At 51.7% G+C, this 69931-nt stretch overlaps 1 protein-coding gene and 1 long non-coding RNA gene across 4 annotated transcripts; one reads left to right on the forward strand and one right to left on the reverse strand.

Moving 5' to 3' along the window:
• Positions 1 to 9345: 9345 nt before the first annotated feature.
• LOC123780466 (uncharacterized) lies at positions 9346 to 26981 on the reverse strand. Of its 2 annotated transcripts, none has more exons than XR_006776420.2 (5): positions 26864 to 26981; positions 19707 to 19876; positions 13044 to 13103; positions 12846 to 12908; positions 9346 to 10469 (listed from the first exon to the last, which is right to left on the reverse strand). It is a non-coding gene; the product is annotated as an uncharacterized LOC123780466 (long non-coding RNA). The 2 variants fall into 2 exon arrangements; XR_015722326.1 differs by lacking the exon at positions 26864 to 26981 and adding an exon at positions 26020 to 26133.
• Positions 26465 to 39642, forward strand: TBX3 (T-box transcription factor 3). 2 transcript variants are annotated; one of them, XM_045776157.2, is made up of 8 exons: positions 26465 to 27188; positions 28817 to 29084; positions 30074 to 30133; positions 30402 to 30548; positions 32481 to 32557; positions 33605 to 33762; positions 35169 to 35845; positions 37564 to 39642. In XM_045776157.2, the coding sequence occupies exons 1-8, from the start codon at positions 26800 to 26802 to the stop codon at positions 38023 to 38025; spliced, it is 2238 nt and encodes a 745-aa protein (XP_045632113.2). In that variant the 5' UTR covers positions 26465 to 26799; the 3' UTR covers positions 38026 to 39642. The 2 variants fall into 2 exon arrangements, with proteins under 2 accessions (XP_045632113.2, XP_045632123.2); XM_045776167.2 differs by lacking the exon at positions 30074 to 30133.
• The last annotated feature ends 30289 nt before the right edge of the window (positions 39643 to 69931 follow it).

The raw sequence follows: 69931 nt of genomic DNA on the forward strand, positions 1-69931 counted from the left end.
CAAGCTCAGCTCCCCATAGGAAACCAATATCTCCAGATAAATATTTATGTGAAAATAACAGTTTGGGTTTTGTTTTTGTTTTTTTTCTTTTCTAGAGCATGGGTCCAGAGTGTGATCTTGGGAAATACAGTGATTAAACAGATATAGGAAAGGGGGTGTGCATGTGAGGTGGGGAGGAAGAGAAGAGAAGGAGCACATTATACTTTAATATATACTTTAAATACTTCAAGGTAGCGCAGACCCGGGGACGGCCCGGCTCAAGTCACCCACCAGCCCCATGCCCAGCTCTGCAGGGATCACCCCTGGCACTCCCCACCTCTCCAGGCTTTGCTCTGGAACCCAGGACAAAGGCAAGCTGACCTGGTCCCAGGCGATTGGGGGTGTGGGGGGGGGATGGGGAAGGCATGGGGACCTCAGACCCAGCAGCCCACACTGTCCTGATGCTGTTGTGTTTTTTTTTCCCTTCCCCCTCTATAAACAAGTGATTAATGCCTCGCAAAGAGGCACAGACACACCTCCCCCAAGCAAGCGAGCCCTGCCAGATTCCCCAGCCTTAATTCCGCTGTTAACACTCCTCAGGCAGAGGGGTGAAGAGTAAATCCCCTCCTTCACGGCAGACCTGCGGGCAATGTGGTTTGTTTAAAGCCTCTCTGCTGAGCGATTGACCTGCCTCCCATTTGCTCAGAGGGAGTGAAGGTTTTAAAATTAAAAATTAAATACACACACCCCCTTCCTCTAAAACAGTTTCCAGTTTGTAACGCCTAATTGCAGAGGACCTCCCAAAAGGACCCAGCTCTGGCAGAATCTTCCTTTCCTTCTCGTATCCGGCATCAGGGAACGATGGGGAGATCGTCGGAAGGATGCACATGGACAGAGTTTCTACAGGCTCCTTTGTCATTTGGTTTGCAAGAGACACCCTGACTGATTTAAGAAAAGAATCCCTAGTAAAGCCATGCACGCCCCTGGATTGTGCAGAGAGACCTCCGAACGCCGGAAGAACTTCCATGCGCCTCTATTTTTAAAAGCTATCCTCTTTAGAAGGGCCATATGCACCCTAATGTTCATAGCAGCATTGTCCACAATAGCTAAATCGTGGAAGGAGCCTAGATGCCCTTCAACGGATGACTGGATTAAGAAGTTGTAGTCCATATATACAATGGAATATTACTCAGCCATCAAAAAGAACGAGTTCTCAACATTTGCTGCAACATGGACGGCACTGGAGGAGATAATGCTAAGTGAAATAAGTCAAGCAGAGAAAGACAATTATCATATGGTTTCTCTCATCTATGGAACATAAGAACTAGGAAGATCGGTAGGAGAAGAAAGGGATAAAGAAAGGGGGGGCAATCAGAAGGGGAAATGAAGCGTGAGAGACTATGGACTCTGAGAAACAAACTGAGGGCTTCAGAGGGGAAGGGGCTGGGGGAATGGGATAGGCTGGTGATGGGTAGTAAGGAGGGCACGTATTGCATGGTGCACTGGGTGTTATACGCAACTAATGAATCATCGAACTTTATATCGGAAACCGGGGATGTACTGTATGGTGACTAACAATATAATAAAAAATATATTATTAAAAAAAAAGCTATCCTCTTTAATTTCCGTTTCAGTGCAGTTCAACAATATATAGTATACAGTCAAGTCAGCGGAGGAGCTACGTAACTTAGGAACGTGAGAATATACAGACCTTGGATGTTCGACTTAAATCTTCGTTTGGTCGTTTTTTTAAGTGGGCTCCACACCCAGCGTGGAGCCCAAACGTGGGACCCAAACTCATGACCCTGAGATCAAGACCTGCACTGAGATCAAGAGCCGGCCTCTTAACTGGCTGAGCCACCCAGGCACCCCTTAAATCTTGATTTTTAAGGACATGGTATCCTCCGAAGAGATTTGGGAGTATTCCGTCAATAAATGGAGAAGAAAGGAAAGAATTCAAATCTCCCCCTCTTGCAAACCCCCCATGAGATGTTGGATCCATCTGGAAAATGGTCATCAGAAGCCACTCATCGGTCCAGAAGAACGAGAAGTAACATTATATGTTACACACCTCCGATAGACGTATACGCCGCCGTCTGTAACCGGGGCTTGCCAAAAGAATCAAGGCTGAATCCTCAAACATCTCTTCCTAACCACAAGGTTGCAGGAAATACAGGGGACAGAGAAACGCAACCAATAGATGCCACAGAGATGCATACAGTAAGAGCCAAATGATTCCATTATTTCAATTTAAAAATGTTTGAAGGGAAAACACTAAGTGGAAGGTGGGTGTAAGGGATTCATTCTCAAACACAGTGTAGACACGTTGTCCTCATTGTGACTGGAGCAAGCCAACTGTAATGAAATCAGAAGAAAAGTGAGAACAATCAGAGAACATTGAGTACCAGCTGAATATTTCATAAGAGGGTGCCATCATTGTCTTTTGGTGTGTGGTTGTGGGTTTTTTAATTCATTTCAATCTTATGGAGACACATACTGAAGTATTTACAAATGAAATGATAGGGTGCCTGGATTTGCATTAAAATAATCCACTGTAGGGGTGCCTCGGGGGGTCACGATCCCAGGGTCCTAGGCTCAAGGTCCTGCTCGGTAGGGAGCCTGCTTCTCCCTCTCCCTCTGCCTGCTGCTCCCCCTGCTTGTGCTCTCTTTCTCTCTGTCAAATAAATACATCTTTAAAAAAATAAATAAATAAACTAATCCACTGTAGGGAGAAATGAAGCACGACTGAGCTGATAATGATTGAGGCTAGGTATTGGGTATGTGAGAGTGCACGTTGCCAGCCTCTCTACTTTTTTAATGTTGGAAATGTTTCATTAAAAAAAAAAAAAGGTGGGGAGCCTGGGTAGGTCAGTTGGTTCAGCGTCTGACTCTTGATTTCGACTCAGGTCATGATCTTGGGGTCACGAGATGGAGCCCCGTGTCGGGCTCTGTGCTCAGTGCAGAGTCTGCTTGTCCCTCTTCCTCTGCTCCTCCTCCTCTGTCTCTCTCTCTCTCAAATAAATAAATAAAATCTTAAAAAAGAAAAGTTAAGTGTAGGCCATGAAAATCAGCAGACACTTCACCTCAACTCTGGACCAAACGCTGCCAAGTAGCAGGTTGGCTGAGGAGGAATAAAGAAACCTATTCCTTGGGCATTAACTCCGTGCCAAGCTTTAGAATGAATTCTCTTTCATGAGTAATCTTGTCTTTCCTGTTTGGCAATGGTGGAAAATCAATATGATTGGTTGGACCATTATAGGACCATTTTACAGATGAGGAAACTGAGGCTCAGGGAACCAGAGTGACTTGCCATATGGTGCAAAGACAAGAAAAAGAGCCACTAGGGAGCTAGGACATCTAGCTGTTAAGTTTTTCCTTGTGACCTTGAACGAGTACTTGTCCTCTTGGGCCTCTGCTTCCCTAGCTCCAAGACTGGGCTAATGATTCATAAAAGGAAATTTTACTCTTAGGTTTTCTTCTTCCATTCTTCCATTCCCTTCCCATTTCTTCTGTCTTCCCAGGAATGTGTCACAGCCAGCCTGGTATAGAACGGAAACTGGGTCCTGGGTTCCAGTTCTTGTTCTGCCTTCTGCCACTAGAATGACCTCGAGCAGTCACCTCTCTGAGCCTCACCGTCCCCAACAATAAAATCGGGAAGAAAACAGTATCTACCTGTGAGCAGCGCTGGAATGATCAAGACAGCACAGAGAGAATGTCCGGCTCAGACTCCAGCTTGGAGCACGTGTTCCAGGAAGGATGGGTCTCTTGGCACCTGCCTCCTCTCTTAACACTTCCTCAGTCATCCCCCAGGCTTGTTCCCACCTCCCCTAGGTTGCACCTGAAAGGTCACCTTCTCAATGAGGCCTTCTCTGACTGACCCTTCAGATTAAACCCCACCCCCCCCGTTCATAACCCCCTTTCCTGATCTTTTCCCTTTGACTCATCACCATCACACTTTGGCTTTCCCTGGTTGTGATCATTCTGTCTCCCACTCAAAGGTCCTTGCGGACAATCATCTTTCTGTTTGTCTCATGGATATCTCCTTAGCCTGAGACACGCAGTGGGCCCTTGGTAAACATTAGTTGAATGAATGAACGAGTTAATGAATGCCTGGATCTGAGTGCCGGCAGTGGTACCTTGAACACACGTGAAGAACAGGGCGTAGGTCTTCCACAAAGAAGCTGGTCCGAAAATGCTTTTGTACTCATTTTCTTGGGACCTTAGAATCCACTGAGGTTACTCTGTTCACTTTTAAGCAACACCCAATTTACCTGAGGGAGTTCTAACAGTTTCCAGCTTTCTTAATTCTGGCTCTCCCTTAAATTTTCCTCCACGTCCCTGTCCCAGTAGCTCAGAGGTCTAGAAGCTGTATTTCACCAAGGACAGTGAGTGCCACTCTCCTGGGGCCATTTGCAACTTCCCTTCCCGGAGCAAAGATGCTTGACTAAGTGCTTTGTTTAAAGGCAGGTAAATACATCAGCTCCCCCGACTTAATCTTTATGAAGGGATTACCCAATGCTGAGGCAGGACTTGTCCACAGATCCTTTGGGGCAAAAGAGATGCAAACGTGTCTGGTACGATCAGAGAGAAGGAGGCAGGCCAGGATCCTTTATCCAGGTGGGAACACGGAGGGGCCAGAGTTGCAAAGAACGTCCCCCCAGAGGAAGAGCAGGGGCCAGAGTTGCAAAGAACGTCCCCCCAGAGGAAGAGCGTGGGTGTGTGGGGATGGGGGTGTCGACGGATACTTTCAGGAGAAGCTTCCCTACCCAGGCACAGCTCTCTGAGCCAAAACCGCCCTAGGCCAGACCTCACTCCCTCCTGGGCCCATTGAGAAATATCCCCTGAAATGTTTATCATGGCTTTCCTCTCCTCGCTGCTCAGAGCACCAGCCAGTTGTGCCAGCTCTCAAAGCGGAGCTTTTTTCTCATGGGAACCTTCCCCTGTCCCAACAGAGACGGAGAGCCCAATTCGTTCCCTCTCCACTTCAGGGATTCTGGCCTCGGTGTCCTCCAACAGACTCCTACAGGAGTGCCGGAGCCCATGGGTCCAATTCGGGGGTCTGTGGACTTGGGATGTCACTCAACTTTCATATGTCCTCAACTCCTAGTGAAATGAGGATTTTCTTCCATTATAAATGCAGGTGACCACACCCGGAGGATTCGCAGTGACTGCGCCTCGGTCCCCAGTGAAGCCACAGGTATTTATTTTCACGTCACATTCCAGGTGTGATGAGAAACGCTGTCTTGCTCATCCTGATTTCAAAAGCATGGGGCTAGAGCCATTGCCAGGTTGCGTTACTGAATGCACGAAGGAGCCCGTGTGCTCTTATAGTGCATGTTTACTACCGGTAATTCTATGCCTTTTAAAAATCTTATGCTGAGGAAGCATCTGTAGGTTTCACCAGATGCCTCCCAGGGTCCGTGACCCCACAAGGTGGTGAAGGCCTTCTTGGCAATGGAATCAATGAAGCGAAGGCCTGACTGTGATGGAAAGGAAGACAGTAGCGGAGCCCAGAAACCCGAAATGACCATTAATGTTACTGTGTTATGAGAAAGCTCCAGAAAAGCACACTGAGAGGTGTCCCCCAAAATGTCCACAGGGGTACACGTGTGGGAGCAGCACGTGGCTTTGTATGGCTCTGAATCACAGGAGAAGAAAACAAGTCCCCTCTCCTCCTGTTCCCCAGACCCTCCCGTGAAGTCCAGTCTTAGGCAGGTGCTAAGCGGGCTTGAACGCCCTGCGAACAGCAGTCCCGCATCAGCACGGAGAAGACAGCGGGCCCCGGAACATTGCCTTGGTTTCACTCCTTTTCACGGTCCGGTTCCCTTCTACTTCTGGGAAGTGAGGCAGGAGGGTTTTTTTTTTACGCTACCTAGATAAAGATTTCATTTTCAACAAATCGGGTATTTTGAAGAAGTGAGTCGACAGGGTGCCTGGGGGGGCTCTGTCGGCGAAACAACTGCCTTCAGCTCTGGTCATGATCTCAGGGGCCTGGGATCGAGCCCCGCATGGGGCTCCCTGCTCCATGGGGAGTCTGCTTCTCCCTTTCACGCTCCCTCTGTGCTCCCTCTCGCTCTCAAAAAAGTAAATAGAATCTTGAAAAAGAAAAAAAGAAAAAGAAAAAGTGAGTCGATTATAAAAATACATATTAAGGAAATAATTATGACGATGGTACCAAGATCTGTAAAAGGAGAGTGTGCTCTGTGACAACGCCCCCTCCCACTCTCAGTTTTACCAGGAGGGGAGCTGGGGCCGGAGACTCGCCCAGTGCCCGTTCATTCCTTGGGGCAAAGTGCAGGGCCTTTCCCTGTGGCGGACGTTCTCTGGCCGCTCGTGGCCTGCCATCTGCCCCTTCTCAGTCCCCTAGACCTCTGTGGGGCCGGGGGTAGAAAGCCAGGGACTCCAAGTTCCCAGCATGGGTGTCAAACATGCCTTCTGAGTGTCCTGGCTCCAGGGTCCCCCGTCCTGAAGGGCCCAGCTGAGTGGGGCTTTCATCAGCTTCTGAGAGGTGGCAACAAGTTTCAGGGCAGGATGTCTGCTGCCCGCTGCCCCCACTTGCACAGACCAGGCAGAGTGCTGGAGAGACTGGGAGCAAGATTCCAGAGGCATCTGGATATTATCAGTCACTCAACTGTCTGGCCAGTGGGGTTGGGTGGGGCTGGTGGCAGGGGGCAGAAACTGGCTGGAAGGTGGAGTTAGAAATCCCACACAGATTCCTGGGGCCAGACCCAGCTCCTGAGAGGAGGGAGGAGGGTGGCCGTGATGCTCGCTGGCTCCGAATCCTGCACCCTGCCCAGCCCTCATTAGGCGGCAGGACCAAAGGCAGCTGAAAGTCAATGATGTATTTGTCTGACAGAGGAAATGCGGAGGGAGGGGCTGGTGGGCAGAGAGGGAGAGAGAGGCAGCCAGACTACTCCACTGGGCAGCACTTGAGGACCGCAACAGGGCGGAGGAGGGGGGGGGCAAGCTCACCCTCTGGTCCACTTGAGGATTCCTGCTTCAAAACTAACCCTGATGGCTTCCAGACAAGTCGGCACCAAGGGTCACTTCTGCAGGCTGTAAGTGTTGTTGAGGGCAGCTGGAGGGACAGGTGTAAATCTGTCCATGCATTCCTTCCCGATACCCCTCCCATCTTTCTGCACCTGAAGCAGGTCCCATTTATTACTGCAAGCCCGCTCAAGAGGCCTAAACACACACACACACACACACACACACGCACGCACACACACACAAACACACAAATGTGCGTGTTCACAGTTAATGCTCCGCCTGCCCTGTGGGTACATTTTTTTTTAGCTCCCTTAAAGCAAACTCTATCAGCTGTTTGTTAAAGCAAAGCAAACACAAGCCTTTGCAACAAAAAAAGAAAGAAAAGGGAAGAAAAGAGGGGAAAAAAGAAGAAATCCTTTTATTTGCTACCATTAAATTGTTCTTTCAAAATACCTTTCTGGGCAGACTGGGAGGCCAGTGAGGGAGGAGGGAGGAGACAGGGTTATGGAGAAGGGGAGCTCTGCTTTATTTGCTCCTGGTGGAGTGATGGGTCACCCTCACCAGCCTCCTGGCTAGTATGAACCCCCGCCTCCTGCCTCCCGGCCCCCCACCCCATGAGCAAAAAGCTGTCTTCCCAGGAGTAGCGGGGGCTGCTCCCTGCCATCCGCACCCCGTCCCTCTCCAGAGGGAGCCTCTAGGGAATTGCATTGCCCCTCCCCATCTCGACAAATGCACTCTGGGAATCTGGAGGACTCCAGAGGAACGCTTCCTCTTCTTGGCCAACTAGACCCCACCAACCAAACCCTCCTTGTGGGTTTGAGGAGCTGCACGCTGGGGGAGGAGAGGGGCTTGGACGCCAAGCCAGCGGGCAAAAGAGGGAAACACAGCCGTCTTCCCTGCACCCTGCTGGCTCGCAGGCTCTCCCCACACCCACCCCAAGGCCTTGTAGGGGGGCCCCTGGAAACCCCTAATGAATGATAACCTATCTGCTATGTTGCTGGTATCTGATGCTTTATATGGTTTTGAAAACCATATTCCCTGAGGGCTGGAGGCTACTTCGGGAACCCGTCAGTTGGAGCAGCTCAATCATGATTTAATGGAGGCATTTATATGGTGCTAGATAATCTCTGAATGTTAAGTAATACAGAAGGAGGGCGGCAGGGGTGTGGTGGGCTGTGCGCTCCCCAGCAGCTTCAGCCTTCCCCACGCGCCTTCCTTGCTCCCCCAACCCGCACTGTCTCTCTTCTCTGCCTCTCCCAGCTTCTGTGTCCCTCTCATCTCTGGATCTCTGCGCTTCCCTCTGTCTCTGCACTCGGTCCTCTCTCTGCTCCTACTCTCTGTCTTCTCGCCCCCACTGCAACCCCACCTGACCCAGGTCTCCCTGTCTCCTGTCCTTCTTTCCCACACTGCCTCTCTCCCCCTTCCCTGGCTCTCCTCCAGGTCCCTCCCACCCACCCCCAGCCCCTCCAGGCATGTAAGGGGCTCTGTCTCTCAGTATCTGCCTGTCTTTCTCTTTCTGTTCTCTCCTTTCCCTCTTCTCCCCAAGTGTTCCCTCCCTCCTTCTCTCCCTGTCATTGTCCTCCATCTCTCCATCCTTCTTTCTCTTCTTTCTCCTCCCCCACCCCCTGCTCCCCACCGCGGAGTTGTCAGGCTGGTTTGCCCCCCTGCCATGGTTTGCAGGATCCCAGAGGACCAGGGAAGGGGACGGTGGGCTCCTGTTGCTGATTACAAGCCTGGGCCTGGGAGTCACGCACAGTGACACTGAGAGCCCAGAGGCCTTTGGGGCCCCACCCTGAGCCTGAAATGCCTTCCCATGCAGCCCTGCCTCTCTGATGGAGGGCAAGACACCCCCCCCCCACCAATAACATTGTTCCTTCATCCTCCACAAACTCTTTTTCCTCAAGAGATCTGAGAAACCCTCCCTCACCTCCGGGGGCTGGAGAAGACCTGGGGCCTGGGGCCGGGGCTGGGGTGGTGGAGAAGGCCTGGATTTGAATTCAGGACACCTGGTCCCTAAGCCCAGCTGGGACCCTAACTCCCATGCAACAGGAGAAAGGGAGCACTCTAAGGATCCCTTGCAGTTTTGAGATCCTGGGATTTGGGAAGGGGGCGCAAGAGGCATTAAGCTTTGAATGGGAAGCTTGAGAAAGCATCTCACCAGGGTGTCTACTTGGGAGGACAGCAAGAAAGGGAGCTTCAGGAAGAGCTGGGAACAGACCCGGGCACGAGTATTACTAACAGAGACCAGGGCTCAATATATGCTAGGTAGTCTTCTAAAAATATACAGATAAAAACTTCTAAGTACTCAAACGTATATGATTTATACTAAGCATATACTAAGAGTAGACGAGATACAGACTGGGCACAGAGAGTTGAGGGTGTCCAAACAGCTACTGTTTAATGAGCATTTACTATGTGCCAAGGTGTGGCTGAACAACGCACACACCTGATGTCATTTCCCCCCCTGCCATGTCCTCTGTGGCAGGACCTGTTATCCTGGTTTTCAGGTAACTGAGGCTTAGAAGGGCTAATAGACTCATCCGAAGTTCTAAGGCTCTGATAGGCCACCTCTCAAAGCTCGGTAGGACTTGCGTCAACACTGCCCCAGTGAACCACAGCTGGGTGTGCAAATGTCCCAAGGCCAGCAGCAGCAGTCCCAGCAGAGCAGGCAGCCACGGAGGAACCGCTCCGGACACCCCCAAGCGTGCACCTGCTGGCAAGGACCAGGATTGTCCTCGCCTACAGCCCGGCACACCCACACAGGCGCACAGGCCGTGGGTGGCCCTTAGAGAAGACTGGGGTCCTGGCGTTGGTGGGCTCCGTTCCTAGGGTGGGAAGCGAGACAGCACCAGCATTTCGTCTCCTCTTCTGTGCCTGGAGGTGGGTAAAAGTCCGCGGTGAAGGGGAGCGGGAAAGGAAGCATGGCTCATCTTGACTTCCCCCTCTTCACACACACAAACTGCGCTCCCACCACCAGCCAATCCATTCTCCATGCCTCCTCCTCTAACCACGTGACCGTCACTTCCCTAACCGGAAAGGAGCGGGTAAACTGAGGCCCAGAGCCGCTGGCGCCAAGCGCGTGAGCGGGAAGCTCGCCAAGTGCTGCGTGCGCGCCAGGCAGGGATGCGGCGAGCCGAAACCGCAGTCCCGGGCCTCCTGCGAGCGGCGGGAGCCGAGCCAAGCACGGCGCAGGCACCTCTGAGCCTCGAATGAAGCCGAAGTCGGCCAACTCGGCAAAAGAAGGAAGAAAACATGCGGGTCCGGGCTGCCGTGGGGAACGCAGGCGTTCGCCAAAATCATCCGCTGGCGTCTGGGACCTCCTGGAGGCGGCTTGGGAAGGGGCTGGGCGCTGGGCACGGCAGGGAGCGCATGGGATCCACTCGGTTGGCTTCTGCGGCTCGGATCCCGGCGGGAGGCGGCAGCTGGACGTTCTGACCTCCACTTCAGAGTCCGGATTCCAGGTGCAACTGAGGGAGTGAGAGACTAAAGCAGAGACAGAGCTGCAAAGACAAAAAGACGGGAGAGACATACAGAGTCGGAGGGGTTCAGGCCTTCGCGCCCAGCGGAGGAGGAGAGGTGATGCTGGCGACCCTCGGCCTGTGCATAAGCATCCCGAGCCAGGCCAGGCCTGGAGGACGAAAGATCCGGTAGCCCTGCGATCGCCTCCCTAGAGGGTGGAACCCTCAGCCTCGCCTCGCCGGGCGCGAAAACCATTACCTGGCTCTGAGCCCTGAGTTCCATACCTCCATACCTTTAGTGCAGGAAGCTGGCACGCGGCACAAAAAGACCTTGAAATAATTGGGTTTACGATCTGTGCCTCCCCTCCCTTCCCTGCAACAGAACTGCTTTTGATGAAAACACCCTGGTCTTCCCTGCCTGGGTTGACAGGGAATGACTGGAGATCCTGTGGAAGGAATGTACACAGCAGGCACCCAATCATTGCTTGTGTGTTGCAGTTCTGCCTTAATTCTAAGTCCCTATCATATGGGGACACAGACGACCAGTTACCAAGCTCTTTCAAAACCACCTAGCAGTCTCTCCTAACCACCGTTCAGAGCCCCATCCAAGGTGACCCCAGGATGAAGAGTCGTGTCCCCAGGAACACACAGCAGGCCTCAGGGATCCAAAGTTGGGGCTCATTTCTACCCGGTCTCCCTAAGTCAAGGATTCTCAACATCTCCAGCGCTGTCCTCACACCACCCAGCTCCAGATCCTACTAGGCTGAGACTGGGACTTTATTTTTTTTTTAAGATTTTATTTATTTATGAGAGAGAGAAAGAGTGAGAGGGAGCATCAGCAGGGGGCAGAGGGAGAAGCAGGCTCCCTGCTGAGCAGGGAGCCCTACGTGGGGCTCGATCCCAAGACCCCCGAGATCATGAAGCCGACTGAGCCACCCAGGTGCCCCAAAGATGGGACTTCAGAGAGAGACGACCGGTCTCCGTTGAGAACCTGGGGAGCCACGCCGCAGGGAGAGGGGAAGTGAGAGCTGGGATAGGAAACCCAAGCAAAGTTCAGGGAGCAGGGGAGAACAGGAGAAGGCTCTGGCCCGGATGGAAAAGGGGAAAAAAGCAGCGAGAGAGGAGATGCAGAAACAGGGAAGCAGAGAACGGAAGCGAGAGCCCGAGGGAGTGCGCGAACCCGCTCCCTGCCCAAGGCGCCTGGCGCAGGACGGCCAGAGGCGCCCCGGCTCGGTTCCCCACCGCGCCCTACCGAGCCCAAGGGGAGCGCCCCACCGACCGATTTGGCTTGCACAAAACCTGCGCCCCAGGGGCCTTTGCCAAGCCGCTGGGGCTTGATTCATTTCTTGACTAATTAACTGGAAGCTACGTCGCCCCTTCTTTCAGGGCCCAATTAATTCGCCGCGGGCGGTGGGGCGGGGGCCGCGAGGCTGAGGCGCCCGACTGGAGCCCCTTTGTGAAGGGCTGTCTGGACCATATTGATTCCACACACACATACACACACACACACACACACACACACACACACACACACACACACTTCTTCCTTCGTACCAAAAAAAAAAAAAAATCTTGAAAGCCCAGGATTGCCAGAGTTTAAGGATTGTCAGACTCACACTCCCTCCTCCCCCACCCCGCCCAACCGGTGGCTTGAGTTTCCAGAAAGAAGGGACCCATGGGCCAAGGCAGTTTCCAGCTTAGCCTGGGAAAGGGTTAAATGGAATTTCTCCCCCACAGAGGGCAAAGAAGTAAAGCGGACAGGTGAGCCCTGTGTGCCTACTGTGTGTGCGCGCCGGGCCCCTCCTGCCTCGAGGTTCAAAGCCAGACAATAACAGACACAATCCCCAGGTGGAATCCCAGCTCCAGAAGATACTGGCTGTGGGACTGCGGGCAAGTCTTTGTATCTCTCTGCATGACTCAGTTTCCTCATCTGCAGAATGGAGCTCATGGAGAAGGCTCCTGCCTCCTCCGATTGCAGTATTTGATGAGCGGATGGGTAGGAAAATTCTTACAACGTTATCACCCACCTGAGCATTTCACAATGCCGTCTTCAATAAACAGCATTTCATAAAAACCCCGTTTCGCAGACGAGGAAGCTGGGGCTACGGAGCGCAGACCTGCTGCGCAACGATCCTGGTGCTTGATTCCAAGGCCAAGGCGCTCCAGAACGAAATCTATCAGTGCGCTTCCCCAGCGCTCCGCCGGGCTGGATGCGAGTGCAGAGCGCTCTCCTGGCCTGGTGGACCCAGAGGCTTACTCGGATGCGGCTGGAGCCTTCTTCCCGCCCATCTACCCCCATCCTCCCTCCGGTTCAATACCGAGAGACTCCAAATCCCCGAAAGCTTCTGGTGGGAACCCAGCGTGCCACCCCAGCCGTGATTTCCCAGCGGTTGTGGGGACTTCATCGATTGTACTGACCTCACGGCGGGTCAACCTCACGGTGGGTCAACTTGTCTCCTTCATCGATCAACCGAACGAAATCTAGGATTAAAACATAGATGCAAGGAAATCACAGCCGTCTCTGCAAAGCTAGTGGGAAGTGGCTGGGCCAGAACGCACAGGGGACCCAAGCCAGCCCCACCCCCGCGCAGCACGTCAGGAAACCGAGCTTCTCACCTCACTCTCCTTTATTCGATCATTGTTCCTTTTTTTTTTTTTTTTTTTTTTAGTTCTGGGCTTTATTGAGAACAAAAAAACAAAGAAGGATTAGTTTATTCAATCAACAAACACTTGATGAACACATTGAACGTGCCAGACTGCGCTGGTCACTGGGGTACTAATGAGGAAGGGGGTCTGCCCAGAAACGTAAAATCCTGGGGAGGGGAAGGGGTTGTAAAGGCTTCTCTGCTGTCACTTTTTAGCAATGCGACCTTGGGTGAGACTCCCTAGCTATCTTCCTTCCCACAGTTCTCTGTCCGTGAAGAGTGACAACACTGTCCAGTCCTAGCAAGGTGTAGGCGCTGCCTGGTAGAAACGGATGGAAGAGTCTAGAAGTTAGATCCTTTAGCACAGTCCCGGGCTCGCAGCTGCGGTGAGCAGATCTGGGGAAAAGTCCTTTGCGAAGCCTCGATGGGGTGTAGACTCCTTACTCCTGAAAACTGCCGGGAGCCCGCGATGAGGTCTCGGGCCATTGGGATTTTCAGGGCTCCCTGTCACTGCTGCCTCTTCCTCGGAACAGAAAACCACCCGGCCAAATGTCCCCCAGCAGGCAGAAAAGCTGAGGCTGGACTGAATTTGGCCTTCCTGCCCGAGACCTTGAACAGAAGCCCTCTCCCACCCTACCCTTCCTGGGCCTCAACTTTCCTCATCTTTAAAATGGAAATTCATATGTATACATACTCATCGCAATGAATGAGCATCAGGCCAGCCAGGACCCAGTGTCTCCAGCGCTTAGCAGACTACCTGGACGGAGAAGCCCCTCACCCAATATTTGTGGGATGATCTAGTGGATATTTCTATCCATTACACCAAACTTTTCCCACTACCATCCTTTCACTGTTTCGCTTTACATATCAGAATCTGTTTAGGGAGCATCTAATAAGATTGATGCTGGTTTTCTAAAAATGCACTTTGGGAGTGGTCATTTGTTTCCAAATGCACGGAAAAGCCCCTTTTGTCCTTCTCCCCTTCTTCGTTGACTCTTATTCCTCTGTTGGAAGATTATTCACCGAGCACCTACCAATTGTAGGTAGCACTGTGATCTGTGATAGGAGCTGAAGATAGGATGAGCCAGTCCTCTCCTAGGAGCTTACAAAATAGAGACCTAACATTAGACTCTCCTAGCTGGACCATGTGGCCAATAAACCTCTTTGGCTATGGTTGATTTTTTTCTTCCTTTCTAGCTCTTTAAGTAACTTTGACCAGATCATAAAGTCTAACGCAGTGTCTGGTACACAGTAAAAGCTCAACACGTGCTGGATGAATTTGTTCTTCCCAATACGGTAGCCACAGCTCCTCCTTTGTGTGCGCAAGAGGTCTTGGAGCCTTAAGAGACACTTCCAAATGAGGGCTCCATTAGATCGGAGTACAACTCCAACCCTGACATTCCCAGTTCCAGGTACAATTCAGGCTGGTACCGCCAGCCACTCCGATTTCCACCGAGCCTGTCTGGCCCAGGGGAGCACAAGACTGGCCTTTGCAAAAGGGGGCGGGGGATCGGGAGGTTCTGCAAACCGGGTACCCGTTTTGCATCTCCACACCTATCTGGCTGTCCTCCTTTCCAGAAACACCCCCCCAACACACACACACACCTTTCCCGGTAAACAAGACCGAGTACCGGTGGCGCCTTAGAAATGAGGCGCTACTTTGTGCTAAGAACCCCCTTCCCGCACATCCCGGTTCTAGCCTAGCCTCTCTGGATCCAACTTCCAGGGACCCTGTCCCGCCCCATCCTCCAGGAACAGCCTTGGCCTCCTGGTGCATCCGGAACTGCCACTGCGGTAGCTCAAAACTGAGGTCCCAACCCCGCGCGCGTCAGTGGAGATTGGCTCAGGCCCTGCGGGGCCCTCGGAGGACGGCTGTCCGCCGCCGCGTCTCCCCCGAGCGCCATCCAGCGGCGAGACGGCAGGGGCACCCTCCGCAGAGGTTCCCGGCGAGCTTCTCCAGAAGCGAGGAGCGCAGGTTTCCAAGTGGGAAGCAGTCCCTCCCTCCACCCCCTACCTCCCCCTACCCCGGAGGTGAGGGCGCAGCTATCTCCTTCGCCTCCCCACGTACTTCCCGAGCGGCTTGAGGCTGATTCGGGTTCACCCGGCGTTCAACACCACCCTCCCCCTTTTATTTATGCCCAACACAGGCACGGCACAGGGAATTTTTCTAAGGGCGAGCAGAAAGAAAAGAAGGAAGGAGAAAAAATGTGAAAGGTGTTTGCACCGCCATTGCTGGAAACCTTCCTGTGGCGGCTGCGGGGGGAGGGGGGGTTCATCCTGTGACTCTTGCTCTCCCTTAGCTGCGAACGGACGTGTTAAGTCCTGCCTCCTTAATTCTACACCTATGACCTTATCCTGGTTGGAGTCAGGCGCTCTGACTCCCTGCCCTTGCATGCAACCCAGCCTGGAAATCCTCCTCCCCCGCGATCCCCGTGGGCGACTATCCCCCGAGATGGGTGTCCGGAGTGGCAATTTCGCGCGCACCGAATCCTAAATGCGAAGGGAGAAAAACACCATTCTTCATACACCCGGAATGTTATCGCTAATTTTTTGGAAAAGTGCCTGTGTACACACATATTACATATATTATTGAGCGGGTTAATGCAAGACTAAGAATACCGAACAACAGCGTGCGGGGGGCATATTCTCCAATTCCCTCGTAATTTGTAACAGACTGTATTGCTCGGAGAGAAAAGGAGTAGCTGCGAAGCTGCAAAACAAATTTAACTCTGTCTATATTGATCCAATGGGAGTCTACCCGTGGGGTGTGATTGCAATGCATTTTTTAATCTGAGATTTAATTTCATATTTGGGGCTACTTGGAATGTCCGTATGTACACACGTGTACCCACATGGAACATTTTGAACCACACATGCATATTCCATTACATTTAAATAATGCAACGGAATATAGCCCTAAAGTTGGGCCCATACAGGGCTCAGCAAGTTCCCCGAACATTAGGCAGGTCTAAAATGAAGCCCTAGAAAGCTCAGAAAGCCAGGCTCTCCTCTCCTCCAGATTCAGTCTGGGGCAATCTTCTGATATTCCAACTAAAGGGGATTTTTTTTTTTTTTGGCCCCTTACCTCTCCTTCACCTAATCTCCCCAACTAAAAAAGTTTATAATAATTCAACTCCATTATCGTTATTGAAATCTGTCTCATTCCCTAAAAATAAAAAAATAAAAAATAAATCATAACCCACACTCAAGAGGCCTTGCAGTGACTCCAACAATTCTCCAATTCTAGACGGAGAAATGAAATAGAGGAGTCGTCCTGGTTATTCACGGCATTAATACACCGACATAAAAGTGCGTGCATCATCATATTTTAACGTCTAATAGAAAAATCCTAACTCTGCCCCCACCGTCTTCCGCCTCCGCACTTTCCTCTAAAGGACTCGAGTCGTGGAGGGGTGGGAGCTGCGGGGGAGGGGGGGGAAATGGTGAAATGAAGTCCCTTGCAAAGGGTAAAAAAAAAAAAATGCAAGGCATTATTTACACCTGCGAACTTGGATGGCTGTATTCGGCCCCAATTGGCTTAATTGTAAATCTTTTCCTCATGGCCCCAATTCCTGGACGGAGCGTCTGGGTTTAATAATGCGCCCCGGCACCCCAGCAGGGCCGGGCTGAAAAGAGAGAATCCCCCCCACCCCCACTCAGCGCAAAGGTAATTAGAGCAGCCCCCCACCCCCCCTCCCCAAACCCTGCTTGAGGTACCAGAAGACCAGCGTCAGACATGTGGGGAACTCATATTTTACCGTCTGAAGACAAGAGGGGTTATTTCAAAAGCAACTGTACCCTCCGAGTCAGAAGTGGGAGGTAGCGCTCCCCCTCCGCGGCCTTGCCCCCAGCGCGTTTGGCTTGTAGGGGGGCGAGCGGGAAAGAGAGGCGTCTGCACCCGCAGCCAGACACGGCCTCAAACTCCCTCGGCTGGCAGTGTAGGGCTGACCTGTTTATAGAACTTGCTGTTAAGAAAACATGTAAAAACACACCCCAGCGGTGGGAGAGGAGAACGCTCCCTCGCACCCCACCCTCTCTTTGTACACGAAGATTCTCTCCGGACTCAGCTCGGTTGCCTTGTTTTTCTCCCCAGGAGACTATCTCCTTGCAATTTTTTTTCCATCACTTTGAGAGCCCGAGAGTGCTACATTTCTCCTTGATTTTTGGTAACCCCCGCACCCCCCGCGCCGAAGGTCTTTACTAACCACCCCGGATTTGCCCTTTGCAAGCAGGAGTGGAGGGGGAGGTGGGAATCACTGTTGTAAAAAAGACAACTTGGACGCTGGGTGTTGGGGCGAGAGGGGGTGTTCCTTACCGCACCCCTGTAACCCTAGTTTGAGCTCTCGAAGCGGAAAGGCCTGCGTTCCGCGGCCCGGGCCGGCGCGCTCTCTGCGTTCGCACCGGGAGCCTGCTCGCCCCGCCCCGGTAGCTGCGGAGGGAGAGCAGGTAACCGCGCCGAGAGCCGGAGCGCGCGGTTCGGGGACTCCTGGGCCTGGCGGGACCTTCCCCGCGATCGAGGGCCGGGGCAGGCCAGCCGGTGCGGGGACCCCCCCCTTTTTGCTCCCCTGCGGGCCGGTGCGGCGGGCCGGGCCGGACCCAAGCCTCGACCCCGCCACCCCCCGGGTGCGGGTGTAATCCGAGGCGGCGAGCGCCTCCTCGGGTTCCGCGCTGGGCGAGGCCTGGAGCCGCACGGAACACGTCCAGCTTCCGTATTTGGAACCCGGGTAAGGCTGGTGCTGGGGTAGGGGAAGCACCCCGGGGCGGACTCCATCGCCGAGAGGACCTGACGGGGAGCTCTGGGCTGTCGCTGCCTCACACTCATTGCCGGGGAACGAGGTGGGGAGGGGGCGCAAGTTTTCCTTTTCCGAGGGAAAGTTGGAAAGGACATTGCTAGGAAAGGTTCCTAGATCTGGAAGGCCGCTCCTCTCTGCCCTCCCGCCCGCCTGCAAGAAGGATTTTTAATATTTGGCTTGGAGATGAAATGAACTGAAGTCTGGGCGCCAGCAAAAGCAACTCTTAGGAAAAGCGCTTTGACAATTCCAAACATTCCCTCTTTCTATGTATATATATGTGTGTGTGTGTGTGTGTGTGTGTGTGTGTGTGTGTGTGTGTGTCTGCCTCGCTCTTCTTCCTCTTAAACATAAATAAAATTTTAAAAAGAAAAGAGAAAGAGACTTCTCGAGCCCTCAGGTATTCAAGCCCCAAGCTGGAGACTTTTAAAGGCTTCTGGGGTCGCCAGGGTCACACTGTCACCCAGACCTGGAGCTCAGGTTGGGAGACAGAGAAGAGTCCCTCCAGCTGCCCCCTCCCCCACCCCCCAGCTCCCTGGATCTTCTACCAGAGAGAATCGTGCAGGATTTCGCTGGGCACTATTTGCAGACAGGGATGATTTGTTTGGGAGCAAGGCACCTCCGGCTTAAAGATACATTGTTGAGGCCTCAAGTTTCTTTTACCCACACAGGGGAGGGGGTGGCTACCCAGATTGTCAGGTAATGAAGACTGACGCTGGGGTTCAGCGACGCCCCCTCTCCACACCCGTTTTCTGAGTGGCCCTGGTCCAGGGTCAGTGATCACAGAAGACAGAGCGGTGGAGGAGCTGGGGCTGGGTTCCAAATTGTGAGGAGACAGTTTGGCCAGAGAGCTTCCCTGGGTGCGGGGCAGCTGCTGGGGGACAGACCAGGCCTGGAGTCAGGACCCTGAATCTAGGGCTCGTACCCTAGCCTTCGCAGCAGGTGTCAGAGGCCCCTACCTGCCAGGCAGGCCAGAGAAGCAGGTGAAATCCCTCCCTGCCACCTTGTGTCCTAGAACCCCAAAAAGTTCCATTTTCCATAGGATTGTACAAGGGAGGAGGGGTTTTAACAGCTTCTGATGTGACAGTAAGACTTGGAACCTTAAATGCTCACACCCCTCCAGTCCTTGGAACCCCATGCCCACCAAGGGAAGGCAAACCCCTCCCCAAAGCCATAGCTCCCCCAGGGACAGCTACATTTGGGGGATTTGCTGGATATGAATCTCCGGGTGTGTTATCTGCTCTGGGTTGGGGAGACATGAAAACATTACCTTGGCTGTATGGAGGGCTGACAAGGAGCAGGCACACACACACACACACACACACACACACACACACACACACACACTTCTGTGTCCACTCTTCTCTTTCATTTATCTCCTGCAGTCCCTCTCCGCGCTCACCCTCTTTAATTGCAACGCAGTACGGGAAATAGTAATGGATATTGTGCTCCAACTGAGAAAACATGTCTGTGGCTAGGAGGGGACAGTTAGTTCAGCTTTGGAGGAGCCGATATTTCTTGGCCCTGCCAACCTTCCTGACAGTAGCGGAATGTCATGAGCCGTGCCCCCCTCGCTGACACACCTCCCTGTTCCCTGGGCCTCATCCCCACTGCCCCCCAGCCACTGGCACCAAACACCACCACCGGTGCCGAAAAACGGGGAGGAGCGGGGAACCCTGGAAGTCAGCTCTCCCATTCAGAGGAACCCCCAGTCTGCCACCGGGGATGGGAGAGCATACCGAGGTATTTTTCCTCCAGCTTTTTAAAGTATTCTGTCCCTTAGACCCCCACCCCACAAGCCAGATTCTTGGCATTAATCGCTGAGGGACCATTGACACCCTTACCTGTCTCGACTGAAAATCTGGAAAGAGGATGTTGAATAAACAAAGGTGTTGGGTGGTCAAAAGTGCCTGACGGCCAAGCCAGCTCTGGCCTGCGTCTTGCTGATTCTGGGTCAGATAAGACGAGAGGAAAAATTCTCCGGCCTCTTCCTCGTGAATTCATTTCTGCTGGACTAAGAAAAGTCCATGCGTTATTTTTTTTTTAAGTAATTGGGTAAAACACACAAAGGGAACATTGAAGATGTAGATTGGTTTGAAATTAGGAAACCACAATTAGTTCCTTTTCCTGAGAGAGAGAGAGAGAGAAACCCTTCACAGTGTATAAAAGGCACTCTCCCCAGACGCACGCACACGCGTACACACACACACACACACACACACACACACACACACTTCATCCCCCCACCCCCGTTTCCCTTCCAACTTATCTAAATCACTAGCCATGTACAAATTTGCCATTTTCCAGGGCGATCAGCTTTGATGAAAGGTAGGTGCTAATAAGAATAATGCAGGGGATGAAATCTTTCCATTTTGTTTCTGCCAAAACCATATTTACATTAAAAGGAGGTACGATAAGCAAGGATTAAGCGAATAACGGATGGTGCCCTAGAAAGAGCAGAAACCAACTGGCGCCAAAGTGAGCCTCCGTCCTAAAAATACTGCTTCCCCGAGCTAGACAACTTTGACAATCTTTTCTCACACACACACACTTCAGACTCTGCACTGAATCGCCCTGATCAATAATTTAGAGGGCTGTCAGAGGACAGGGAAATGTGCCTTACAGGAAAGCCCTGTGCTGCTGGGGCAAGGCAGGGACTAGGAGCTGAGGCTGTAGGGTAGACATGCCTCCTCTCACCCTGGGCTCCTGCCTTTGAAAGGACGTAGAAAGGAGGGGGAGAGATTCTGGGGTGGGGGAGGCTGACTTTGGGGATCCCAAAAGGAGAAGGTGATACTTCCGACCTACACAAATGGGCCCAGACCCCTTTCTATCTCTCAGGACACCTTATCTTCTTCCTAGCCAAGGGCATGAGGGGGAGGTATCAGCTTGAACCCTAAGAAGAGGCAGCTCCAGCCTGTCTTCGTTACTGGCAAAGATGGTGGGGGAGGGAATACAGAGGCAATCCTGAAACACAGAAAAGCAGGAGAGAATTCAGAGAGGGTCAAGAAAGCCAGACAAACTAGAAAGAGAGACAGAAGAGGCAGAAAGAGTGGGAAAGAGAGTAAATCAGAAACAGAAGAAACAAGAAAAGTTAAAGGTGGGGGGGCAGGTAGAGACAGACAAGAAGGGGAAACAGAACAAGACAGATGCAAGGCAGAGAAGAGCAAGTTCAAGGGAAACAGGGCAAGAACGGATGTACAGTGAAAGATGTACAGAGAGCCAGGGACACCAACAAAGGAAGGAGAGGAGCGAGGGACGGAGGGAGGGAGGGAGGGAGGGAGGGAGGGAGGAAAGAAAGAAAGAAAGAAAGAAAGAAAGAAAGAAAGAAAGAAAGAAAGAGAAAGAAAGAAAGAAAGAAAGAAAGAAAGAAAGAAAGAAAGAAAGAAAGAAAGAAAGAAAGAAAGAGGAAAAGAAAAAAAAGAAAAGAGAAGAAATAAAAGATGGGTACTCTGTCTGGTCCAACCAAGAGGCTTGTACCTGTCCCCAGAGGGAGGAAAGACAGGCTAATTCTCCATCAAACTGAATGATCCTGCAGACTCCTGGCTAGGGAGGAACTGAACTCTTAAAGCAAGCTTGGGGTGGGGGTGTGTGTGTGTGTCCAGTGAATGCAAAGCTCCAGCAGGAAAATCTAGCTTCCCTGGTCTATGCAGAGGTCCTCCACTGGGTTCAGAACTGCATACAGCAGAGTCAAGGCTTGGGGTAGCACCAGAGTGCTAATGTGGGGAGGAGGGTGCTAGCAGCATTTCGCAGCAGGAATCACAAACACAAAGTCCCCGGGGTGTGGGGGTGGGATCCGCGGTAAGAAAATCAAGTCCCCAGTTAGCAGAATGGAGAGCCCAGGAGGATGGGAGCCCTAAAGCAGACACTTAGTTTCAAAGCTGGTCAATTAAAAAAAGGGGGGGCTAGATCCAAAGTGGGGGGCGGGGGGGATTGAGCAGAAAGAGGGAACCATCGCTACACTGCCAGGCGACCAGAGAGCCCCTCCCCAGTAAAAGTTTATGTATTGACCGACCACCCTAGGAAACTTCTTAATTAGGCCTCAGACCCCTGGAGAAACACGGATGTCCTTATGTCAACAGAGTTTCCAATTTAGCGACACCTCGGACTGAAAAAAGCTGGGCGGCCAACGGGGGTGAAAGTTTAAGAGGGAATAAGCGTGTAATAGTCCCTCGCCAGACCTCACACATGCTGAAGCGAATATTTACAGCAAACTTGCCAAAGTAAACCACCCCGCCTACCCACCATCCTTTCCCCCTCCTCCCCCCCTTTTTTTGTAAACTGCAGATAAACACTATTCGGTCACCAAAGGGTCGGTTGGTCCCCTTTCTAGTTTGAGGCAGGCCGTGCCATGGGGAAAAGTAGGATCCAGCAGAGGCTTCCTGGGCGATTCCGCAGCCAGGCTGGCTTCTCTGCTGCCGTGGCCTGGGTGGTGGCTTGGTTTCACGTTTGTGTGTCTGTATAGGAAATTTGTTCTGAGTCTGCTCTGCCCCTTCCCCACTTTACCATCTGCGCTCACACATACACACACACACACACACACACACACACACACACACACACACACCTCGCTTGGCCTTAAACACTGTAGGCATTACAGATACGGAGAGTTGGGTTTTTTTAATTAAAAAAAAAATCAGGCCTGCAAAAAGGTGCGGGAATATCTGGGGGACATCAGAAGTTCCGTGGGTCCCCTGAGATCCAAAGTTGAGCCCCCCTGCTCCCTTCTCCCGCCCGCTCCTCAGACTCTGCCGAGGGGCAGACTCATTCAATGTTTCCCGAATGTCTTTTGTTGAGCGCAGCGGCGGGCAGAGACTATGGAGGGGGTCTGCAAACAGAGAGAGAGAGAGAGAGAGAGAGAGAAGGGCCGTGTAGACCCCGCGCCTGGAGCTTAAAGCCGCCAGCCGGGGGTCGCGCAAAAAGTTGTGCGTTCCCCCGGCTGCCAGGCCTGGCACAAGTCTCCAGAAGGCGCTGGCCAATGTTTCACCCGAATGCGATGGCCACCAGGCCGCTTTTGTTTGTTCGCAAATTAATCACCCAGCGCACGGCCGGCGCCAGAGTGGGTTTATCACCCACCGGGAGGGGGGCGCGACGGCCCCGCAGAGACAAAGAGGAGTTCGCACCTTCCCGCTTTTTGATCCCGAGTTACCGCGGCCTCCCTGCAGAATACGAGCCTCCTGGGGCCGAGTCTGGGAGGTCAGTCATAATTGGCGGAAGTTTGCAGACCATTAGCAAGACGTGGACATTTTCGAATCAGAACCCCGCAAACTTTCCTCTCTTCCCCCCCACCCCTTGCAAGCAAGAATAGGAGTGAGGATATGGAGTGGCAACTGGGGTGACCCCGGGGTTAAGTTAGAGCTGCGGGCAAAAACAGGCATCTGAGGGAGGGGGCGGTGTGAGGGCCAGAGATCCAGCTCGGTCCCACTCTGGGGCCAAAGGCAAGTCGAGATATTTACAAGCGAAATTAGCAAGCTCCCTTCCCAGGTCCGAGGCTGAAGGGAGGCCCGGAAGCGGAGGACCTGGTGAAAATGTCTCTCTCCCGAGCATCTGGACGCTTGGGGCACCGAGAGACTAAGGAGGGGGGGTCAGTCGCATTCTGCCAGCAGAACTGCTTTCCTTCCACTCGGAGCGGCCGGGCAGAGATTGGCTGGCGAGTGCAGGCAAAACCAGATCGCGGGGATTTGGGGCCGCTCCTGAAAGTGCCGCGGCGCTGCCCCGGGGCTCAGGCGGCGAGCAATGTGGGGGAGGGGGGTGAGTTTGGGCCTCCAGAGACTCGTGAAACCCTGCGGTGACCTCGGTGGACGGCGTAAGGAGGGGGAAGGCCTGGCCTCTCGCACCCTCCAGGATCGGGCCGCTAAGGACGGGGGATGGGGGGGGCGTTGTGAGCCGACACCCTGGCCCCCGCCGCCTCTTCTTTTTCTCTCTTTCTCTCTTCTCAACACACCGGCAGAGAGACCCCGAGAGGACGCCAGAGAAAGGCCGAAAGGGAAAGAAAGGGGCGAGATGGCGAGCCAGACGGAGTTCGAAGAACCACTCCATTCTCTCTGGTGACTTCAGGGAATTCTCAGCGCTGGCGCCAAGCGCTCTTAACCATGTGCGTCAAAAATGCGAGGCTGGAAAAGCTTGTCGCCTCAAAAGTTCCGCCCCTATCTCGAGGCGGTTGCCACAAAAGAAGTGCATTTTCACCCTCCACTTTCTCCCATTTCGGAGTCTGGGGGCTGGGGCTTGGGGGTCCACAAGGCAAACTAAGGACGGTTCTGGCTGTCGACGCACACACACCACACACACACACACACACACACACACACACCAAGCCTTGGGTTTCTTAACCCCCTAGGCCCCAAAACCAGCCCTTTCTCCTTTCCTTTCCACTCGAGGAAGCTCTCAACTCAGGAAGGGTATAAAAGAACATTCTCCCCAAGATTTCCTCCATCTAAGCAGGGACGCCCAACTCACTGCCTCGCCCCCAAAGCGAGAAATGTGGGTTTGGGGAATCCTGTGACCCAGACAGGGACCTGCGGTAACGGATATCATTTCGGCGGACAGGTCTGATTCGTAAGTTACCTCCCTCGCCTTCACCTGAGCTGAAGCCCCCACCCTACCTGAACTGCACCAGTCACCTCGCCTCTGGGGTGGGGGGCGTATCACGGTTTGTTTTACAAATTCACCCCCGACTTCTGGTGAGATAAGTCCCGGGTGCACGAGAGATAAGTGCGATGCCTGGAGAAGATACTAGGAGGGCGCACCTTCCCCGACCAGCTCGTCCCTGGGCCGGGGAGGTGAGGGCAGCGGCTCCGCGGGGGCAGGCCCAGAACCTAGTCCCTCGCTGCTCTCCTTCTGTCCCGGTCTCCATTCTCTGCTCTACACTCACGCGCACATTCAGGTGGAACTCGGGGAGCCCGGATTCAGATAGAAGACAAGACCTAAAAGAGCTGGTAAATGCATTTCCGAAAAATCCCCGGGGGAGCGCAGCCAGGGCCCGCGGCGCAGGCTGTGTACGTGTTTGCGTGTACGTGTTTTCCCGCGGGTGGCTGGGTCCCAGGGTGCTGGCGCGTGTCGGCGCGCAGGAGCGCCGGGGTGTTTGGGTCTCCGCCCACAGTCTCGGGTGCCGCCCGAGGAAGCGGGCGGCCCCCGGCACGCGTGTGTCCCGGGAGCCCACGAGCCCCGATGCCGGGAGTCCGGCGCTGAGAGCCACCCGAGCTCGGGAGCCCTTTAGCGGCGGCCGGGCGGAGCTTGGCTCCACGTGGGGGCTGGAGAGCGCGCAAGCCCGGAGTCTCGGCGCTCGCCTCTCCACCGCCACCGCCTTTTGTGGCGCCCGGCGGCGGAATAGCAGCTCACGGGGGACTCGGCCGTCCGCCCGGCTCTCCCGGGGCCGCGGCGAGAGGGTGAGCCGCACAGAGAAGCGGCGGCGGCGGCCGGAGAGGCGAGGCGAGCCGAGCGCGCGAGAGGCGAGCGCCCCTGCCCGGCGCCCGGCGCGCTCTCCGCCTTCCTGGCCCTGCTCGCTCGCTCCCTCCTCCTCCCCCTTCCTCCCGGGCCCTGCCTCCTCCCTTGATCCCGGGCTGGATGACTGAGGCATTTCAGACGTGGGCTGAGCCAGCGCCGGCGAGCGAGCTCTGGGGCTGCAGCGATCTCTCGATAAGCCACCTAGAGGCGACTCTGCGCGCGCTCCCCAGTGGCTCCCCGCCCTCCCTCTGATCATGTTGACATATTCACAGGACAGGCAGTAGTACCGATGCGGCGCTGCGACGTTACAGTTTCCGACACCTTCTTTTTATAACTCGGCTCTATCCCTCAGCACTCGACCTGTGAAAACCACGCCTATGCAGCAACACAATTGGTCCGAAAGCGTCAAAGAGCCAATCAAGAGGCCTCCGGCTCCCCACAGCCCACAGCAGAGCCCGACCTTCTAGAGCCGCCGAGCAGACGCCCGGGGAATTCTAGAGGCGGAGGAGGGTGGCGCGGAGCTCTCGCTCGCTCGCTCTCGCTCCCTCCCTCTCCTCGCGCTCCCTCTCCCACTCCGTCCCTTTCTCTCTCTCCTGTTTCTCTCTCTCACTCTCTCCCTCTCTCTCTCCCCCTCTCCCCTTTTCAGTCCCCCCCCCCCCCCGTAAATCCTCCCTGCCCTGCGCGTCTGGACGCAGATTAGGAAACGATTTCGCTCACGTTTTAGGACAAGGAAGACAGGCGCGGGAGGAGAGCACGGCAAGACTCGGATTGCAACCCAGACACCCTCCGGAGGCTCGGAGCAGAGGAAGGAGGAGGAGGGCGAACGGAAGCCAGTTTGCAGTTCAAGTTTTGATAGCGCTGGTAGAAGAGAGCTTAAATCAGAGAGTTGTTTTTTTTTTTTTTTTTTTTTTTTTAAGGCGAGAGACTTTTCCGCTCTCTCGCTCACTGGTGAAGCCGGGTCTAGCGCAACTGCAGACGCCTCCAGCGAGAAAGAGGGAGAGGAAGACAGACAGGGGGGGCGGGGAAGAAGAAGGAGAAGAAAAGGTAAAAAGTCTCCGAGTGGAGCCGTTCGCATTTGCAACAAAGAACTGGGGGCTGGGGAGCGATTCCCGGGACCAGGGGCTGCCGTGTCTATTTCGGCGAAGCAGCGGGGCTCGGGCACCGGTGAGACCCTGCTCGCTCCTCTCGCCCGTGAAACCGACTTCCAGGAGCGGCTTTTTAAAAAACGCAAGGCACAAGGACAGTCACCCAAGCGACCATGTCTCCTGGTTTCTCGCCTTGCCCTCTTTAAAAGCGGCATCCCCCCTCCCCAAAAGACACTTTTCCTCCCCCTTCCCTAGGGTGCTTGAGTGGTGATTTTCTCCCTTTTTCCTTTCTTTCCTTTTTTTTTTTTTTTTCCTTTTTCAAACTATGTGCTGCTGTTAAAAACCAAAAACAAAACCAAACAGCAGCTGCGGACTTGTCCCCGGCTGGAGCCCAGCGCCCCGCCTGGAGTGGATGAGCCTCTCCATGAGAGATCCGGTAATTCCTGGGACAAGCATGGCCTACCATCCGTTCCTACCTCACCGGGCGCCGGACTTCGCCATGAGCGCGGTGCTGGGTCACCAGCCGCCCTTCTTCCCCGCGCTGACGCTGCCTCCCAACGGCGCCGCGGCGCTCTCGCTGCCGGGCGCCCTGGCCAAGCCGATCATGGATCAATTGGTGGGGGCGGCCGAGACCGGCATCCCGTTCTCGTCCCTGGGGCCCCAGGCGCATCTGAGGCCTCTGAAGACCATGGAGCCCGAAGAAGAGGTGGAGGATGACCCCAAGGTGCACCTCGAGGCCAAAGAACTTTGGGATCAGTTCCACAAGCGGGGCACCGAGATGGTCATTACCAAGTCGGGAAGGTAAGCCAAGAGCAGGGTCCCCTCCCCCCAAGCTGTTGGAGGTCCCCCCCCCCTTTATCTCTCTCTTCCCAGAACAGTCCGTTTGCCAGTTAATTTGGGCTTAGAGACAAACTTAGTTCCCCTGGTGCTGTGTACAGGCATTCCCGGGCCCTGCTCCAGTGGCAGGAAATTTCAGCTTACCTGGGCGTCTGCAGGGGGTAGTTTCTCCTACCTAGATCGGCATCCTGGATTTCCCTACAGGCTAGATAGAATTTTTCAAGGGAGCATAGGCACCTTTGCTAGAAGAAAGAAAACCACCCCAGGAAAGTCACTGTTGCAAACCTTTCCATCCTCGTGCCTTTGTTGATGTTCTGTTTGGTTTGTTTCATTTTGTTCCCAGAGAGACAACTTAACGCCCTTTTCTTTTGTGTGGTTGTGGGAGACCTGACGCTAGCTCTCCACTTGCCCTTTCTGCCCTCCAGCCTAGCCCCTGGGTCTGCAGGGGGGCCTGAGCTTGCCTCTGGCAGGGTCACCGAGAAATTGGAGGGCATTTGGGTTCGTTTGTCCACAACGATTCACGTGTCTGTAATCTGAGGGAGAGTTGAGGCAATTCTGGATAATTAAGATTATGTTTGCAGATCCAAGGATCCAGTGGAGAGACACATGCTGCTTTTTTACGTGTGAACCTTATCAACCATATTTTATATCACTTTTAAAAGGTCCTTGTCTGACCGAGACTGACCTGTCACTTAAAATCACTCCTTTTTTTTTATGGCTCTGAAATCTCTGAAGGCATAACGTTGGAATAATAAAAATAAAATCCCTCGCTTGATGTCTTGAGCTTTCCGTGTTTTCCTAGCTAAATGAGGCCAAAGCTTGGCAGAAAATCCTCAAACCCAGAAGACATTGCCTCAGTTTCACAGCAGAGTGCTTCTTTTTAAGACGCTAGAATGCCAACACTTCTGGGAAATAAAGAGGCAGTTTGGTGGTACAGTCTTGCAGTGGGGGACCGGCCTGAGCCATAGGAGAAATGCGGTTAGCAGCGTGCTGGGCCGTTGGTTATCAGGCCTAGGAGTCCACCCCAAACTACAAAATTCGTTTTGAGAACTCACTCAAGGCCGGTTTCATTTCGCCAGCGGCGGGATTCCTGTTCCGTAGCAGGCTGGGTGGAGGTTTATTTCCTTGATAAGTTTAACATTTTCTCATCAATGGGGTGGTGGAAAACTCTAGCCTTGACTGACCCCACTTTACTAAAATCCTGCCCCAAGCTGTTTAGAAGTAGACACTTGCAGGGAACAGCACAGGCAAGAATTTCTCTTTTGTAAAGAGGGCCATCGGTGAAGTCCTACAAGGGAAAAAAATTGTGGTGAAAGTCTTAGACGCTGCGGAGAACTGTAGTGCCACAATTCACTTGTTTTGAACCTTGGGACGTTTCCCGATAGAGAAACTGAGCATATGTAATGCTTGGGCCGTGGAAGAATACGATTTTGCTCTCAGTGGCCTTAACACTGACACGGAAGCCCCATCAGTCAATCCCAGTAGAAAAGTTTTAAATTTGATTTAAATATTTTAGGGTAAATAGAGAATCAAACCCAAGAGTCCTGAGTGATTTCTTTTTCTTTCTTTTTTTCTCTTCCCTCCAATTGTAGGCGAATGTTTCCTCCATTTAAAGTAAGATGTTCTGGGCTGGATAAAAAAGCCAAATATATCTTGTTGATGGACATTATAGCTGCTGATGACTGTCGATATAAATTTCATAATTCTCGGTGGATGGTCGCGGGTAAGGCTGACCCTGAAATGCCAAAGAGAATGTACATTCACCCAGACAGCCCTGCTACCGGGGAACAGTGGATGTCCAAAGTTGTCACTTTCCACAAACTGAAACTCACCAACAACATTTCGGACAAACATGGATTTGTAAGTTTCACCGCTCCCGTCTGTAAAATTTCCTCTTTTCTTCACCCTAGGGAAGGCAGTGCTTCCCCTCTCCTTGCAAAAATCATCAGTTTCTGCTCAGACTTCTCCCTTGCTCTCTTTTGCTAAGCATAGCAAAGTTATTCGATCCGAAACAGCCAGAGAGAGGATTCCGGGGTGTTTCTCTTCGGATAATGGAAGGCCTGGCGTTCTCAAAAAAAAAAAAAAAAAAAAAAAAAAAATGAGGGCCATAACACTAACCGCTCACGTTCCGTGGCAGTTCCAGATCTTGGTAAACGGCTGACAGTGAAGTTAAAAACCAATCGTTAAGATACAAAATCAATTTTAAAGTTACGCGTGTGCCAGGGATTTGTTCTGAGCTCTCATACTTCTGTTTTGAAACCAGCCATATTATTTCTTGTGGGAGTTCTAAGGTTCAGAGCCTTGGCTACATTGGTTAAGGGGGTAAATGCGGTTTTTTTTTGAAAGATTTCTTTCTTTTATGAAAAAAGAATACCGGGTTGAGGTGAAAGTCAGGTTTACTAGAAATGAGGCTGAGCTCTCCAGGATAAAAATTGTGTGTGTGTGTGTGTGTGTGTGTGTGTGTGTGTGTGTGTGTGTTGGGAGTGTATATTTGGATTCACTGGGAAAGTCCTTAGAAATTTTTAGGAGACCAGAATTGCTTATAAAAGTCCATCAAAATTACCTTTTGCCCCCTGCCCCAACCCTCCCCAACATTTCAATAAAATAAAGCCGAGTGATAAGCGAGGAATCAGCAGAAAGATTAGGCCCAGGAAGACGTGAATGGCACGGAAGTATCTTCAGCGGGCAAGGATTGCCTTTGAAGCCCTTGATTTGATTAAGGCATAAATATTCCTCTCTAGAGTTCAACCTTTCAGGGCTTTAAGTGGATTGGGCTCGTCAATTAGTGGGCGCTTAAAGGACTGAATCATTTTGTAAATTAAAATGCATGTTTTTCTCTATCTTTTAAGACTTTGGCCTTCCCAAGTGATCACGCAACGTGGCAGGGGAATTATAGTTTTGGTACTCAGGTAGGCTAGGGTTCAAGGTACGAAGGGACCTTAGGTGGTGAGGGTGGGGGGGACCCTTTGGAAATTGAGGAGCAATTTGGATTCTCCAGAAGAGGATATGTGTGGAGCGGAATGTACCCAGAGAGGTACTCCGAGGAGGTGGGCTCGGCATAAGCGTGGTACCCTTCGGTGGGTTAGACGTCAGCCTGGCAGGGGTCCCGAGGCCCTGTTGGTCCCACTAAATCTTTCTTTGATGTGTCTCCCCTCCTCCCTGCCCCCCCCCCCGCAGACAATATTGAACTCCATGCACAAATACCAGCCCCGGTTCCACATCGTGAGAGCCAATGACATCTTGAAACTTCCTTATAGTACATTTCGGACGTACTTGTTCCCCGAAACCGAATTCATCGCTGTGACGGCATACCAGAACGATAAGGTAACCAAAGGCGCTTTTCTTTTTAATGGTGATATTTTCCCTCCCACCTTTAGGCCGCTCCGGGTGAGGTGGAGACAGTGAGAAAAGATCGGAGATGGGAGCCTGAGTGTTTCTTCTGTGATTTGACCCTCACGTGGAGTTTTTGGGGAAAGGGGGTCTGGCACATCACAGAGGCAGGGAAAAACCAGAACAAAGCAAAACAAAAACTCGACCAGCTAGGCATCCAACGCGGAGCGAAAAGATGCCAGACTAACTTTTGCTCCTGGAACTGCTGACTTCTGCTTCCCCACTCGGGGCTTTCTCCTCTTTTGAGGCTCAGCCTCCTCTCCTCCAGGGAGAAGGATCAAAAAATCAGGTTCCAGGTTCTAAAGGAACCAGCTAAAAATGGAAGGCAAAAGCCATTTGGGATCTTGGGAGGAGAATCCCATTGGAGAGCAGCTTTTCTCCCCTAGCCAGAAATCCCGAGTAGCTGGTCTGGTTTTTATTACCTTTTATGCTGCTGTGTTTTTTATGGTGTGTGTGTGTGTGTGTGTGTGTGTGTGTGTGTGTGTGTGTTTGGAAAAACCTTCTCTGATCACAGGGTCATGCTAATCGAGTTGTCTGAGGCTTTTGAGATGAGATGACCAAAGTCAAAATCACTTCATTTGAAGGTTTTTCCTCCCTTGGGCCTCAGGCCCTGGATTAGGAGTCCCCCCCAAATGGAACGGCAGGCAGCACCTGGTATATAAAATTATGGTGGCCTGAAGGTCATGGGCATGTGCACAGAGAGACACAGAGAAAGTGACTCTTGCTGATTCCCCAGTTCCCAGTGTGGCAAGCAGTTCTGGGGGTGGAGAGCACCTGAGAACCCCTGCTCTTCTTCCCTCCAGCTTATCTGACAACACCTTGCGTTTTGAACTCACTGTCACCGTGGGTGGGTCCTGTGGCTGGCCCTTGGGGTGTTCAGGTATGTTGCCTTAATCCAGAGACTAAGACACTAGGACCTCCTCTCCCTGGAATCTTGCATTCGGGAGTTTGTTTCAAGAAACAAGAATCCAACCATGGGGCCTTTTTCCCACCTCGGGGGAACTCTGTATGTATCTTTTTTTCCCGCCCTCAAAGGGAAGGGATTTGAAAGATTATATACTATGGCATTTTGCCCCAGCGTGCAAAATGCATGCTCCCTCTAGACCCAGAACCCTGTGAATGTAAGTTGTTAATGTAATAATAAAACGTACCATTTTTGATCAGACGAAGAGGCCAGAGGCCTTCTCCAACCTAATGGCGGTGGCAGAGCATGTAAATGAAAACAAATGTTTCCAGTGGTCATTCAGTCCTTTGACATCTGTAATTGTCAATATTGTAATTCCTCAGCCCTTCCCCCTCCCCACAAAACCCAGAAAAAAAAAATCAAACCCACTCTGGCACAAGGGTAGTGAGAACCCCATAAATCATTTCATTAGATTCACAGAAAAGGTTGGAGTGTATGCTGTGTGTGTGTGTGTGTGTGTGTGTGTGTTTGGGGTAGGAAATATGCCGTAACATATTTTATGATTAATTGCACTATATAAAAAAATGAAAGCACAATTTTAAGATCTACAGGTTGTCCCTTTTGACAGCTTTTGACAATCTTTCCATTTCTAAATGCAAGCTCTCAAGGCTGCCTACAGAACAGATTGAGACATTGCCCAGACAGTCTAATTTCGGTCTGGAATCCCTGGTTTGGCTTCCTATGGGAGATGCAAGCCATTGGTACAGTTCTTTTGATTTTTCTCTCGGTCCCCTCTGACTGAACACTGTGACGTCCTCTCCCTTTCTCTTTAACCTGGCATAGCCGAGTGACTTCTTCTGGCAGTCAGATTTCTAGTAGACGGAGTTGGGGGATAAAACACCCCCAAAACATTCTAGAAAATGAGGCCAATGTCTCTTTCTTGCTTGTGTCTCCTCCTCTAGATAACCCAGCTAAAAATAGACAACAACCCTTTTGCAAAAGGTTTCCGGGACACTGGAAATGGCAGGAGAGAAAAAAGGTGAGCGGAGACACTTAGTACTATTTTCTCAGATAATTTGGAGAATCACTTCTCTAGGGCTCAGATCTCAACTTAGAAGTGGGATGCGGGCCCTTCTATTAAGAAGTTGGTGGGGGGTGGAAAGTAATTTACTGCCACCTTGCCACCTGCTTGTGGCCTTCAGGCCGCCGTACTTTGTCTGCTTCTTCCAAGTTACCTTAAAGGAGATGGACTAGGCCACACCATGTTCATCTCTGGAAAGGAAAGTGTCAGGGGTAACAGATTATATACGGACGCCTATTAATTTTTAATTAATCGAGGTTCATTCCGGGCAGATCCCAGGAAAGGACTAAACCATTCACAAAATGCTTCGGAATTTTTGCAATCTTGACTTGCAGATACCGTCAGACAGAACTGAGGCCCCTGAGAAATCTGTGGCTCCCTCCTTCATGGGTCTACATATCATTTTGCGTGAAGCAGACAGCTGGGTAGTATATGGAAGATGCTCTCCCCTCCCCCCCCCAGCTTTCAAAGAATTTCTAAAATCCAGAAAATCAGGCCACATTTTGAACCTATCCCCTTGTGGGGTAGGGGTGAGCATTATCAGATAATTTCTAACATCTAAATGTTTTTTTTTTTAAACTCCGGTTATGTGTTGGTAAAACATTTAAAGTGCCCCATGAAATAAGCAACTTCCTCCCAGTCTTAGCAACCAGTGGGGAGTGTGTAGGCTGCTCGTGTTCACGTGTTCACCAGTTTGGGCACCCAGGTCCGTCCTGTAAGGCCTGCCGTTCAGAGCTCAGCTGTGTCTGGCCCGTGCCCTTTCCCTGATGAGCCCCTGGTCCTGAAGCCCCGGTCCTCCAACACCCCACCCCCTTGCCACTCTCTTCAGCCTAGTTACGGGGTCTCGAACCACGCTTGGGTCTCTGTGGCTGCCTTGGGGCAAGCAGGTTTCAGAGCACTCGTGTTGTATTGGTGTTGTATTGTCCGTGGGTGGTGGGCAGGGTGAGGCAAACAGGGGAAATGTCCGTTCGGTTCTGTAACACTGGGTGCGGGCTTCTGCCACAGAAAGCAGCTTACCCTGCAGTCCATGAGGGTGTTCGATGACAGACACAAAAAGGAGAACGGCACCTCGGATGAGTCCTCCAGTGAACAGGCAGCCTTCAACTGCTTTGCTCAGTCCTCCTCCCCAGCTGTCTCCACTGTAGGGACCTCGAACCTCAAAGGTAGGCCTAGTCACCTCTTGATTTCCCCACTCCAGGACTCTGGACTGGGGGGGGGTGGCTGGGAGAGTTAGGGGCGGGGCACCCACCCAGACCCTGCCCTTCAAAAAAACATCAGATGCTTCTAGAAGCCCCTAAGCAGGAGCCAGAGTTCAAAAAGGGTAGCCAGGTGTGTCTCTCTCGAAGTTGTATAAAGGAGAGCTCAGAACTCCTTCCCCCAAACCTTGATTTGGCTGAGGGTGGGGTGTCTGCGTGTTCCTTCTTGGTGGAGACACCCTTGAAAACTTGCGTAGAGCACTTCTCTCTGTCTCTGCCCCTCAACTCTCTTTCAACCAAGCAACTGCTGACTTTTTACTATCTTTGAGCTCTAGATTAAAATGTGTTGGAAGGCGGGGGCGGGGGGTAGGCAAGGGGATTCTCTGCCACCTGGAGCAGGGAAGGTGGCTGAGGAAACATCCAGCCATAGAGCAGCGGTGGGCACTGGGAGAGCAGACAGAGCACTGGGGATCTGAGTAGGGAGGGTGGGGGAGTGGGAGGGGACAAGATGGTTCAAATCCCCAGTTAGTTCCTGTGTTTAAAGAGCAAGCACTATTTATTTGGAAAGACACGCATTCTCTCTCTCTCAACGGGAAGAAACCTGTTTTTAAGTGAATTAAAATGAAAGTCCATTATGACTTCAATCCCTTTAAACCTTACACATAAAATAGGATCCCTTTTTCTTTTTTTTTTTTTCTGGTAGGACACCCACAGAGGGTGTGGTGACAGCAAAAGAGAATCTGTGATTGTCTCTGGGCAGTGAGCGGGCTGCTCCCATCTCTGTCTGCGGGGCAGGGGCAAACAGAAGGTTCCACTGAGTGTGTGTGTTGGGGGAGGGTGTTCGTTTCTGCCACTACCAATTCGGACGCCAGGGTTCAAACAAATCCTTCTGAAAGAATTCACAGATTTGTGGAAGGTGTTAATTGTGGTCACTCACTGAACAAAGACTCTGGATAGTAACTAGGTGTTCCCAAAGTGAGTTGGAGGATGAGTTTAATATTATTTTTTAAAAACCAGGTAAATGCAGTGGAGTGGGAAAAGGCAGGGAAAGGCTTTGTCTGACACAGTAGGAGCTCAATGGATGATTGTAAAAAATAGTAATCCACTAGCGGTTTGGGGCAAGGGATCAATGGGAGAAGGGGTTCAGGTCTATCTAAATATTTTAAATTCCTTCACTGTTAGCTTATGGAAACATCCCGCTAAAGTTGTGAGGTGTCATCACTCCCACTTTGCAGATGAGAAAACTGAGGCACAGAGAGGTTAAGGGGCGTGCTGGGGACCACACAGCTTGTAAATGGGGGAGCCGGAGTTCCCCCTGGCCCAGATTGGAGCTCACGCCCTTCCCCTTGGCTTGTGTGCTCCTCCTATGGTAGATCTGTGTCCCAGCGAGGGTGAGAGCGACGCCGAGGCCGACAGCAAAGAGGAGCACGGCCCGGAGGCCTGCGACGCGGCCAAGATCTCCACGACCACGTCGGAGGAGCCGTGCCGCGACAAGGGCAGCCCCGCGGTCAAGGCGCACCTCTTCGCCGCCGATCCCGGCGGCCGGCCCCGGGACAGCGGGCGGCTGGACAAGGCGTCGCCCGACTCGCGCCACAGCCCGGCCACCATCTCGTCCAGCACCCGCGGCCTGGGCGCCGAGGAGCGCCGGAGCCCGGGCCGCGACGGCGCGGCCACGTCCAAGGCCGAGGAGGCGCGCGCGCTGCCGGGCAAAGAGGCCTTCGCGCCGCTCACGGTGCAGACGGACGCGGCCGCCGCGCACCTGGGCCAGGGCCCCCTGCCCGGCCTCGGCTTCGCCCCCGGCCTGGCCGGCCAGCAGTTCTTCAACGGGCACCCGCTCTTCCTGCACCCCGGCCAGTTCGCCATGGGGGGCGCCTTCTCCGGCATGGCAGCGGGCATGGGGCCCCTGCTGGCCACCGTGTCCGGGGCCTCCACCGGCGTCTCGGGCCTGGATTCCACGGCCATGGCCTCCGCTGCCGCGGCGCAGGGACTGTCGGGGGCGTCGGCGGCCACCCTGCCTTTCCACCTCCAGCAGCACGTCCTGGCCTCTCAGGTAATTAGGGGTCTTCCGCCGGGCACTCCGGGCCCTCCCTCATTCACTCGGGTTTCCCTGTCCTGGGATCCCAGACCCTCACCCAGTGCCCGTTGCTGGGGAGCTTTGAAGAATAATAATCGCAGTAGTACCAGTAATAATTGCTAGGTCGGGGGTTACCTCATTGACTCAGCATAACCTCACACCCCGCCCAAAAACTTAAAAAAATTTCCCTAGGTTCAGGGCTGTTTCGAGTAGAGTAGGTAGGTGGTAATAATGATAATTAAGCTCTACCTGCACTTGGTCTATTCTGACTTCAGTGGCCCTATTGTCACCTCCAGTTTATAGATGAAGAGGTGGCGGCCCAGAGATGTTGAGTAACTATACAAAGCCACACAGCTGGTAAGTGGTGGAGCAGAGACTCTACCCCAGGCAGTCTGACTCCAGGGCCTGATTTTAGCTTCAAAGTGGAAATGTCTCTTATCTCTTAAATGGCTCCTAGCCAGCCAGCCACCAGGAGTCGGACAAGGGGGAGCCCCCGGCCTGGGGAGGGGCGCTGACGGTCTTTGGGTGGGAGTTGAGTCTTGAACCTTTCCTCCCAGTGGGAGCTTGTCCCCTGTCTCCCAAAGGGTTAACGGTTTGCACCCGTGTGGGAAATGTCAGAGGATAGGGGCAGGCTTCGGCTGTGGCAGGCCTGGCAGCCTCTGTGTGGTTCAGACAGCTGTGCTGGGGTGCAGGGCAGCTGGGGAGAAGTCCCGGGCCGCTGGAAACGCTCTGAACCCGGCGAAAAGGTTCTGTGGGGTTTTCTGCACGCCCTTGCCTTTGTTTTGTCTGTGCACATTCGTCTCCCTTCTCTGAGCCAAGAAGCAGGGTTGTCCTCCCCTCTGAGGGGAGGAGGGAACTGAGAACAGGGTTGGCTTCTGGCCTTTTCCCATTGCGGTCCTCTCTGCGAGCCCCTCCTGGAGACCTTGTCCTCGGTGATAGGTGGGCGAGGGGCTGCCTGGGAACACAAGTGTTAATGGTACCCCAAGGCAAGGGACAGAGAGAACTAGCCCAGGCTTGGGGTGCCTGCATTTTAAATTCTGCTTCTGCCACTGAGGGACTTCCTGCACCCCTGGGGCCTACGTCAGTTTCTCCACCTGTAATACCAGTGTATCAGGCTGGATGATTTCTTTGTCTCTGTTGAGAGCAAACGCCTTTTGCTGCCCCCACCCCCAATTTCCTTTAGCTCAAAAATAGTCCCTGAATTTTTTTTTTTTCATTTGAGAAACTTCTGGAATTAGAGTAGGAGGGCAGTGTTGGGGTGGGGGAGGAAGAATGAAAGAATTGCATGCCCCATAATTTATGCCCCGTGATTTTCACCCAGCTACCTTAGCTGTGGCTGAACTAGACTGCAGCCCCATTTAACAGGTGCAACAACTGACCCCCCAGTGGGAGAATTTCTTAGCAGTTCTATTGGCCAGGTGCACACAGTCAGCTCATTTAATATCCCAAGTCCCGATCAGTATATGAGCTATTTAATATTTCCCTGTATTTTTTTTTCCCCATAAGAAAGCTGAGGCATAGGGAGTCCAGTGGAGTGTTTCCCCCACTTGCCCGAGGTCCCAAGGTAGAGGAGGTGGGGTTGGGGGTGGGGGGAAGGGGAGATGGACGGGCGAGGTTGGCTCCTCCCCATCGCGCAGACCCTGCTCGACCGACCGATTCACATCCTGCGTTTCTCCCCCCCCCCTCCCTCGCAGGGCCTGGCCATGTCGCCCTTCGGAAGCCTGTTCCCTTACCCCTACACGTACATGGCCGCGGCGGCCGCTGCGTCGTCGGCCGCGGCCTCCAGCTCCGTGCACCGCCACCCCTTCCTCAACCTGAACACCATGCGCCCGCGGCTGCGCTACAGCCCCTACTCCATCCCCGTGCCGGTCCCAGACGGCAGCAGTCTGCTCACCACCGCCCTGCCGTCCATGGCCGCGGCCGCGGGGCCCCTGGACGGCAAAGTCGCCGCGCTGGCCGCCAGCCCGGCCTCGGTGGCCGTGGACTCAGGCTCGGAACTCAACAGCCGCTCCTCCACGCTCTCCTCCAGCTCTGTGTCCTTGTCGCCCAAACTCTGCCCGGAGAAGGAGGGGGCCACCAGCGAACTGCAGAGCATACAGCGGCTGGTCAGCGGCTTGGAAGCCAAGCCGGACAGGTCCCGCAGCGGGTCCCCGTAAACCCCTCCCCAGAAAAATCTCTTCATTCCAGTCCAGTCCAGTCTGCAGTGCACTTTGTTGGATGTAAAATAAACCACGGGCGTGCAGTGGGGTTGGCCCTCCTTTGTGCAGTCCTGTCTGGGAAGGGGTGCCGGACTCCCTCTAGAGAATGTGCTAGAAACAGGCCCTGTCTTCTTGGCGTGGTTTATATATCCGGGATCTGGCTCAGATTCTGGGGCTCAGAAATGTCTGTTGCATTGAGCTATTGGGGTGGGAGTGAAAACATTTTTATGGCCAGAGCACCTCCAGCCAGGCTGGTCTGGGAGCTGTGGGAAGAAAAAGGTAGCCAGGCCCACCAGGAGGGGAGGTGTTGAAAGGCTTCTCCCCCAGTGCAGATTTATATATTTTTTCCTTCACCGTGTCAAGTAGAAACAAAAACAAACAAAATTAAAAAAATATATACTGGGGACAATGAGTACATTAATTAACATGATTCTGTTTGTGAAGATTAAAAACTTTATAGTGACTTGCATATCAGTTCTAAATAAATTACGGAGCAGCGTTGTTTGGGGAGGGAAGTCATTGCCATCCTTGTTTGGTCTCTATTAAGGAAATCTGTGTCTTTTTAATATTCTTGTGATGTTTTAAGAGCCGCTATAGGTCTCTTCTTGCATGTTCCACAGTAATGTATTTGTGGTTTTTATTTTGCTTGCTTTTAGAAAAAGAACATGACCCCACACCTTTCTCCCCTCCCCCCCATTTTCTGCCCTCCAATCGGCCACCCCAAGGGGGAGGATTTAAAGGGAAGGGGTGGGGAAAACACAAAAAAAATGAATTTATTTTATCTAAGCTCTGTAGCAGGATTTATGTCCTCCTTTGACAGTTCTCTTTCCTGTATATGCAATAACAAGGTTTTAAGAAAAATAATAAAGAAGAAGCGAGACTATTAGACAAAGTATTTATGTAATTATTTGATAACTCTTGTAAATAGGTGGAATATGAATGCTCGGAAAATTAAACTTTAATTTATTGACGTTGTACATAGCTCTATGTAAATAGGGTCGCAGCTGTCAGGTTGTGTGTTCTTGTTTTCCTTTCGTCAGTTTTATTTCAAGGTCACAGGATCGCTTTTAAAACTAGAAAACACACGTTCTGCACCGACACCAACACACTTTCCAAAGAGTTGTCTGCAAAAAAAAAAAAAAAAAAAAATCGTTTCTTTTTTAGTGTCCATTTCACCCCAAAGAGGGGAGGTGAAGCCACTTCCCCGCTCACCGTAAATTTCCTTAAAGTATAACACCCCAAGTGTGGTTCTGAGATTGCTTGGGGGGGTGGGGGGGTGGGGAGTGCAGAGGCTGTGGTTTGACTTTCTAATTTTTCTTTTGTATTTGTATTTGCTAGTCTGATTTCTTCAAAACGAAGTGGAATTGACTACTGTCTTCAATATTGATGGTGTTTTGAATTGGTGCCTATAGAGAGATATTCACAGTTCACAAGTCAGGTGCTGAGAGATGGTTTAAAGACAAAAATTCATGAAGGTATATTTTGTGTTATAATTGATGAGTTCTTTGGTTTTCTGTATTTCTTCCCCTCTCTTTAAAAACATCATTGAAATTTCAATAAATTTTTATTGAAATGCCTCTGGGCCTTGTGTTAAGTGCTTTCTTTAGAAAACTTTCCTGCAAAAGGAGTCTTTTCTGTCCTTGCTTCCTCTGTCCCCCTTCCCTTCGCCTTTAAGTAATTAAGACCGCCCCCACGGAACCCAAATGAGCTGTCACTCAAGTTACAAAGCTAAAAACAAAAGTCCCTTACTGGGGCGAAGGGAGCCGCTTCAATCTGAAATTACTTTTCCTTTAAATTAGGGAGCAAAACGAGAGACGGAAAGAGGGCTGATTAGAATTGGGGAGAATAGCAATTTCAGATACTTAAGTTTTAATGGAAAAAGAATGCTCTGCTCCCCTAAGTCCGCGGTTCCCACACGAGTCCGACCAAAAATACGTTTCGAGGACTGCGGACGTTTTCGTTTTAGGCTCGCTCTCCCTTTTCACGTCGATGTGGGAAATACAAGGCAAAATGATCTTCTTGCACTAGTGTGCAAAAAAGAAAAAAAGAGGGGGGGGTAGAAAAAAAAGGATCTCCTCGGCGCCAGACCCGGCTTGGCAAGGCAGCGAGCCTCCGGGTTGTGGGAGAGACGGCCGGGCCTGAAGGTCCCCCCGCGGTCCCCGGTGCCTCCGCTCGGACCCTGCTGACCCGAGACGCCCCAGCGCGCGTGCGGAGTGCGGCCAGCTCCGCGCACACTTAGCTGTGTCTCGCGAGGGAGGAGGCAGGTTTTCCCCGCAAGGGAAAGGTAATTCCAGGGCGCGTAGTTGACCCCCTCGCATGGAAAAGTCACCCAGGAGGCTGACACCCTCCTCCGGCCCTCCCCTCCAGCCAGCCTCCAGGCTATTTGGGGAGTTGCCTTTTGAAGCTCAATTTATTTTTGAAACATTCAATAAAAAAGAGTGAGGCCTCGACCGTCTTTTGGTCTCCTAGCGTCCCCACCCCCAGCGGAGGTGTATTTGTGGGGGGGGGAGGGGAGGGGGCAAGGGAAGGTTCTCGAGGCCTTTTCTTGCCCTGGGGGCCGTGACGTGAGGACCTAGCCGGAGCCTGCCTGGCGGCTGCCTCCCTCCCCCCCTCCCTGGAGCCCGCCAGCCCGGCCCCAAGTCCCTGTCACCTTCGGGCCTCTTGAATGGCCGGCGAGGAGGATCCCCCTCCCCTCCCTCATCCCGTACTTGGAAGGGGATCGAGGTCGGGACCTTTTGGAGAGGGGGGCCGAGTCCCTCGCATCTGCAGCCAGGCACGTGGGGAGCCCCACACCCTCTCCAGGGCTGTCTCCCCGGATGAGAGGTCAAACAGCCAGGGTCGGAGGCGGGGGTTGCGTGGGTGGGTGGGGGGCTTGCAGGGCCCGGGCCCTTTGGGGCGCTAGCTCCCCCGAGGGCCGGGAGAATTGCAGGGCGCGCGCCCACTGGCGCCGAGCCTGCGCCCCTGGAAGGTGGCCGTGGGCAGGGTGTGCCCGGCGCGCTCTCCCTCTCGAGTGGGGGAGCAAAGAGCCTTGGCCTGGGAGAGGGAGGGAAGGCTTTTCTCTCTCAGCCCACATCTGCCCCCCCCCCAAATTCTCGGACAGTGCTCAGACGTGTGGCCAGCCTCTCCCACCGCTTGCCCCCTCTTTTAATCTCCTGTGTATCTTATTTGTATGTAGTGAAGTTAATGAGTAACTCTTGCTGCGCTGGTGGACGGGGGGTGAACCGCTCGCAATCTCTCTGGATTTCGTTGCCTATTACTCACCTGGCGCCGGTCGCAATCTCGCCGCGGGCTTTATGGTGGCGGCGGCCGCCGCGGAGGCCACTCGGGGCCGGCGCCTTGGGCTTTTTTCCGGGCTTCGAGTGCCACCTATCTGTCTGGCCCACGAATGCGCCCAGGTCGCCGCCGCTGGCTCGGCATTCCAGCGCCTCCCGGGTTCCGGAACTTGGGCGTTTCACCTTTGCCCCTTGTCATCCTCTCCATCCCAGCCGGCGCGCCCCTCCTTCTCGGACACCCCCCTCCCCACCCCTCAGCATCGGAAGAAGCAGTGGTCTCTTTCCTGGATATCACTTTCACTCCTCTTTGGGCCCCAGATGAGAAAAACAGTCCTTCCCGTCTTTGGGTTTCCAAAGAGAGTAAGGAAATTCCGGGAGGGGACCCTCTCATCATTTTCTGGCCAAGCACCCTGCTGCTTGGCGTAGAAATCCCCAGCACTTCCCCCGACCCATGGGGCAGGGGATAACCTGCGCGTTCTTGGTGGGCAGATGGAAGGAGGAAGGATTCCCTGCCCCCCCAAATTACATAATTCAAATTCTACCCTGGATGCGACTTCTCTTTGCCTGGATGCGCTCTCTTTCTTTCTTACTTTAGAACTCTGGAATGTTTCGGTTTTTACACTGGCCGCGTCTACAGGGACAAAGGCCGAGGCTCGAGGGAGCAGCAGTCCATAAGGCCCCCGGCGGGGGTCAGCTGCGGCAGCCTGCAGGGCCGAGCGACTCCGTGATTTGTAGATTTAAGGTGACAAATGCGGGTGCCGGCCTGAGCCCTCCGGCCCCCGCCCCTGGAGGAGGTCGGCTCCAAGCCCGGCTGCGCCCTGGCGTCTGAGGCCGGCGGAAGGGCGGGGGTGGGGTCGCCTTTTGCTGTGCTTTGAGCCGCGGGTAAAGGCGTCCGGGTTCCTGCTGACCTCCCGGCGCTAATTGCAGGGGCCGAAGGGCGCGCTCCGGCAGAGGCAGGGGTCACGACCCTGTGCGCTCCCTCCTCCCGGGTCCAGCAAGCCCCAAGGAGCGGGGTGTGTGCACGCGGCCGTGCGGGAGTGTGTGCGTGTGTGTGTGTGCGCGAGCGCGCACCCCCTCCCTCTGGGTCTGCGCGGTGCCGGAACCCACTCTTTCTTTGTGGGGAAAGTTCCCGGCGCGTAGGCCCTCAAAAAAAAAATTCCATCCAAGAAGGAAAACCCTTGTTCTGACCTTTCCCCTAAGCCAGCAGACAGGCAGCCGCCTTCGGGCGCTGCAAGAGGCTTGACACGCTTGGCGTCCGCGCGCTTTCTGCCTCGCCGGTTTCCAAATTCGACCTCGCGGCAACCAGCCAAGAGACAGGCTGCTGGGCGTGGGTGCCAGGCCGCGTGGTGGGCTCTCATACACAGAGCTGTCGATGTGCGCACCTAAGGGGAGCGCTTTGGGTGCTTCCCTGCCGGGGCGAGGACCTGCAGGTGTCAGAAGGAGATGCGTGTGTGGGGGGTACTTGTGCGAGATTTAGAAGTGCATGCTGCAGACATTCCGGATGCAGATGCATTTGGTTGTTTTACAATCAAGATGCGTATAATCAAGATGTGTATGTTGCAGATGTCGGCGTTCAAAGTACACGTAGCAACAATAATAAAAACAGCTGGCGTAGAAGAGGCACGCGCACGTGCCAGGCACTCGGTTAGGCACCCCACGGAAGTGACCTCTTTGAATACTCACAGTTCACCCGATAAGGTGGGTATGACTTTTACCCCTGTTTTACAGAGGAGGAAACTGAGGCACAGAATCCTTAAGGCACTTAACCGAGAGCAGCAGGGAAAGCCAGAATTCCAGCCGAAGTGGGGGCTCCAGAAGCCGCGTTTAGTCGCCATACCTGGTTCAGGTGGAGGTGTACGTACCTGGAATACATATGTCCCGGATGTAGAGAAATCTAGGGGCGTGTTCCGGGTTTTCGTGTGTGTCTCACGCGCTCTTCATAGGAGAACCCTTTCGTTTCTCCCGGCATCGGTCATGCGGTGGGAGAGTGCTGCTCCTACTTTGGAGTTCCAGTCCCCGGCCCTTTCTCCCCCGAAGGACCCGTCGGGGCGAAAACCCGAGGCTTGGGGCCTTTGTTCCCAGGCAGAGGAATCGAGAGGTGGCCTGGGGACAATACCCCTATTTAAAAATGCCTGCGGCGGGGCGCTGGGGCAGTTAGCGTGTTCTCCTCCTGGATCTGAGTCGGGAGGCAGCGGCGATGTGCCAGTGTGGGCAGGGCGACCCCGCTAACTCCAGAGGGTCCCTTTCCCGCGGGGTGGGAGAGGGGACTCGGACACCCCCCACCCTCTCCCCTCGCCTTGAATCCTCATCCCTCCACGGGCTGTGTTCCATCTGTCCAGGCGCAAAGGCCGGGGACAGCAGTGGGGACTCGGGCCGCCCAAGGACCATTTCTTCTCTCCTGCTTCGACCCTGCCCAGCTTCCAGGACCCTAAGCGAATTCAGTTTTTCCTGCCCTCTTACTCTCAACTCTCTGGCCTCAGCTGGGAGCTAGGCCAGTGGGGAGCCAGATTCTGCTGGGAAGCCAGAAGAAGGGGTGTGGAGAGCACACAGCCCTGCGTAGGAAAGAGGGTGCCCGGGTACGGTGCGGCCCAGTTTCCTGCGGCCTGGGCAGCTGTAGGCCCCACGCACCTGGAGAGCCAGGGCCCGGGGCGGGCTGCAGGTCGGGCAGGGGTGACACAACATGCTGCCTGGGTAGGGAGTAGGGACCCCTTTTCTTTGGCCCAAGTCGCAAAGCGCTTTCTGCCCGGGCAGCTGAGGTGAAGTCAAACGGCCTCTGAGTGTTGGATTGCTCGGCTTGGGTGCAGTCCCTGGAATGGGGGGCGGTGAGGGCTTAGCGAGGGGGACGTGGGTACCATCCAGAGCTGTCCGGTTCTCCACCCCCCCAACCCCCGCCCAGCCCAACGTCCCGAGTCAGCCAGTCTATTTGAGCTTTTGAAATGCGATCCCCGAGCCACTTCGGTTTCCCGCTAATGACCCGGGCTCTGGTTTCGGGCTGGGGAGTCGCATCGGGAGGACAGGATTGCTTCCTCAAGCCCCGCGCCAGCCCACGCTCGCCTAGGCACTCTTCCCGCCCGTGCGGTGGGCACCGGAGGGTGCGCCCCCCGCCCCTGCGAGGTCCCCAAAGCGTCACGGACACCCAAGCATGGCACTGACACGCGTGCGCCGACTTCTTTTCTGCCACTTTTGCAGTGCGGTTCGCCCCGGTCCACAGCGCAGGCATCTTTAACTCACTTTGTTGGTAGGTCCAGGAGAGCGCCCGCTGTCTTGGGGGCGTTACTTTAGTCACCCCCGTGCCCCCAGGCTCCCAGTGACAGGCTGAGAGCAGAGGTGCGAGCCTGTTAGGGGACCCAGCCAAATAGTGTACCCATCATCCTGGTCACCGCCCGGCCTTCCCTGGGGTGCCCCACTCCCCCGAAGGCTAGCACGGGTGAGCTACTGGGAGATTCCCTAGGGTGGGTGCTCTAACCAAGGCCAGAGCTCAGGACTTCAGTGAATCTGCGGAAATCCTACACAGAAGTTTGTTACCGCGCATACGTTTGGATCTGGGGGCAAGGGGAACCCTACAATTATGCTCAGATTCTCAGAGATGGGTGAGCCCGACCAAATTAGGACCCTGTCACTGCTCTGGGGGCAAAAAGAAATGATAGGACGTTTTAGGGTGGTCTCTGGAGACTTGTGTCTTAGCCAGGTCGAATTTAGCTTTCCGGACTAGCTCCATCTCTTACCTTCTAGAAAGACACTTTTCCCTTGCGTATTTTGAAGCTAAGCCTCCAGACCCCCAGGGCCCCAGCCAGGCATTGTCTAATTAGTTGGCTAATTAATGATATTAACTCATCAGCCAAATGATTATGCACAATCATTATCACCCCTAATGAATTCCGTGTTTCATCTCCTGTTGCTAGGCTAACCCCCACTGCACTCTCACGGGCAATAAAAGGAAACCACTTTTCATAAAACAATTAGTTTTTACTACATCCCTCCCACCTCAGGATCTAGGGTGAGGGGAGCAGTAGGGGGGGTGCCCTTTGCGGAGAGACTGCTGGGGTCCAGGTTGGGGGCTCCGAGACCTCTATACCCCCTCGTTGGCTGCCTCCCCATACATCACAGTGATACCGTGGTCTATATGGTCAGATTTCATCTCTGTTGGAATCGCCAGAAGATTTACTTTGCTTTTTCATTAAAGTCACATCTGGTGGAATGGGGGGGGGGCTTGAATTTTGGAATATAGATGTGTGAGTTGGAGGGGGATCCTTTGGAGTCTGAGGGTTGACTGAACCTTTTATTTTTTCAGGGCAAAAATTAAGAAGGTGAAGGCTGGGACCTCATTCAATGCTGAGAATTCTTTTTAACTTTAGTGCCCAGCACAGCCGAGAACAACGTAGATATCTACCCAGATCATGTGTGTGGGTCAAATCTAAACATGCTCAGGGACCCCACTAGTTTGGAAGGCAGAGGTTGGAGTGGATATATTTTTAAAAGACCCCTGCATGTCTATCATACGTCCCTCTTTGATTTCTTTCATTTGTTTACTCAGGCAAACACTGCACGGCACAGGAAAATTCACAAGCACTCTAAGGAACATCCTAGACATTGCAAAATATTCAAGGGGAGAGGGAACGGTTCCTCCTTCCTCTCCTCTGATAAAATAGGATCCCCAGGGAAAGCCCCTCATCACCCCTAGTCCTGCCTAAATAAATCCTCTTTGGTCGTCCTTGGCCACTTAGGGATGGATTTCTTCCTGGCGTCAAGACAAGATTGATTTCAAACAAGGCGTTGTAAGCTGGGGCTCCCTACTACTCTCGCCGCCACCATCTCAGCCCCCAAATCAGCAAATCCTTCTCCAGCCTCTATTTCAGCCAAACTCCCCCCCCCCCCCCAGGCAGATCACAAGACGACAGGAGGATGATGGTGAGGCCAGTGCGTGACCGCAACCTGGATCTGTCTCAGGGAGAAGAGGACGTGGCGCTGTTTCTCTGTTGATAAACGGGCCATTTCTGCTCTCGTTTTATTCGACATGAAAGCCCTTTTGGCGTTATTTCCCGGATTTCTTGATCCATCCTGGTCTCTGATCAGAGATCTGAGGTGAGAGCGTAAACAGGAAAGGGGAACTGCAGTCCATCAACACTAACGCGAGGTTCCTCCCAGGGTTTGGGGGGGGGGGGGTAGATAAAAAGAAAAAAGAAAAAAAATCGAGCTACCTGTTTTGCAGAGCTCGGGAAGGGAGGATGCGTCAAAGCAGCGAACTCCAACTTCCTACCGCACCTTTGCTTGGCCGTTCCTTTGCCGCCATCTGCTGGTTCTTTGGGGAAGTGCACGCGCTTTCCAGGACTTCTGGGAGACTTTCCTTTCTTTCTTTCTTTCTTTCTTTCTTTCTTTCTTTCTTTCTTTCTTTCTTTCTTTCTTTCTTTCTTTCTTTCTTTCTTTCTTTCTTTCTTTCTTTCTTTCTTTCTTTCTTTCTTTCTTTCTTTCTTTCTTTCTTTCTTTCTTTCTTTCTTTCTTTCTTCTCTCTTTCTTTCTTTCTTCTCTTTCTTTCTTTCTTCTCTCTTTCTTTCTCTTTCCCTTCCTTCCTCTCTCTTTTTCTTTTTTCCTTTCTTCCTCCCTCCCTTCCTTCCTCTCCTTCTCTCTTTCTTTCTTCTTTCTTTCTTTCTTTCTTTCTTTCTTCCCTTCTTTCCTTCCTTCCTTCTTTCCTTCCTTCCTTCCTTCCTTCCTTCCTTCCTTCCTTCCTTCCTTCCTTCTTTTCCTTCCTTCCTTCCTTCCTTCCTTCCTTCCTTCCTTTCTTCTTTTCCTTTCTTCCATTCTTAATTCATCCAGCAAATAGTCGTGGCTGTGACACGATCTCAGTTCTCATGAGATTTGCATTCCAGTAAAGCAAGCTTCATGGCCATTCCTTCAAAGTAAGATACAGAGGGAGCAAGGTAATTTAGAGGCAGAGAAGCGGGACTAGAATTCTGAATTTGCCCTCTACTCGCTGGGTGTCTCTTGGCCAGGCAGCTCCAGTTTTCTGGGTCTCAGTTCCTTAAAGTAAGACTGGAATAATGACACGCATAGGCAGGTGTGCTGGGCAGAGCAAAGGACAGATAATATTTGCAAAGCACTTGCACCATCAATATTCCCATTATCTTCCCTTTTTGGAATCATGTGACTAAATTTCAACACAAGCAGAGTTCATGTAGGTAGTTTTTCTTCCCTCTGGATTGTTCTGGAATACTGCTCCCTTCACCTCTACTACACAATCAACAGCAGTGGAATTCAACCAATACTTACTGAGTGAATATTCTGGGTGTGGGTTTGAAAGAGTCCAAGGAGAACGAGATGAGGCAGATCTTTCTGGGCCCTCCTGCAGCTCACACAGGTACGGAGAGTAGTTCCCAATGACCATCGCAAATGCAGCGACGGCCACCATCCCTCCTCACCTGCGGTAATCCTGCTCCTGCCCGCCTCCCCTCATATCCGCTGGCCCCACGACCCTCATCGGCTTCAGCTTCGGTGATGCCCACGGCCTGGCCCATAGCACCAAGAGACATGTCTGGTCGGTCTGACTCCTACCCATTTCTCCAACGTCACTTTGCCCTGTTCTTGAAAATCAAGTTATAATGGCCAAGTCACTCTACTTCTTCTATCCAGCTGAAGGTCTTTGCACACCCTGTTCCCTAATAGTGAATTATCTCGTTCACTACTGACATTTGGCTTTTTTGCTTTGTTTTGTTTTTAAAGATTTTATATATTTATTGGAGAGAGCGAGAGAGCACGAGTGAGTGGGGTGAGGGGCGGGGTGGGGGAAGGGCAGAGGGAGAGGAAGAAGCAGGGGAGTACCACTCTGTGTGATCCAGGACCGTGAGATCATGACCTGAGCCGAAGGCAGACGCTGAACCGACTGAGTCACCCGGGCGCCCCTCACTGCTGATGTTTTGAATTGAATAATTATCTGTTTGTCCTCCAGTCAGAACAGTCAAAAATGTCTCCGGATATTGCTAAGTGACCTGGGGTGGGGTGGTAGGGTTGAAATCACCCCTCTTTGAAAACTACTGCCTCAGCCAGAATGCCTTTGCCATCTTTCTCCTTGGTTTCTTTTCTTTTTCTTTTTCTTTTTTTTAAAAAGATTTTATTTGTTTATTTGACAGAGAGAGAGAGACAGGGAGAGAGGGAACACAAGCAGGAGAAGTGGAAGAGGAAGAAGCAGGCTTCCTGCTGAGCAAGGAGCCCGATGTGGGGCTCGATCCCAGGACCTTGGGATCATGACTTGATCTGAAGGCAGACGCTTAACGACTGAGCCACCCCGGTGCCCCTCTCCTTGGTTTCTTTTCAACACCTAGATCAATGCCGCTTCTCCCATAAAGCCTTTCCTGACCTCCCAGACCAGATTAGATCCCCCAGTGGCAGGGGTTCAGAGCCCCTAATGCCCCTTCCATTGAGCAGAAAACAATTATACATAGATAATGAATTTTATTTTCATGTTTCTCTCCCCTAAGAGAATGGAAGTCACCAGAGGTACAGGGCCTTACTGAGCTTCTGGGTCTTACTCACTGAGCTCCCCAGCAGAAGGAGGCCTTGCAAATAATAGGCAATTAATAAAGGCTTCTGGTATGATTATGTGCTATTGATTAAGGCTGGTCTCAAAGTTTGGTTTTGCCGAGTTTCACCTGCTGGACACTTTAAGGGCAATTGGGACTTTTTCCACTTGTCACTCCAGCCTCTCTCCGATGTCCTTCCAGGCTTCGATGGTCTAAAGCAGGTGTCAACCAGGTCCACAGACTCTGGCCTGCAGGCCCAGTCCAACCCTGCCACCTGCTTTCATATGGCCTGGGAGCTTGAAAGGGTTTTTGTATTTTTTAAATGGTTAGAAAGAAAAAACTCAAACTCCTTTGAGTGACATGTGAAAATGACTCACTATTCAAATTTTAGTGTTCATAAATAAAGTTTTATTGGAATCCAGCCACACCCATTCACATACATACCAGCCTCGGCTGCTTGCTCGCTCCGAGGCCAGAGTCAGTGGTATGACCCACAGAATCCAAAATATTTACTGTGTGTCCTTCGGCGGAAGATGCTTTCCCACCCCAAGTCTAAAGGGAGGCATGGCTACTGCTCCCAGTTTTCCGATTGGAAAACAGCCACCCATCCCAAGGAAGTCTGGAGTCCAGTTTCTGTTACGTCAAAGGGGAACAGGAAGTGTAGACAGGGGGTGCAGTTACTTGAAGGCTGGACTCCAAATGGGTTAAATGAAGCCAATAATCATTTAAAAGTTGCCCCAAAATGCAAGCAAGCTCCAGGATGTGAAGACATCCAGCGCTTAGTAGGGCCTCAATAAAATAGTTGTTCAGGGGCGCCTGGGTGGCTCAGTCGTTAAGCGTCGTCGGGCTCCCACTGCTTCTCCCTCTGTCCCTCCCCCTGCTTGTGCTCTCTCACTCTCTCTCCCCGACAAATAAATACATAAAATCTTAAAAAAATAATAAAGTAAAATAAAATAGTTGTTCATTCACAAAAGGTCGCCTCTGAGGGCAGGAGCCCAGGATCTTGGAGAAGAGGCAAGACGGAGGCGGGTTAAACAGAACAGATCCTAGGAGTCGGAGGACAGTGAATGGGGGGGGGGTGCTCTCTGCAGGCTCAAGGTGGAAGCGGCTTTGCGGTCGATGCCATTCTCAAGGAAGTAAAAGCAGAGTGCTTAAAGCTGCAGGATGAAGCCACCAAGACGCCAGGGATGACTTTTGGGGGGATTTGCTTTTCTTTTCGCTGAAAGGAGGAGACATAAAGTCATGTTTATTCTTTCACTAATGCTTTAGCAATTCAGAGCACAAAAGAGGCTGCAACAATTTTCTTCTTGAATTTTTTTCTTCTTTTTTCTCTCCCATTCTCCCCTTTCTCTCCTTCCGTCCTTCTTTCCTTCCTTCCTTTCTTTTCTTTCTTTCCTTCCTTGTTTCTTCTTCCTTCCTTCCTACCTTCCTTCCTTCCTTCCTTCCTTCCTTCCTTCCTTCCTTCCTCCCCTTCCTATCCCAGGTAACATCCTTCACTCCGGGGAGCAGAGAACCTAAGAGACTCCCCCAAGTTTCTGCATCCAAGGCGGGACTGAGTCACAAAGCCGGGGCCTCCCCTTCTGTGTCCTTTCTCTAACGATGCCTTGCCTCCCTCTCCGCTTCGGCCTTCACGAGAGTCTCCTTATTTATCATCTGAAGCCCCAGGATTTACAGAGCCCAAATCCAAGCTGAAAATGGAGGCAATTACCCAGATAATTTAGGTAAACGTTGGGGTTGTGTGGTGAGTGTTTTAACATCCATGTCTGAATTATTGGAGTAATTGTTTCCACTCCTACTTCTCATTGTGAGGTTGAAGAGGCAATTCTCCCCCGACAACCCCTGTTTGTTTTGTCCGGGTTGAACAAGGCTGGTAGCTAAGGAGAGAGGGCTGAACAAAACTCCGGGAGAGCCGGGTGGCGGGGTGAACTCTGGAGGGCCGAGCCAATTTGTGTTTGAGGTCAATAACCTTTGTGTTTCCATAAAAACCCCATCCAGGAGGCACACTCAATCCCTAGCCGTTCTATTCCCCAAACACGCTCCCAACGTAGGAAACATCAAAGAAGGCATAGTGAGTGTGGGTGTTCACATGTGTGTCTGCATTAAAAAAAAAAAATCAAGCAGCTAAAGGAGAATTGTTTTTTTAAACACCGAAATGAAGTCTTCTATAATTTCTAGAAAAAGAGAATGAATTTTGGAGTCAGGTACTTACGATTCCCCCCCATTCTCCCCCACCCAGACCCATGCTTCCAATTTCCTTACGAGCTACGTGACCCTGAGAAAAGCTTAAGCTCCTGGAGCCTTCACTTCCCTCCTCTTAAAACAGGGCTGATAATGACCCTTGCTTTATAGGGTTGTTGGAGGCGAATACAGATCCAGCAGAGAGCCCGGGACTGGCACACAGGAAGGCTGATGCGTGCCTGCTGCTATTACCGATGGGGTCTGAGGTCCCAGCTGCTACCGCGAACGTAATCACATGCATTTCTAGAAACAAGGCAAGCACCTCCCGGGACCCCCCAGCCGGCTTCTTTCCTGGTCAGCACACCACCGACGAAACAGGAAAGCATGTGCCCCCACGGACACCCGAACAATGGCAAATCCGTGCATTAAAGTTTTATAGACTGCAGTAGCCTAGTTCAAACGAAACAGGCTCTGGAGAAAAGCAAACCGGTGTCCAATGACATCAAGTACAAGCAGGAGCCCCGCGTACATAAAGCTTCTTGTTTCTGTTCTCCTTTATTGCAACCGTCCCCCCAGTCCTGGTCGGGGCAGCAGGGGGTCGGCAGGCTCGCTCCTGGTGAGAGATAAGGAAATGAAGTCCCGGGAGGGTCAAGGCTTCATGTCAGGACCACAGAACCCCGCGTTCCGTAAACACAAGGCCAACGCAGCAAGCAAAGGGGAGTAGGAAAATGTTGATTGTGGATAAAGACATTTTCGTGGTAAACTCACACAGGTGTACTGTCTCTGATCCCTTGTGGCCATGCCAGCCTCCCACTCCGGACACACGCGCGTATCCTGCTTGGCCATGAGATTCACCCTGGGGAGCTTTTAGAGGACCCACCCCAGACTGGCCGCGTCGGGGCTTGGGGGTTTAGGCCCTGGCCTCGGTATTTTTTTAGGAGTGAAAAACTGAAAACTAATCTTTTCTGCTTTTCGAGGCAAAAGATGCATTGAAAAGAACAAGAGAGAAGACCTAAGCCCCCAGCCCTAACATTTATTAATTTTCTTCCCTGGGGTCTATCTTCAGTGGGTCCCTGATGCCTTAGAGTCCTTTGCAGAGTTTGCTGACGATGTGTAGATGTCCATTTTTCTAGAAAGATGACTCACGGTTTTCATCAAATGCTCAAAGCAAGTGGATAGCTTAAAAGCTTAAAAATCACTGCGCCAAAAGGAAGTCAAACCGGATATATTGCAGGAAAGATATTGGGGAGGGGGCTCAAACCCTGTCTCATGCCACCAAATCCACTGCCGTCATGTCCAACATGGGGACCACCTTACCTTCTTTGATTGTCCTGGCCCCATGCCTCCTTGAAGCCCCTCTGGTCCCTTGACCCCACGGCCCTCTGGTTCCCCCCTCCATCTCTGCCCATCCTCGGGCTGTGTGCACCTGTGAGTTCTTCCTCTTAGCCCACCTGTTATACGATGCAGCCTCGCAAGTTTCCCCCTCAGCCCTCCTCTGCTTTTTTCCTTGTTCCCAGGGTTCCCTAGTCATTCGCATGTTGGCCATTTCGAAACCGGTCCCTCTCTGGGCAGACTTTTCTTCTGAGATCCAGGCTCATGGACCTACTCAGTGTCTTTACCTAGACATTTCAATCATAACTTAATAGCGGTAGATTCAACCTGAATCCAATATCCCTGCTCCCCACTGCCCCAAGCTGAGCACGTCCACTTCCATATTCCCTGTATCATTGACTGATAGCCATCCGTCCTTCCAGCCCTCCAGCAGCTACCTACCGGACCCCTCCTCTGTGCCGGGCATTAAGCTAAGGGTTAGGAATCCAGAGATGCCCCAAGCTGATATATCTCTGCTCTCATGGCATTTATAGCCTACAGAAGACAGTCATTAAGCAAGAAAACACACAGATGAGTATAAACCTACATGGAATGGAATACATAGGATTTCAAAGGAAATCAAATACTTGATTAAGTATATTGAAATACGCTTCCTGGGGCACCTGGGCAGCTCAGCCGATTAAGCATCTGCCTCAGTTCAGGTCATGATCTTAGGGTCCTGGGATCGAGTCCCATGTGGGGCTCCCTGCTCAGCAGGGAGCTTGCTTCTCCCTGTCTTCCCCGCTTGTGCTCTCTCTTTCTCTCAAATAAATAAAGTCTTAAAAAAAGAAAAAGAAAGATGCTTAAGAGCTTTGTTGGACTTAGAGGATATCTCTAAGGTGAAAGTGATGACCCAGGCTGTCACCCTGTGAGCCATGGTGCCGTCTAAACTTGTCCACCTGACTCCATGCACTGAGTGTGTGATTACTGGACAACTTCATCCGTTCAACTCGCTGAAAGGATCCCACCTTCCCCCATGAATTTTTCCAAGAAGAGGATGCTTTGCTCAGGGAGACCTGAGAGATTTCTTTCCTTGGCACCTGTGAAGTTCCTTGTGGATTGATAATGTGGATTTCTTTTTTTTTTTTTTAAAGATTTTATTTATTTATTTGACAGAGAGAGACAGCCAGCAAGAGAGGGAACACAAGCAGGGGGAGTGGGAGAGGAAGAAGCAGGCTCCCAGCGGAGGAGCCTGATGTGGGGCTCGATCCCAGGACTCTGGGATCACGCCCTGAGCCGAAGGCAGACGCTCAACGACTGAGCCACCCAGGCGCCCTGATAATGTGGATTTCTGTGGACAGGTCTGACTTCAGCAGGGTTGCGAGTCAGTCCCTTCTCATAGATATATTCCCCACTACAAAAATGCTAATTCCAGGGCCTCGTTCAAAGCCCGTGTCAGCATTTCTTCACAGGAATCCTGAAGATCTGAATTTGAAATTAGTGCCTTTTGTGATTCTCAGAATCAGGGGTCTGCAGACGTTTTCTGCAAATGTCCAGATAGGGAGTACATGTATTTTAGGCTTGGTGGGTCACATAGCCTGCAACACAACTACTCAATGATGCTGTTGCAAAAGCGGGTGTAGACGGCATGTAAATGAACAGTTGTGGTTGTGTTCCCACAAAATTTTATTTATAGGCATACAGTTTAAATTACATATCATGTTTACATGTCATGAAATATTATTCTTCTTTTGACTTTTTCCAAACATTAAAAAAAAGTAAGGACCATTCTCAGCCAGCAGGTCATAGTCAAATTGGTGGCATGCTGCCTATTTTATTTTATTTTTAAGATTTTATTTATTTATTTGAGAGAGAGAGAGAGAATGAGTGGTGGGGAGGGGCAGAGAGAGAGAGAGAAGCAGACTCCCCGCTAAGCGGGGAGCCCGACGTGGGGCTCGATCCCAGGACCCCGGGAGCACGACCTGAACCGAAGGCAGACACTTCACCGACTAAGCCACCCAGGGGCCCCCATGATGCCTATTTTAGTTCGACAAACTTTTCTAGAAGAATCCACATTTTGAGGATGGAATTAGCTCTTTTGTGGTAACATTTCAAAAGCACTGTCACATCTCTGAATGATAGCTTTATGGTAGAGTGATTTGGGGGTGTCTCAAGAATTATTGAATTAGGGGTGCCTGGGTGGCTCCGTCGGTTAAGCCCCCAACTCTTGATCTCGGCTCGGGTCTTGACCTTAGGGTTGTGGGTTCAGGCCCCGCATTTGGCTCCATGCTGGGCATGGAAACTACTTAAAAAAAAAAGAATTATTGAATTATAGGGATTTCTGAGTGTTATGGGCTGAACTGTGTCTCCTTAACATCCCAGTGTTGAAGTCCTGGCCCCCAGTACCTGAGAATGTGACCTTATTTGAAGGTAGAGCCTTTAAAGAGGTGACCGAGTGAAAATAAGGTTAGTAGGCTGCATCCCACTCTGGTAGGACTCTGTCCGCATTCGAAGAGATTAGGACACAGATACGCACAGATGGAAGACCACGTGGGTGGGCGTCTAGTAGCCCAGGAGAGAGGCCTTAGAAGACACCGATGCTGCCAACTCCTTGACCTTGGGCTTCCAGCCCCCAGAGCTGCAAGATGCTAGATTCCCGTCGCATAAGCTGCCCAGTCTATGGCACTTTGTGACAGCAGCCCTCGTGAATGAACACGCGGGGTGCTGGGTGCACCTGTCACAACACCACCCTTAGCCTTCCCAATGACCCTGCGAAGGTGGGAGAGCAGCTCTCTTGTCTACGTGGGAAGACAGGAATTGGGAGAGCCAGATCGACTGTCCAAAGTCACATGGTTATAAAGCAGCTTAAAATTCAGAGCCCCTGCTCCACCCTGCGTCCCCGTGTGTCACCATCACCATCGGACGGAACCCCAGATTTGTTCTACAGAGAACATGAAGTGTGACAGAGAGCTTTGGGTAGAAGGAGCCTGTTGGCAGAAGCAGCCGTTGCACCTTAGGAGACCAGAATCTACCAAGTGCAGCTAAGGGAGGCAGCCTCAAGGAAGCCCTTCCTCCCCTTGGAGCCTCCATTTCTGTCCCTGCGAGATGGGCACGCTCAACCAGTGGGATTCCCAAAGCTCTTGGCGACAGCATCACGGTAAGATTCAAGGCCAAGTGTTGTGCCCACATCAGTGAGCTGCTGCTTCTAGAAGGCTGGTTATATTTAGCCCCAAACTCTGGTCTCACCAATGGAGCTCCATGTTTCATTGGCTGCCCACCATGAGAGCTCCAACAGAAAAACGAAGGCACACATTTATAGCCAAGGAACCCCGTAAGGATCCTGTGCTCTTTCCTCTTGACTTCAAAAACACCCCCGGGGCCATTTCCTTTCCGTGGCAGTATTCATTTTACGAGCTCAGCAAGGACGACACGGGTCCCCTCCCTCATGAGGGACGCCAGGCCTGGCTTTGTTGTGGAATGGCGGGATCGGCGCCCGCACATGGGGGCGTCTTTGGCAGGACGTTTAATGAGTTTTCCGTCTTGGGGTGGTGGGTGCTTCCTTGATTCCACACCCTCTCTCTCTCTCCCAGGCTTGGATTGTGCACTCTGCCGCGGGGCGGGCAGAGAACAATCCATCCTTTCTGAACTGACATCAGTTAATGGGAGTGGGGAGGAAGTGCCCCAGAGCAGGGGTGGGGGTGGGGGGAAGCAGATCCCGCTGACACCGGGAAGGCCACAGAGGCTGGCATGACAATGTCAGCCCCCCCCCCATAAGGGGCTTGTGTTCAGTCCCTTTTCTGAGGGTCAGGAGAGAGCGCTGGCTGGGCGGAAATGGGGTAAGAATGCAGTGCCTTTGTCCGTGCTGGGGAGGCTCAAGTGGGCCCCCTGGGCCACCTCCCCCGCCACGGGGCTCTTGACAACCACTTCAGACAGACCCCTGAGTCTCCAGAGATGAGTGAAAGGCAAGGGGGAAGTGGGGCGGGGCTCCCCAGGAGGTAGGGCGTGAGGCTTTGACGGGGAATCAAGAAGCATCCACACTGTTCACTCTTAAAAAAAAAAAAAAAAAAAAAATGACCACCCTTCCCCACCCTTGAAATCTCAAGACGTGAAGTGTTTCGGCCAAAGAACAGACTCAGAAATGATAAATGTCTGGGATTAGGGACAAACCGCATTTACGGAACAGAGAGGGTTCAGTGTGTCTTCAGGATGGGACCTTTCTCGAACCATGGTCTGTACCTTTGCGGGGGGGGGGGGCAGGGCAGCCATGATATTCCCCCCTCCCCTCCCACTCTTGCATTAGAGCAAGAGTGAAGGGAGTGAGCTCCTGGCATGCGTTCTCAGAGGGGGCGATGGCTGATTGATTCGGGGTGGGGTGTGGGGGCAAAACTCTTCCCGGATGTATAAAGCACAGGTATGCACCCAGTCCCATAGCTCACTACCTACGGAGATGTGCGCGGTACCTTGGAAATGATCCCGGGGAAGCTTGAGCATTTCTTGTGAGGGGTACTCCCCACCTTGCCGATGAGGACACGGGTCTGGTAAGCTAGGTGGCAGCCCCCCCCCCCCCCGCTGTCCCCCACGGTCACTCAGCTAATACAGCGAATGAGATTTCAACCTGGGTTTCCCGGATTCCTCCCTCACTACACCACGGTGTCTTGCGTAGACAGGCTCTTAATGAGCTAGTCTAACAAAAATGAAAATAACTCCCTTGCAGCAACTCACAGGGCTCCTGACCGCCACTCCAGACAGACCCCCCCAAGTCTTCAGACGTGCTGAACCCCGGTGAGCGCCGTGATAGTGAACTACCATGGCGAGCCTTTGGTTTTCATTGCTCAGATGGAGAAACTGAGGCTCAGACAAATTAAAAGTCATTCGCCGATGATCACACAGGAGCAGGCGAGTGGGTAAGCCGGGGCGTGAGTCCAGGCCGACCCCCTGAGTGCACACTCCTGATCGCTTCCCTCTGTTCATTCCTTTGTCCGTTCATTTTCCCTACAAACAAACCTGTCCTGAGCATTTCACAGACTGTGAGCTTCCAACAGCTCCCTCCCTGAGATTTTCTTTCTTGGCTCCTCACTGCCTCTCCCCCCGCTCCATCCAGAATGTGGCTGGAAAGCAAAGGTCCTGTTGTGCGGATCGGATGAGACAAAGGTTCTGGAAAAGTTGTTCCTTCCCTCCTTCTGACCAGAGAGGCGGGTGAGGCCTGGAGTACCTATGTTGGTTCTGTGAACGGGAGCAAAACACTTTGCCCCTCTGGGTCTCTGTATCCTCATCAGTTGAAACAGGGATGATAATACTTGTCCCCAAGGGTCGTCGTGAAGGGCCAAAGGAGGTGAGGTGGTGTAGGCCACACACTCGTGAGAGGTCCTTCCCTGGGGCCAGAGACCCACTTTTGCTGGCATTACTCCATCAGGGTCAGCTGAGAGGGGGGACGGGCTTGGGGAGGTGGCCTCCAGACTCTTGGGATGTCCATCTGTCACTCACATTCTGACCATCCCTATATACGGCGACCGCATCTGGGAGAGTCCAACATTGCTGAGTCATGCTTAGAGGGTCCTTCCCACCGAAGTCCAATTTCATTCACTCACTCATACACTCACTCGTGCATGCATTCATCCACTTCTTTCTTCTACAAGAGTTAATCAACTGCCCTTCATCACATTATATGTTATGTATGGCTGTTCAGGGCACAGAGGGCACGAACAAGACGGTCAAGGTCAGCGCTCACATTGCAGAAGGGGGCAGAAGAGAGAACTACCAAGTGAAAAATGCACTTGATAAAGACTGATTGTGGTAAATGCAAGGCAGGAACCGACGGGGGACAGGGAGGGGCCGAGCCCGCAGAAGGGCCTCGAGGAGATGACATTGGCCATGGCATCTCACAACAAAAGACAGCCAGGGGAAGGGCTCCGATCAAAATCAGAACGCCTTACCGATAACTTCCCCGTTTGTTGTCATTAAAATGTAATTCAGGATCTTTCTTTTTAATCTGAAGACAAAAAGAAGATTTAATAAAATAATGCATCAGAAAGCGCTTAGCACAAGTCTGGCAGTTTATTTTTAGTAAAGATATTGTTGTTTTGCAATCAAATTTCTTTCCCTTTTTTAAAAAATATTTTATGTATTTATTTGACAGAGAGCACAAACAGGGGAGTGGCAGGCAGAGGGAGAGGGAGAAGCAGGCTCCTCGCTGAGCAGGGAGCCCAACTGTATGTGATCCCAGGACTCTGGGATCATGACCTGAGCTGAAGGCAGACGCTGAACCCACTGAGCCACCCAGGCGCCCCGAATTTATTTCTTTAGACTTCTATCACCACTTTTTTCAAGTCCACACCCGCAAATGCCTCTCCCCCTCCATCATTTTAACACTTGCAAAGCCTGGCCAGAAGCTGTTTCTTATCTCACATTATATCCATATGAGTAGGTATTTACTTTGCAAGTTAACTCACGATTTTTCCCTCTTTAAACCCCTGGAAGCTTCATCTTGGCAGTTCCACCTTGGGGATTCCTCCAGGATAGGTCCCAAGAGGTGGGAGGGCAGGAGGTGAGATACAAGTTTGTTTTAGGTTTATGACACATTTCACCCAACTGACCTTCACAGCTTCCCCCTCCCAAAGGAGGAGAATGTCCAAAGCGAACTTTCTCCCCTCGTTCCCTTTCCTCGTGTCCCTCCCTGGCAGTCGGCCTGCTGGGGAAGACTTAATTAGGGCTAATGATCTCTTGTCTTTGTGAGCATAGGCGACCCCACTGGGTTGGGTCTCCCAGCCGCCGGTGCAGGGACACCTTCCTGGACATGGAAATGCAACCATCTCTCTTGGAAAACAAGGGTGGGATGGCTTTGTTACTAACTGACTGGGGCAACAGCCCCAGAGTCTTAGGAAAACAAAGGTAAGAGACCCATGGAGCCAGTGGTTGCTTCTGGCGCCAGTCCTGCCAAAGATCTCATTTATTCTTTTACCGCCTCCTGCCTTCCGGAATTCCAAAACAGGAGAAAACAAACATTTGTTTATTCGCTTTTGTCTCCTGCGATCTCAAACCCAAGTCGTATTCAGGTCTAAGATTCGGAGGAATAGACTCACCAAAATATGAAATAACGTCAAACTCCACTATGCAGAAGTTCTTTTAGAGGGAAGAATTGGGGGGGGGGCTGGAATTTAGGGGACAAGGGCTCTTAAAATACCTTTTGGAAAGTCTGAAACATCCAAATAGAATGAACTCCCCCGTGCATAGCAACCGTTCCAACAATCACCGTAACTTTGGACAAAGACCTTTCTAGCATTCTGGCTTTTGGGGGGCCCTCACGCCACACCTTAAAATGTTACGGAATAAATACAATGTTCTGTGGCTAATGGGAGTTGAGCTTTGGAGAATTGACATCAAGTTCCATTTTGTCCACACTTGAGCATTCATTTTAATTTGGAAAAATTCCTACGCTGTGTCTGGTGGGGAGACTGGCCCTGTTCCGAACATGCAAAATGACACCCAGATCAACAAAAGAGCGATTTCACTAATTAAAAACCTCTTATGACAATGGGGCTTTAGGTCCAGGGGGCCTGGAGGAGGAATTGTCAAAGATGCAGCCCAAACTTCCCCTACCGATGAAAAAATGTCAAAGATGGGAGATTTTCACCCCCTTTATTTGCGCTGTCCTATCTTGAGAGCTCTGTGCCATGGATTAATGCTAAAGTCCTTGCTGTCACCATTTTATAAATGGGATGACAATTGCACCACACCTCATGCTAGGGGATATTATTACTTTTCCTATTATTTTTGCTGTTTTTCTTAATGAGCCAGTCTCACCATTACGACTGGTTTTCATAAGGAAATACAGGCTCAGAGCATTAAAGTAACTCGTCAAAGGTCACACAGCACCTGCTGGAGTCGAATCCAAACTCTGGTCTCATCCACTCGCTGATAAGCTCTCATGTGATCTCTGCAGTCAAAAACCCAGCCCCTGGGTTCAGAATTTTGTCTCTTCTACTTGCAGATAAACCTGTCATTCATCTTACCTTCTCTGAGTTTTTGTGTTTTTTGTTTAAACAAAGATAAAAGACAGACCTACTTACGCAGTGGCCCACAGGCTTGCCACGGGTAAGGTAATGTGCCAGGAATCCTCTCGTCGTCAGCAATGTCTCTCCTAGATGTTACTTACTCTTTGATCTTTGTTGCAATGTTCACAAGGAAAGCCAGAAGTAGATGAGAAAGGGAGTAAACCAGAGAAAAGAGAATACCGAATGCTAGCAGGTGACCCTCTGATGTCACCGCATTGGGACCCCAGCACCTGACCCACTCTCTGTCTGGCGCATATTATGTGCTCAATTAATATTTACCGAGAAAAAAAATGAATTCCTAACTGCATGCATGAGTCCCTCACCCGTGAACCCCAGCGGGGGGCAGTCAGTGATGGATTTTGGGGGCTGGCGTCTGTGAATTTCTGGTGAATGGGAGGCCACCTGTCTTCCGGGCTCTAGGAATGGGCATTTTCCTGGGAGGAGAATAACAAGCTTTCCCGGGGGGTCTATAAAGGGTCTGTGAGGCACAGAACTGGGGGATGTAAGCCACCCCAGCAACATTTTTCTACAGAATTTGCCTCCTGGCAAACTTTTCCTCAAAGTGCAAAGTGGTAAGAGCAGTTGAGCAGGGTTTAAGAAATAAATCTATACACACGTGCACACATAGGTCTATAATGAGGTGTGTGTGTGTGTGTGTGTGTGTGTGTATAGTTGTAGAAACAACTACCTAACATGATGACCCACAGTTTCACCCAGAATCGGGGCTTCACCTTTCCACTTCTCCCGTCCTGGCATTCAGAAATTCGAACTCGCTGACCTAGAGTCCACGGTAATTTGAAATTTACCAGTTTTGTCATTTTATTCAGTGTGTGTATCCCGTGTGGCGAAACAGTTTCCACCTGCATCAAGCCATCATCTTAGTCATGATGCCACAGTCCCCCTGCCTTATGTGATCACTCATCTAATACACGGGTCATGGTCACGAGTGAGAAGTGAGCTGGGAATGGGGTCTGGTCTGTACTGACCGCCCCGTAGAGAATGTCATTTTAATTTCATCCTCAAAACAAGTTTATGAGGTAGGTGTTATTACTCCATTTTACGGAGGAGAAAACTAAGGCACAGAGAGGTTAAATAACTTGTCCTGGGTCACACAGCTCCTAAGGAGTGAAGACCAAGAAAGCAGCCCGTGAAACAATTTCTGAATTCCTGGCTCTTGCTTCTGGCCCACCTCTCACCTTGGGGCAGGACTCCTTAAGGTACAAAGAACCTGGCCTTTGATGTGCTAATCCCATTTGCTCGACGGGAGATCAGAAGGGGATACTCCGGATTTATTTATGTAGTCCCTGACTCCTGAAGGCCTCTGGAGATTAGAGAGATTAGCTCTTTAATTGTGCTGTTGGGTCAGATTATTACCCCACAAGGTCAAGACTCCCTGCTCTCACTGATGGTTTTATGACCTCAGGCAACACAGTTAACTTTTTCAGTTTGAATCTCCCGTTCTTCTTCTCTAAAATGGGTACTTTCTTCCCAGAGGGGCTGTACTGGCACCAGCTCCCTGTCTCTGGCCCTCTGTCCCCTCCCCCTTCATCCACCCAGCACCCCAAATTCAAATTCATACCCCAGAAACTCCATGCCCTCCCTACCATGGCTTCCCATAATCTCGAGGAGTAAACCCACTTTTCCTCATCTCTCCGTTAGAGGTATTAACATTCCTAAGGGGGAGAAGTTTTGTTTTTGGTTTTTTAAAAAGATTTTATTTGTTTATTTGAGAGACAGAGAGAGAGAGAGCACGAGCAGAGGGAGCAGCAGACAGAGGGAGACGGAGAAGCAGGCTTTCTGCCGAGCGGGGAGCCCGATGTGGGGCTCGATCCCAGGACCCCTGGGATCATGACCTGAGCAGAAGGCACTTAACTGACCGAGCCCCCCAGGCGCCCCCCGGCAGATGTTCTAAGGAGGACAAAGTAATCAAATAGATTGAAAGCACGTGTGTCGCAGAAAATGATGACTCGGAATAAACATAGTGCTATCATTCTAGATTGGGAAGCGTTTTCTCTTCTGCTGAGAAAGGAAAAGGCAGTGGTGGGGGTGGAGTTGAACAGGCCGTCCAAAAGTCAAATTCTAAAGGAGGCCACAAGATGGGCCCCCCGAGAGGCAGGGCTTCCATAAAAGCCACCTTTGTTCATCCCCGCCTTTCCTTCCCTAAGTCTTAGGATTCTGGGACCAACTCCCCCCTCCCCCAGTCTCTCAGTGGCTCTGCCCCCTCAGGACTGGGCGTCTCTTGGGAAATGTTCTGGGGTTTCTTGGGTTTCTCTCGATTTCTCCCTGCACACACATTTTCAGGGCCCTGACATCAGACTCTCGGATTTGGGCTGTTTTCCGAATTTCCAGTATGTACATATGCAGAGAGAGGGCTCCAGATAGCTAATCTCCCCAGCCCTTTCGAAGACGAAGACAGAAGCAAGATAGAATCCAAGAATCACCTAGTCGTCCCAAACCTCAAAAGCCAGTTACGCTCTGCTGGGAAGACAAGCCCCAACTGGCCCTACTTTGGGTGTTCCCGCATTCCGGCTGATAAGGGGCTGAGGAGCCCAAACGGCGTGCCCAGGAGGCAAAGTGGGTAGAAGGTGTAACAGGGGTCACCTCTTACAAGAACAGGTACTGGGCATTTTCCAGAACTCTCCAGCTTCCTTTGTCTCTCGATACTTTCACAACAGCCTGCCGGGGCTGACAATAGACCCTTTTGATAGGGGAAGATACTGAGGTTCAGGGAGGTTAAGTAACATCCCCAAGGTCAAGTGGTGGAACCAGGACGCATGCCCAGAACGTACTCACTTACCCAGTGCGTTCCAAGGTCTGGTCGTTAGTCCTCGTGTGACCCCCCCCTCCCCACCCCATCACCCCCGTCCCCAAACTGTCCTATATTTAAAATCTGCTGTTGGAAACCAGGACTTTCAAGAAACAGCTGCTCACCTTTGGCGGTTCTGAAGTAAACAGGTCCCAAGCTGTCTGCGGATGACCAGGGGCTCAGGGACTGTGCGGTTGGCACCAGCCTCTCTGACATTGGCACGCACGCAAAGATTTTGGAGAGATGGGGAAGGTTTCAAGGATAAGGTCCCTAGTGGTTCCTGCGCTTTGGTGGTCGGCTTACACCAGACAAATCCAACTCAAGAACCACCTAGAAGTAATTGGGAAACATACACACCTCTCTTCTGTGCCCCCAAGGATGGATCCCACAAGAACCTCTAGATTTTTTCTTAAATGGTAATGCAGTCAATTTTGCCATGACCAAAACTTGAATGAATGAGCTATGGATTCGGTGCCCGGCAGAGAAAAACCACAGAAGTATAGCTCCATATTTTTCTTGGAAATGAGTTACAAGCAGCCATTAAAGCTAGTGTGTGTGTGTTGTCACTGAATGATTCTAGGATTGATGTCCTTAGCTGTGGCCAAAAGACTTTTTTGAAAGATAAGTAAGTCATCCTTAGAGATTTGTTTATTTTATCTTGGTTCTGTATTTTATTTGTAATGCATTTTTTTTTGTTTTGCCATTTAAAGATTTTTTCCCCCACGATTGGACACTTTCCAGATTATTTTTTTTTAAGATTTTATTTATTTATTCGCCAGAGATAGAGACAGCCAGCGAGAGAGGGAACACAAGCAGGGGGAGTGGGAGAGGAAGAAGCAGGCTCATAGCAGAGGAGCCTGATGTGGGGCTCGATCCCACAACGCCGGGATCACGACCTGAGCTGAAGGCAGATGCTTAACCCCTGTGCCACCCAGGCACCCCCACTTTCCAGATTATATTCTGTAACTGCAAAAGCAATGCCGTCATGTTGTGAGAATCCTTCCCTATTCCAGTTTCTTAGGAGGAACAGGGGTGCACATGTTGAAGAGGAAATTTTTAAAATTGGGTGAATTCGGGTAACCCTCTCGGGTCCCCTCCTTTGGGAGCTTTGTACTATCGCTCAATACACTTTGCTTTACTATCACTCAATAAATACAATACGATTAAATAATAAAATAAACTAAAATAAAATCGGGTGAATTCTCTTGAATGTAAAATTTTGCAAACGTTCAAACACCTTCAAGTCCCCAGACGTGCAAACAGAAGAGAGGTCTAGACTCTTCTCTGGGGCATTTGAAGATCTCGCCTTTATCTTTGCAATCCACACATCCATCACTTTCACTTTTTTTTTTTTTTTTAACGCCTAACACTTATTAAGTGCCTGCTGTGTGCCAGGCACTAAGTGCTTCTCCATGGAGTTCATCCCTCCCACGAGCCTGGGAAGTAGGTACTGGTACTGTCTCCCATGACAGAGTGGGACACTGAGATTTCAAGAAGTGAAGGCTTTCTCAAGATGCCTTAGCGACAACGTGGCCCATCTCCAATCTGCTCCCCAGCATTTGGTCTTCGGAGCACCCACCCTGGCCTCCTAACCCACCTCTCCAGGCCCGGGGTTTCTCTGTCTGGACGCTCTCGGCATTTTGGACCCGATCATTGTGCGAGGCTGTCTTGTGCACTGTGGGATGCTAAGCCCACCAGGTGCCAGCACGAACACCCTCTCACCCTCATTTGTGAGAACTGAAAACATGTCCAGACACAGCTGCACTGTCCCTCGGGGTGACGGGGGCGGTGGTGGGAATCCTCCACTCCCAAGGTGCAGTGTGTGATCCGAATGTTCTCGGCGGGAATGAAGCAATGACTCATTGACTCTTGAGCTGGTTGGTGAGTCTGACCCCTGGGAGGACCTTATTCCCCCCGCCCTGGACCCACTGATGGGCTCCCTCTTACCTCTAGCGCAGCAAGACATGTGCGTTTTATTTTCCTTTTATTTTTATCCTTGCTAGGCGTACTCCATGTTTCTGGGTTTAAGGTCAAGTTGCCGCCTTGTCTAAACCCCCTCTCCCCCGCTGGCTAGGCCTGAGAGGCAAGGACCCTGTGATGATTCTTACCTTCCTTACACATCTTTGATCCCGAAGTCAAGGGCAGGGTCTGGCACCAGACAGGTACAAATATACATGTTGGGCAAATGGAAAGCAAGACACACAAATGTAGCCAGTGAGGACACCCGGGGTGGGGGGCGGTCAGGGAACAGTGAGTTTTCTCTTTCACCTGCATATGTTTGTGTATTCTTTGACTTGAAAAAAAAAAAAAAAAACCCCAAGTATTTTTATAACATAAAAAAAAATCCCAGTAATATTCAGTAATATTATTCAGTAAGGCTGAAAACACAGTATGCTACCAAATTAATTATTTTATTTTATTTTATTTATTTGACAGAGAGAGAGACAACCAGTGAGAGAGGGAACACAAGCAGGGAGAGTGGGAGAGGAAGAAGCAGGCTCCCAGTGGAGCAGGGAGCCTGATGTGGGGCTCAATCCCAGAACACCGGGATCACGCCCTGAGCCGAAAGCAGACGCTTAACGACTGAGCCACCCAGGCACCCCTATCAAATTAATTTTTGAAAGAATATCTACACAAAGACATGGGGAAGAAATACAGCAAAATGTCACCCGGGGTTGTCCCTGGGTAGGGTAGGGTTCATTTTTCTTTTATGCGTCTCGGGGGTCCTCAGGCGATGCGTTAGAGGTCCCTGCACCTGCTCGGGAATGGGGGGAACCTGGCCTCGAATGCGGGCTCCGCTGCTCACTCGCTATGTGAACACGGGGCAAACCAGACCATCTTGTGAGCCTTGCTTTGTTCATCTGCCAAATGGGGTGATAAAGCAGGGACCCCATCATGAGGGTTTGGCATGAATAAAAGAGATATGGAATGTAAAACACAAAGTGTTAATAAAGACTCAGTAAACGGCAGCAAGTGATCTTATCGTTCTCATCAAAATGTAGTCTTTCTCAGGGGCGCTTGGGTGGCTCAGTCGGTGTCCAACTCATGATCCCAGCTCAGGGCATGAACTCAGGGTCATGAGTTCAAGCCCTGTGTTGGGATCCACATGGAGCCTACTTTAAAAAAAAAAAAAAAAAAAAAAGGAAAAAATGTATTCTTTTTCTTTTTAACAAGAAAAGATCAAAGCCAATACATTATTTTTTAAAAATCCTGGGGGAGAGTTATGAGAACGCCCCTTCCCCCCCGCCCCTCCCAGGCTGGGACAGCTGGGTCACCTAGTGCCCCAGGGGGAGGCCCCTAAGAAGTGGTCATCGCAGGGAAGCCTGCATGAATCCAGCCTCAGAGCTGAGGTTAAGATCCCAGAGGCTTTATGTAAATACACCCGCACTCCCCAAGGAGAACAGCTTTGCAGAGAATCCCCAGGAGTCAAAATCACAGATGAATTCATTTTTTGTCCTTGAGGTCCATTGGGTGCTATTTTCTTTCCCTAGTTGTTTAGTCTGATAAGGAATCTGCTGTTTCCGCTTTCATCACCGTTAGGGGAGCCACTGGGGCCGCCGAGAAGCAGTCGGGGACTGGACATTTAGAGCAGATAAACACCAGAGCTCCCCTTCGTCGAGTTCTGATGGCCTCGCTTACCCCCTGTAGCAGTGGCGCCGAGATCCGTGCTTTTGGCCCCTGTTACCGGTGAGGACACGGAAGATGAACTTGGCAGTGAGACGACCCAGGCCAGGAGCTGGTAGACAGAACTGGGGTGTGAATAGAGTTTAGTCCTATTGCAGACACCGTCAGGAGACCTAGCACAGCCCGCCCCAGGTCGGGCAGCACGTTGGGGCTACTCCAAGTATGGTCCTCGGACCAGCGGAGAGCTCCCCCTGCACCCTTGCCGAGTCTGTAAATGTGGGAATTCTCCACCTGCCTCCCCTGCTGAATCGGAACTATGTTCAGAGCTGGTTTCCTTTGCCTTTCTTTCCCTGCCTCCCCGTCTACTTCCGTGGCCTTAGACCAGGCCTCTGTCCTCTCTCATCTGCATCACCCCCCCAGCGTTTAATTTGCTTCTTCTTGCTCCTAAACCCATCTGACACCCCTTGCTCTATAACCTGCCATGGCTCCCCATTGCCTTTGCATTGAGCACTTCCTGCTCTGGGCCCTCCCTGCCTTCTGTGCTCTCCTCTCTCAGGTCACTCCTCCACTACAGCCCACAGTTGGCGGTCCAGCCCTCATCAAACGACGCGCCCTCCCTGCCATGTACCCTGTCCCTGGGGACTTTGTCTGTTCCACTCTCCCTGCCTGCAGCGTGTTCCATTTTCTCTATCCCTGGACTCACGGCACTGGCTCTTTTGTTCTTCTTCAAGGCAGGGTCCTAGCCTTTGAACTTGCCCCATCCTAAGGGTCACCATGTGTTGCAGTGCTGCCTCCCTGCTGACTGCCCCTCTAGACGTGAAGCTCCTTGAGGACACAAGTTGTGTCTTCCTCCTTCATGTGGCTTGGGCAAGCTTCCGCCGGCCCTGGGGCACACCGCGTTTCCCCGTCTGGTCGACTGAACTAACTTAAAGGAAGTCCGACGTTCTGTCTCTCACAGCTGGCGAGGAGTGGGGGAGCCGCACCTGCCAAGCGCCCTTCCCGAGGTGCTGCGGGAGCCAGGATTGGGGGTGGGGGGGTGCTTTCGGGCTTTTATACTGTGGTTTGTTTTCGTGTTTGTTCCAGAAAACATAACCACACAGGAGACACACAGTATAGCCTACGCTTGCAAAGCGGACACCAGTGTTAACAGCACGCAGGACACAGCACCCCCGATTTCCCCCAGGACTCCTGTGTCCCCCTACAAGTAATGACTACTCTGGCTTGGGGGATAATCAGGTTCTTGCTTTTCTTTAGAGTTGGGACTCCTCTGTAAGCGTCTCCAGGCAATAGGGACACTTACCTAATGGCGGTTCTTTGGCCTTTGAACTTTATGTAAATACAATCAGGCCCCCATGAGTTTCTTGGGTCTGGCTTCTTCCCTGCAGCATGCTATCTGGAAGCCCCCCCGCCCCCCCCCCCCCAGTGGCTGCAGGAGGCCGGACGCCCCCTATTTTCCTTGGGCGTAGAGTCTCATTGTAGGGCTAGGCCACCATATCTCCATCCCACTGTTGCTGGGCCTTTGGGCTGTTTGTTGCTGAGCCGTCATGCGCTGTGCATGTGAACAACATTCTTGGCTATGTCCCCTGGTGCATGTGCCCTTGAGTTTCTCCAGGAAATGGCCCAGGCATGGAAGTGTTGGGCTGGAGGGCGCACAGATATACTCAACACAATGTCCTCTCGAGTGATTCTAGAGACTTCGCCCTTGGTCTCCTGGGTGGGAATTGGAGGTACTGGAATTTTCTTCCACATCCTATCTCAATCTGTCAAAAAAAGGTACATTATAAGAAGTCTCCTATCTAGTCCATAATCTCCAGTTGCCCGAGGGTCTTTCCATTGACCTTCAGAAGCGGGTGAGCCAAGATGGCGCGGAGGCAGGAATGGGATGGTCCTCAGTCTTCGATGCCTCCTAGCTGAGTGAGGCTGGCCGTGCATATGGGCTCCTCCAATGACTCAGCCAAGAAGAGTCTTCTCTGCTGAGATCCCTTGCCACCCACCCAAGAAAGGGAGAACAGAAGCTACCTGGGCAGGGCTGTGGGTAGGAAGAGGGCCTGATGATCGCCTTTGGTTTCCACTTTTTTCAAAAACTCACACTCTGGGTTGTATTTTATAATTTTCTCCAAAAGGAAATACCTTTATGGTCCCTTCTAATTCTGAAGGTGATGTTTATGACCTCAGGAAGAAAAAAAAATCAGAATTCCAAAAAGTATAAAAAGGAAAATAAACATTCTCACCCTTTAGGAATACATTTATGTCTGTGAATGTGTACAGTCGTGTGTGCATGTATCTAAGTACTGGTAAAATTTGCATGTGAAGGGATATTAGGTAATAGAAAGAGCTGGCCCCTGATGATATAAGAGAATGTTCTTGCCCTTCGGAGAGGCATGCTGGAGTAAGGCGTAAGGCACCCTGAAGTCTACAACTTTCAAACGTTCCATAAAAATCACAATCGTAACACGCATATGGGTATAGAGTAAGTATGTGGTTGTATAGATAAAGTGTAGGTATAAATCTCGATCTGGACAAAGTAAATGCGGCAAAATGTTGGCAGTGCTGAATCTGGCCGGAAGGATTGTGGGAGTTGTAGAACGCTTGCAACCTCTCTGTCAAATTTGATTTGTTTTGGCTTTATTGCAAGTAATTGACATACAGTGTTGGGTAAGTTGAAGGTGTACAATATAATAAGGTCATAAATGTATAGATTGCAAAATGATTACCACAGCTGAGTTAGTTAACCTCTCCGCCACCTCATATAATTACATTGTGTATGTGTGTATGTGGTGAGAACATTTAAGATTTGCTCACTTCATAGTTTTGAAATATACGGTACAGTATTGCTAACTATAGCCACCGGGCTGTGCCCTGGCTCTCCAGAACGTACTCATCTTACAACTGAAAGTTTGTGCCCCTTGACCAACATCTCCCTGTTTCCCCCACCCCCAGGCCCTGCTAATCACCACCCTACCCTATGTTTCTGTAAGTCTGACTTTTTTAAGATTCCATTTATAAGTGAGATTATATAGTATTTATCTTTTTCTCTCTGACTTAATTTCATTTGGCATAATGTCCCCTAGGTCCATCCACATTGTTGCAAATGGCAAAATTTCCTTCTTT

Source organism: Ursus americanus, chromosome 30 (genome assembly GCF_024610735.1).
Source record: "Ursus americanus isolate L20-20 chromosome 30, mUrsAme1.1.p, whole genome shotgun sequence".
Taxonomy (NCBI): Eukaryota; Metazoa; Chordata; class Mammalia; order Carnivora; family Ursidae; genus Ursus; species Ursus americanus.

Bases quoted from the DNA above. Each gene is read 5' to 3' on its own strand.
- TBX3 (XM_045776157.2), top strand. From the start codon at position 26,800: ATGAGCCTCTCCATGAGAGATCCGGTAATTCCTGGGACAAGCATGGCC. The intron at 29,085-30,073 runs GTAAGTTTCACC...CTATCTTTTAAG, and splicing joins TTTCGGACAAACATGGATTT to ACTTTGGCCTTCCCAAGTGA. The intron at 35,846-37,563 runs GTAATTAGGGGT...CCTCCCTCGCAG, and splicing joins AGCACGTCCTGGCCTCTCAG to GGCCTGGCCATGTCGCCCTT.